This window comes from Pristiophorus japonicus, chromosome 6, assembly GCF_044704955.1.
Source record: "Pristiophorus japonicus isolate sPriJap1 chromosome 6, sPriJap1.hap1, whole genome shotgun sequence".
In the NCBI taxonomy this organism is placed as follows: Eukaryota; Metazoa; Chordata; class Chondrichthyes; family Pristiophoridae; genus Pristiophorus; species Pristiophorus japonicus.
Genome location: NC_091982.1, coordinates 192,700,709 through 192,772,797, shown reverse-complemented (window position 1 = coordinate 192,772,797; position 72,089 = coordinate 192,700,709). Strand labels below are relative to the sequence as shown.

The following is a 72,089-nucleotide window of genomic DNA, read 5'->3' as shown; positions in this document are numbered from 1 at the left end:
ATGTCCAGGGCGTTATTGGATGCGCTCTGTGCCTCCATGGGGCGGTAGCGGGCAGGAGAGGGGTGGAAGCGGGGTGATGTGAGTCAGCATGATACGGACATGCCACGCCACGCTGACACATCACAACGTCCCTCCCCTTCACTTATAGGGAAGAGACACTGCAATCTATGCATCCGCTTCCCTGGCGCCCACTGGGCCACCAGGTACGCCCTCAACTGGACCAATAGCCCGGCACCTATAATGGTGTGCCGGGCTGCAGCATGGCGGCCAGGTCGAGGCAAGGGCCGCCATTTTCGGCCGACAGTTGAGTTGGCCGACAGAAAAATAAGGCAACCTACAGTGCAGACGGCCTCCACTTTAACAGGTGCAAAGCTGGCGGTGACATCAGCCGGCCCCGTCCTCACTGCCCACGGGGGGTGCAAAGGTGTTGGCAGGGAGCAGGTAGGTGTCAGCGCACGCAGCGATTACGTCATCGTCGTGCATGCGCCAGCCCAGGACACAAATCGCAGGGTGCTGCGCTAACGGCACACCACCCACCAAACCTCAGGGGCAATTTCTCCGGAGGCGCTATCGATTCCTTCCCCCAGGCGATAACCTCGCTGCGCCCTAGGGGTGCTAATGGGGCAATAAAATAAGGCAATTTTGTCCCTTTAGTGTTTGCAAACCATGAAGTATTATGCACTGCAATGATTAATCTTCATTGAATTAGGTCAAGAATATCAGAGTACTCCCCAGACATTCATAATTGTTACAGATAAAATTCTCACCACCTGCACCCAACAGAGATCCACTGCCCGAGGAGAGTGGTCAGTGCTTATCCTGCGCTCCCCAGTATGATAACCTCTGATGTGCTCTGATCCATTTGTCTTTCCCATGTGATCCAATTTATTTCCTGCATTCTGCCTCTTCCTTAGGACCAATCAGACGTTGCAGGAGCAGAGTATGAAACCATGGAGCCAATAAGAGATATCACAGATATAAAACAGAATCTTGAGACCATTAGAAGAAGGCAGAGACGGGCAATGAGACTATTTTGCATAGACGTCCTGCACTGCCCCGGTGTCCCGTCAGCGCTTGGCTTCCTTTGTGGTTGCCAGTGGACCTTATACCAAAGTGAGACTGGGGATGAAGATTCTTTGTCGAAGACTTTGTCGATGAAGGGGAGGATCCAAACAGACCACTCGAGCAGAAACAGAGTGCGTTAGGCTGCAAGCTCAGCCTGCCTGGAGTGACCAATGCTACCCAGAACTGGATACGTTTAGGGCCCCATGTAATGGCATGGGTTGCGCGGCCCTAACGCCATGCCTGGGTAGACAGTGTCATGTGTCCAACTGGACCATGCTAATGGCACAGCAAATTCAGCGCTCCACAGAACCTGCACTCAGGTGTATTGGGGACACTGTATTTATTTCCTTCCCTCACCATTGAGAGCTTTCTGACAATGAATAGAATGAAAGTAGCTGTTATACCTTACGTCACATGAAGTTTGGGGAGCAATTGTAGCAAAGAGAAGCTCACAAATAAATGACAACTTTGCAAACCACATAAAATGTACATAGTATGCATCATATAGTGTGAAATGTAACAAAAAATAAAAAGAGACTGAGGTCCAGTAGCATTAAAGCACCATTATATTTCACACAAGTGTTCTCCCTATTACAAGTTTCACATTTATGTCCTACTTAATAAACATGGTATTCTTTAGGAAATGTGTGCAAAGAAGTCCTTGCATTTATATAGCACTCAATCACCTTGTTTTGAAATGTCTCAGTCCGCTTCGCATACACTGGGGAGAATTTTAACTCGCAGGTGGGAAGCCGGCCTAGCGAGTGGCCAGCCTGTGCAGGAGTGGCTGTGAGAGGCTCAGCCAATTTTAACCAGCGGGCCTCACTAGAATTCATGCTGGTTGTTAGTTGTTGTTTTGATTTAACTGCATATCAAAAATTTATATTGTCATTCAGGCACACTAAGTACTTACTACTTAAAGTAGCACATTGGTTGTTTGAATGAGGTGAATAAATATGCGACTTTACATAAATAGAGCAAATTCTGATCAGGCTGGCACAGCATGAGTTGAACATCAATGCACCATATAAATTACCAAACCACGTTCCCAGGTTACAACAGCTAACTGAAATGATTGGTAATTATCTTCTGAAAGAGATGCAGGAGAGTGAACACTAGCACATCGTGTTCTAGATGGGCACAGCGTGTATAATAAAGCTGCAATAATTTGAGGATTATGTGCTACCTTTTCTTGGTGTAAGAGTATTGGAAGTACTGCTGATAAGCTTCTCATCCCACAACCTGAAAGATTAATGCACAAAAACTATTTTGGACTAAAAATAAATCATGGAATAACCAATGTGCTGTCAAATTAAAAATAAAAGACTGATTTTAAAAGATTATTGTTATTCCAAAAGTATTATGTTCTGAATGTATGAATGTAGGATATAAAGTATTAAATATTACAAAGTCTTAAGCTTGATTTATATCCGTGTCTGTGGTACACATTTGTTGCACTAAAATACATCATAAATGCTGAATCATTAAATATCTATATGTATAGCAAGTTTTAAAATTTGTGCAAGTTAGAAGGAAAAAGACATTGCAGGATATTCCCAACTTTTGGCCGCGATCTCGGCAACCGTGGCGAGTCCAGGGTGGCCAGGGTAGGTTGCAGGAGGCGACCCCGCCCTGGCTCCAGCCCGCACTATGTGAAGAATCTTCCGTTGATGGGGCTTATTAAGCCCGATATGCAAGGTTACCGGCCAATTAAATGGAAGCGGGTCTGATGATGTCATTTGATGACACGTCATCAGCCGGCTTCCTTAAAGAAACCATGCCCACAATGGTTTTGGCAGTTCTTCTGTCAGTGTCCTGCAGCATTGAGGTGCTGCAAACACTGAGACACACTGCACAGAGGTGCACGGCTGCACTCAGGCTCTCCCGTGACTCCCTCCACTTGCTTATGGAGGGAGTCACAGCATGCAGGGCCATTCTTTTTCCTTCCAATGGGTGGAAGAGACCTCCTCAGGACACCAACGCAGCCTGCACATTGCTCATTGCACAGGAGGGCACAAGTAGGGATGTCGTCAGGAGGAGCTGGCTGCAATGGTGCAAATCTTTCAATGATCTCAGTAAATCAAGAAACTTTACTGCAAAGCTACACTCAACTTCAACCTGCTGTGCCACTCATCACATTCCCATCACTCTGCCTTCCATACCCTACTCTTGCACATTCTTACTCACACCAACTTACCTTGCACCTCCACCCATCCCTCTCTCTCTATCTACATTATCACATCCCCATTTCATTAGCCACCCCTCATTCTCATCCTTGTCCAATCATGACAACTAACAACACACAAGGGTAGGCACTTGGGTGTTTTCGCCAATGTTCATGTAGAGTTTCTGCTAATGCGTTGTCAAACATTGAAATATTTATTTTGAATGCTTTGCATTGTTGGATAGATTTATGTAGACTTTTGGAAATGGCTTAGTAAGTTGTAGTGAATGGTGAGACATAATGGTACCCCTACAATGATGATGAGTGTGACAGGAAGGGCTTGGGCATTGTAGTGATGCTTTATGGTGTTGGTGTGGGGTGGTGCCAACCTGGCACATCATGTGGCAGCCAGGGTGTACAGCATCAAGTGAATTAAATCTGACCATGGTGAGGTCATCCCTAGCATCCCGGGCAGCAATGTGGTCAGGTGCTGATGCCGTATCCTGTGCAGCATCAGGTGATTGTGGAGAAGTTTGGTGTTGTTGTTGGTGTTGCTGGTGTGTTTAATCATGTTAGTGTTGGGGCTGATCATGATGGGATTCTGAGGACCAAGGTGAGATTATCTCAAGGGGATTGATGCTGATGGCAGCTGAAGTTGAGATGACAGAAGCGATCTGTCAATGGTGAGAGAGGTTGTTCCAAGGAGGTAACAGTGGATAGAGAGTTCACTACAAACATGTCTTCCAAATCCTGAAGGTTTTAGCTTCTGAGATTGGAAAGTGAACAGCTGTAAAATGGTAGCTTTTACACTACTTCTGCAGCTGTCAACTAGTCAAAGCAACGGAGAGTCATTGAGAACCTAACACACTTACCTATGTTTAAAACTGAGATGAGGAGGAATTTATTCTCTCAGAGGGTTGTAAATCTGTGGAATTCTCTGCCCCAGAGAGCTGTGGAGGCTGGGTCATTTAATATATTTAAGGCGGAGATAGACAGATTTTTGAGTGATAAGGGAATAAAGGGTTATGGGGAGCGGGCAGGGAAGTGGAGCTGAGTCCATGATCAGATCAGCCATGATCTTATTAAATGGCAGAGCAGGCTTGAGGGGTGAAATTGCCTACTCCTGCTTCTATTTCTTATGTTCTATATGAAGCTGAGCAACGGAATGCTTCTGAAAAAGTTGTAAAAATGGTAAGTACCTGGTAAAATTCTTTTTAAATATCTTTAAAGTACATCTTAATGATGTTAATTGGCTGGCCTGCCGCTTGGTGTCGGGTCTGTGAGCCGCAGCCAGATCCGGCACTTTGGAAACTGACAAGGAGGCGGGTTCCGAGCGGGATCCTGCCCCGCTGACAATCACGGCCATTTTGACAGCAGGCCCGCCTCCAAATCTGCACTCGCAGGGCTGGTAAGATTCCAGCCTTAGAATCAGTTTTAAAATATGCCTGTCATAAGACTGGTCTTTTCCATGAGCATTAATATATCTTCTGCAGTGTTGTTTACTTGTGGTTTGCAATAAAACACAAAAGTACAGCAAATTTGAATTTTGAAAAACTGCAATTTTTCATTTTCCTTCATGTACTACAGTTTAAGCATGAAAATATTGAGAGTTAACTGTTCTTTCTTATTTAGCCTGGGCGTGTCCCAGTAAGTGTGGTGCCCCATTTAATATAGTTAGACCTTTGTCAGAATATATTTGTTTGTTCGGCACTGAGATTATTGGCACATATTGGACATAAGGCTTTGCCTTGTTACAAGTTTCACATTTGTATCCCATTTAACATACATGATATTATTTGGGAATTGTATGCAAAGAAAGCCTTGCAATTTAATTACACTTAATCATATCTGAAAAGTGCGTCATATGCAATTAATTACTTTGAAGTGCAGTGATTATACAGAGGCAAACACCACAGCAAGATCCCATAAATAGTAATGAGACAAATAATCAATCTGTTTTTGGTGGTTATGGTTGACAGAAGAATATTGGCTATGACAGCAGAACTCCCACTCTTATTTGAACAGTGCCAAAGGATCTTTAACGTCCTCTTGTACAGAACAGGAAGATGGGTCTCATTATGGGACATCTAATTAAAGCAACATTACCGCTGATAAATACAAGAATCTCTTAGGGCTATCAGTCTAAGTTACTCAAGTCAGTGCCAATCACAGTCCCTATAGGCTCCTCGTCGATTAGGAGAACGGAAAATCCGACTGTGCAGCCACTACTTAAATGTAACTTGTAGCCCCTTAAAGGGGAGGAGCACTTTTCGCTGGTGGTTAGTGGAAAGTGATTTTGTTGAAGTAGCAGGCAGCATGACTTCATCTAGGTTCCAAGATTCTCTGATGCAGTCATGGAGGTGCTCATAGAACAAATCAACAGCAGCAAGGAGGTCCTCATCCTCATCGATGATGGGTGCCCAGAACAATTAGTCGGCAGCAATGGGAAGAGATGGCAGAGCAAATCAATGTCACCAACATTGTTCCCAGAACCTGGCTGCAGTACAGGAAAACATTTAATAACCTCACCAGGGCTACCAATATAATTAAGTAGAAAGAGAAAATGAAGGGAAGAATGCCCAAACACTGCTGTGCGTGGCCTTCAGCCTGACCATCTCCAATGCTGCATGTCCTCTCTCCCAATGATGTTGATGGAGCCATCCCACTTCATCAGCCTCCTCCATGTCATCAGTATCCTGTCCCTCATCATGCTGAAAGTCCCTGTTTAATGGTGGGTTCATGTGTTGTCTCATTTATAGAGCAAAGTTGTACAGCATTCAACAAACTACAATCATTCAAGACTCTCATTCTGGGCTATATTGCAGGAAGCTATCAGACCTGTCCAAGCAGTGGAATCACTGCTTGAGGACACCAATCAGGGGTGGATTAACCATGGGACGGATGGGGCTGCAGTCCCAGGCCCACCAAAGAACATAGGCACACCAAATAAATATAGAAAAAATATATAAGGCCTCCCAAATAGGCTGAATAGAATAGATAATAAGAGATGAAAAAAAGACAGAGGTAAATAGATTCACTTGTCTATACCTATATATAGAAGTACCTACATACACTAATGTACCTATACACAGAACAGAATATATACTAGCCTGTTTTATTTCACATGTTATTGAGAGAAATTTGCATATATGTATAGGAATCTAGTATTACAATGTTACCAGAACCAGAATAAATACCTGCTTGTTACAGAATATATGCTTTCATTGTTGAATATACTGGCCTATGTTTTCATACGCAGAATCAGAATCATATATGTAATGTAATGAACATGAACAAACATAACTATCGGCCCATTTGGATCAGTTTGCCCCAGGCCCATCAGGCCCTTAATCCGGCCCTGACTCCAATGGTCTGCCCAATGATACTCTAGTTAATCCATGGATCTGATTGTATCACAGTTCCGCCACCGAGCACTGAGTTCATAAGAGGAGTCAAGAGCCAAGTGTGCTGGGGACATGTCTTCTCCCCAAATAACCAGCCTCTCACTTGCTGCACAGGGGCAAAGAGTGGGGGGAATGGATGTTGCGATAACAAAATGTAATGTAGCTGCCAGGAAACAGGCACAGACCTGCATGATTATCTGTTGGTGATCACCCACCAGTTGCATATTAATGACGTGGAAGACCTTTCGATTCATGAAAGCAGTGGGGTCATGTGAAGGAGCCTGCAGGGCGACATAGGTACCACTAATGAAGGTCTGGACTTGGGGGAAGCCTGCAATCTATGCAAAACTGCTCCTGGCAGCGGCCTCCTGCCATCCAATACTAATGGCCAGGCAGCCGCCCCCTGCCCACTTCCTGACCAGAAGTCGACAGGCAACATGTTAATGAGGTCCTGCTATCGCTCCCAGGTCCTGCTACCCTCCTAGACGGGCCGACTGCTCGCTTTACAGCGCACCCACCCAGCTGTTTAAATCGAGACCATAATATAGCTGAAACTTTAGTGCAGTACTCGGAGTATGCCCCATTATTGGAGGTACTGTGTTTCAGATGAGATGTTAAATCAAGGCCTCTTCTGCCTCCTGAAGTGGACGTAAAAGACCTCATGACACTATTCAAAGAACAGCAGAGTTCTCCGAGTATCCTGGCCAACATTCATCTCCCAACCAACACCAAAAATATATTCACTAATCATTCATCTCATTTACTGTTTGTGAGATCCTGCTGTGTGGAAATGTAGTAATAGTGAATGCCCTTCAAAAGTAATTAAGTCAGCTGTGAAGTGAATTAGGACATCCCGAGAATGTGATAGACACTGGATAATGCAATTTCTTTCTTTTATATTTTGTTTGCCTGAAAAACTGGCATTATAGTACACTTTCATCTCCAAGACTGTGTAATAAGCCAGGCTCAACAATAGTCAATACTATAAAATGAAAAAGACCCCATTGGCAGTATTTGCTGCAATCCATTGATGGGGAATTGCACCACTAGAGAAGCTGAGGATACCCTCCTATTCAGCATTGCCATAATGGTATACACTTCTGTCCTTTAAATTCATTTAGTTTACACAGAATTCCATTAGAAAAAATAAAAACTCATAAAGGTAAAAATCTGGTAGGTTTTCATTAATTAGCGAACGATTGAAGGAATTGCCCAATTCAGTGAGATGTGTGTGTGGGTGGTCTCAGAATTAGAATGTACACAGGGGATTAGGTTTTAGAAATATACATCATGTAAGAGTTCAGAAGGAACATGTTCTCTGAACATTGACAGTTTGTTAGTCGTAACTGAATATATGAAGGGACATTATATTGCTAGGTATCAGTGCAGTAAATTAGGGTGCATTCACTCCAAAATTGCAACATTGGTGTACAGTAGCTTTGGTTCACACCAAGGTGACAGTTGTAGAGCTAAATTTTCTGAGTTCCCTGTTGCTGAGAGGGCCTTGCACACATCAGCAGACAGAAAGTTACAGGCAGCATTCCTGTGATTTACCAATAAACTTCCTGCTGCATGTGAGGCCCTGCCAGTAGCATGGAGTCTCAGAACATCTTTCCCAATAGTCAAATGCAGTCTTAATCCAGAGTTAAGACCTGACGTCAACACCTGTAGTCCCAAGGGGATGCAGCAACTGTTGATTTTTGGTCCCACAGCTTTAAAGTTGGTGTGCATGCCCAGCACAGCAAAGCCAAAGTCTTGAAGCTAAACCTTCCACTTCGTATGAGAATCTGTAGGAGAGTAACTATAATTTTATTTGGCTCTAATTGTCCTTAATCTACTCATGCATGCAGAAATAATCCATTTTTGAACTTGTGACCCATCCAAAATGTAGAACTGAAATATATTAAGCTTGGAGTGCATCCCATATTCGTGATTTAGTTCCCCATGTTGACTATGAGTTTTGTTTGTACAATTCAGTCCTGGGAGCATAGGTCTATATTGTGCACAATGGAGCTGGAGCTAAATTGTTTACAATAGAATTTGGCTGTTTTGAAGGACGTCCTGACTCCTGTCCAGACATTAATCTTTCGCATGAAAGCATTTTTGGACAAATAGCCTACTGCAAATCCAGCTGTAATTAGATTAAATGCCAATGTAACATTTGTATGGTCAGTATGTTTGTGATATTACCTTGAAAGTATAGTTTTACAGTATTTCGAGGATTAGGCATTGAGAGTATACCAACTGGCGGATATTAAGTGTTACAGTTGGAACAGGATTCTGATTGAATCAGGCATGTTCTGTCTGGAATCAGGTCAAATTATCAAACATTATATTATAAAAAATAAATTTACAGGGGCATTATACAGTACTCAGTAATATACTCAATAGGCACATCTTTTAAAATTATCAATGTTATAATTTAAATCAACATTTTGCCAATATATTGAAAGCTGTAATAAAATGATTTAGCGAGGGCAGTTTTAACTTCCTTTGTCCAGAGGAAATCAAGCGGGAGAGCATTTCAAATGGATTGGGTGAAATACCCACTCCATTCCCACCAGGCTAGAATTTTAAATGCTTGATTTATCAGGCATATGAGCTGCATGCCTGAGTCAGGCAGAAGCCTCATACATTCATGCAAATCAGGGTTCTATTACATCAATCCGACCCCGATGCAATCTTAAGCAGCAATCCAGTGGGAAACCCGCAGCAGCCACCCCAACAGCAAGGACCTAGTCAGATGACCAAAGAGGCCATTCCAGGAGTGCATCTCTAGGTACCAGAAGGAACGTCTAGGCCTCCCCTGCTGGAATTACTCCTCCCTTCGTGACCTGCTGACCACCACGGAATGCCTGTCCCCGCACTTACCTTGGGTACAACTTTCGATTTACTTCCCGCTGACATCATAGCTGTTTTGATCCAGCCATTAAAATCGGCTGGGCTTCCCGCTATGATTGTTGAACACTCACTCACACTCTTTCCCGCCTGTTACATTTGTATGTAAACCTCACCAATATGTAAGACTTGTCACTAGGGGGCACACCTGTGGAAGACCTAAGGGTGATTCACCATGCTGCTTCTGCACTCTGGAGTCTGAATAAAGAGACCAAGGTCACAACAGTTGAGCTTACAATACAGCCCTGTGGATTTATTCTGAACATAACAAATTGGCGATGAGTAACACATCACGAACTTTCACGCGGTAATGGCTGCCTTTGGTATCCTTGAGAGATTTGTTGAGGGTGATGATTGGGAAGCCTTCGTTGAGCACCTCGACCAGTACTTTGTGGCCAACGAACTGGACACGGCTGAGATGGCGATCAAGCGCAGGGCGATTGTCCTCACCGTAAGTGCGTCTTCGATATATGGCCTCCTCAAAAATCTGTTGGCACCGGTCAAACCAACGGACAAGACTTACACAGAGCTGTGTACACTGGTTTGGGAACACCTCAAGCCAAAGGAGAGCATCTTAATGGCCAGGTATTGCTTTTACACGCACCATCGCTCCGAGGGCCAGAACGTGGCGAGTTTTGTCGCCGACCTAAGACACCTTGAGGGACAGTGCGAATTTGTAGGATCCTTGGGTCAATGTTGCGGGACTTTTTCGTGCTTGGAATCGGCCACAAAGTAATTCTTCACAAACTGCTGTCTGTTGAATCCCTAGATCTGAGCAAGGCCATCACGATAGCCCAAGCCTTCATATCCACGAGCGATAACACGAAACAAATATCTTCACAGAATAGAAGCTCACCGGCAATACTGTGCATAAAATAATGTTTTCAGCAGGCAGAACTGTACAGGGCAGGATTCACACGACCGCAGAGGCCAGACCTAGGCCTAGAGTGACTCAGAGTCCGCCGTGGGGTGTGAATGGGTATCCATTAGCACCATGTTGGTGCTGCGGGGGCAGTCATAGAGCTCATCAATGTCAATTCAAGCCCTTTGTGTGCAAGGGCTGTGGAACAATGGGGCACCTCCAGTGAATGTGCAAACGACCTGTGACTCATCACGTGGCAGAGTCAGGAGAGGATGACCGATCCAGCGAGGATCAAGTTGAACGAGCAGGAGAAGTAACTCAACCTGAGGATGAAGAGGAAGTATATGGAATACAAACCTTCGCCACCAAAAGCCCTCTGATAATGTTAAAAGTTGAACTCAATGGCACTCCAGTCTCCATGGAATTAGACACAGGGGCAAGTCAATCAGTTATGAGCCAGAAGGCATTCGAGGGGCTGTGGGGCAACAAAGCACAACGACCCAAGCTGATCCCGATTCAGGCAAAGCTGCGCACCTACACCAAGGAGCTGATACCAGTTATTGGTAGTGCAGACATAAGAGTATCCCATGAGGGAGCAGTGCACGATTTACCACTGTGGATTGTTTCAGGTGATGGGCCAACGCTGCTTGGCAGGAGGTGGATGGGGAAGATTTGATGGAACTGGGAAGACCTCTGCGTACCTTCTCCGGCGAACGACGGCTCCCCTGCTCAAAGGTTGAGCAAAGCCCCACCTTCAGCTGAACTAGGCATCGAAGTGCAGATCCATTTGCAGATCCCCGAGGCACAGGCCACTCATCATGACCACGAGGAGGTGAAGATCAACTGAGCAGCGGTACAGGTGCGGTACCCACCACCCAAAGTTGACGACCTCTTCACGACGATGGAAGAGACTCCGTGTCGACCATGAAGAGTGGGACTCCAGCCGAAACAACCCCAATGCATCTTCCCGACGCCAGAGGCCAAATCCCTGGGGAGGAAGATAACGGCAGTCGGCATCACGGACACGGACGAGAGTGTGTCCAGACCACGGGATGAGAGTGCGTCCAGACCACGGGACGAAAGTGTGTCTAGACCACGGGACGAAAGTGCGTCCAGACCATGGGACGAGAGAGCATCCAGACCACGGGATATCGCCACAACGGAACAGAGGCATGTGTTGCCCTGCAAGGAAGACGACTGGGTTTGGGCAAAGGTAAAGGGGCGGCCGCTGAGCAGGCCAGGAACCCACTACGCTCCAATAAGTTGTTTGCACTATGTAACCCATGTGAGCGTTCTTTTGTGGCCAATGATGTATTATCATATGGGGTCGGGGGTACCTTACAACAAGCCAAAGTAGCGGGCGAACACCAACCGGTCGTATATGTATCTGACAAAGTAATTGTAACAAGTGATGTGTTATCACACGGGATCGGGCATGTTGTACAGCAAGCCAAAGTAGCAGGCGAACCCCAACCAGTTGTATATGTATCTAACAAAGTATTCGTAGCAAGTGATGTTTTACCACACGGGGTTGGGCGTGTTGTGCAGCAAGCCAAAGTAGCGGGCGAGCCCCAACCGGTTGTACATGTATCCAATAAGTTAACCAAGGCAGTAGCTTGGGTTCACGGGACAAAAGAGACGTACCAAAGAATGTCCCAATATTTGTTCGAGTCAGACAGTTTTGGGAGAGCAGAGGCACCATTATCAATGTGTTGTTTTGAGAATATCTAACACTGTCTGTGCACTGTAACATGATCCGCCACGGGCCAGGCACTGAGAATGGTGCTAATACCCTCAGTTGGCTACCGTTGCCCACCACCGGGGTGGAAACGGCACAGCCTGTAGACCTACTCATTGTTGTGGAAGTGCAGAGCAGGTCTCCAGTTGTCGTGGTTAATCCTTGCCACTGGGCCAAGACCTAGCTCTGTCAAGGCCATGTGGTGACTGGTGTGCAACAGTCACCATGCATTAAAAAAATACAAGCACAGGCATCTTCCACCCTCCAAGACATAGTTTGGGATCTGGAATATTAGGTCCTTCATTGAAACACATGTGAACTCATCTCTTTTTGGCCTGGAAGCAAGTCATCCTCGCTTCGAGGGGCTGCCTATGATGATGATGAGAAAGTGAGGGGTCAACCGTAACGGCCTCCCAGTTTAGGACTTGGACCAGCCAGGATCTCACTTTACCGCCTGCCAATGGTGAACCGCTAGACGGAATGTTGCAGCTTATCCGTCGCAAAGATGAAAGGTTCATCCCATCAGATTACCCCCTATGGGGCAACCCTGCAACGTTGCAAAGAAAGGCAGGGAGGCTACACACAGTCAGTGGTCCGGGGCCTGCATACCATGGCCCAGGATCCACGGGGACCACGAGGCCTCCCGCCACTACTGAAAGTCTCAAGGCCATATCGGCCATCCTGGGCTTGCCAGACCTTAGGGTCAGCGACAATAGTCTGGAGCGGGCAGCCCAAATTACAAAGCCAAGCAACACATGTGCATTGGTAGATACCCTACAGACCCGACTATCCCTTGTGCTACACAGTCACCAGGCAGAATCACTCAGAACCGAGCCTTTCGTACGCTATCAGCAGAAAATGTACCATGATCGCACGGCTCCTCCACGCGACATCAGAATAAATTATGTAGACCATGTTCAGGGCCCCAGATGGGCCACTAGCACTGTATTAGCCAAAGGGGGGGAATGGAGTGTGTGTGATGAAAATGGAGCGTTTGATTGTGAAACCATGTACTGGGCAAAGGCAGAAAACATTTGGACCAGACCAAACTGCGAACTATAGATAACCAGGAACTACTGTGAAATTACCTGGCCCCCAGCTAACACAATTGACCTAGCCGTTAACCACGAGGATGAACCACCATGTCAGGACTTCAACTCAGACGATTGACCCAGGGACGCAGGGTGCCAGATCTCCTCAACTTGCAAATAACTTGTACATAAGACTTTGGGGGGGAGTGATGTTCTGTATGTATATAAACCTCACCAATATGTAAGACTTGCCACTAGGGGGCATACTCGTGGGAGACCTAAGGGTCACCTTTGCACCCTGGGGCAAGCAGGTATAAAAGGTGATTCAACATGCTGCTTCTGCACTCTGGAGTCTGAATAAAGAGACCAAGGTCACAACAGTTTGAGCTTACAATACAGTCCTGTGAAATAACACCGCCAAGGAGTTAAAGTTCCCCAAGTATCACAAATGCAATTATTTAACTTCAAAGGAGTTTCTTCTGTAAATTTAGTGTGCTGTGTTTTCTGATAGTCAGAAGAACTTGCTTCGAATTTCAATTTGAACATTTGAATTTCAACAGGGTTTATATTCAGGTGACTTGTTTATAATGACAAACTTCCTGTTCACTGTAATCACTATTGTTACCAATTGGGAATATAAGAATAGCAATGGTGAAGCAAGAATTCTATTATGGACGCAGTTATTTGCACTAGCAAAAAGCTCTGATTGTCTTTGATAGGCTCACATGATCGCATGACCTGATTGCTGATTGGTCCCCTTGGAGGATAAGCCGCACCCAGAAGTTTCTCTGGAATGAGCAATTAGAACCGCCCAGCCCAAGTTCTGAGTAACTTTGCAAAGTGTAATTCGAGCCATTCTGACTACAGATCACAGACATGATAGAGCTCCCCCATCCCAGCACAAGTTCCTGACAACCCCAGCCCAAGTTCCTGACTCCCCCCGACCCAAGTTCATGCCACCCTCTCAGCCGAAATTCATGCCACCCCCCCAGCCCAAGTTTCTGACTTCCCCCAGCCCAAGTTCATGCAGCCCCCCAAGCCGAGGTTCCTGCCCTATTTCAGCCCAAGTTCCTGCCCCATCCCAGCCCAAGTTCCTGACACCCACAGCCCAAGTGCTTCCCATCCCAGCCCAAGTTGCTGACCTTAACACCCCCTCCCACCTGCCACGCCATAGATGGGGCAGTGTATGGGTCACGGCTTGTTAACAAGTTTATTGGGTATGAAGTGAACAGTGACAGTGTCATGACTTCCGGATTTCATCCACTCCGAACTTTCTGAGAAATCGGGTGTGGGTGTAAAGGGAATGGGGTTGGAAGAATGTGGTCCGTCTCTCTCCCCTCCGATCACCTCTCCCATGTCCCCCCTCTCTCTCCCGCATCCCCTCTCTCCCCAGCCCCCAGTTTCTGTCTCTTTCCACCCAGTCTTTCCCTCTCTCTCTGCTCATCACTCTCTCAATCCCCCCAGTCTCTCTCTCTCTCTCTACCCCTCAGTCTCTCTCACTCTCCCTCTACACCCACACACACTCTCTCTCTCCCCCCCCCACTCTCTCTCTCTCTCCCTCCCCAGTCTCTCTCTCCTTCCCCAGTCTCTCCCTCTCTCCCCCTAGTCTCCCTCTCGCTCCTTCCCCAGTCTCTCTCTCCCTCCCCAGTCTCTTCTCCCTCCCCAGTCTCTCTCTCTCTCCCACTACCTCCGATGTTTTCTCTCCCACAGAAGGCCGCGAAAATATTCCAAATAATCCAAAAGCTAGAAGTAGCTCCAGCTCCACGTGGCTCGTAGTTTGGCCAAACTTTAGGCTTCCTCATACGTTGCATTGCGCATACGTGACTGAATCGAGGTTCCATGCTCGAAAAGGGGGCAGAGTCCAATGCATGCATGCGCAGAAGGACAAACAAAAAACTAGTGCAAATAGTCACTCTGTTCTACTATTGCCGTGCTCATCTGATAATGCTGCTCCATAACCAGTCACTAGATGTGGAGGAGTAGCCTGAGAGACATCCTCTGATTACCCTTCCTGACCTCTGCCCAGTAACTTTCTCGTCAGCCTAGCTGAGATTAAAAACTCACTATGTGGGAATCACAGATGTAAAACCATACACTACCACTCCATGCCACAGCTCATTGGATCAGGCAGGTTCTGCTGGCAGCAGTGCAAGACAGTAGGTTCTGTACTTTCTGGTCATACATAGTGCTTATCATTAAACCAAATGAGCCTCGTGTATATTTCCACCAGATGCACAGTCTGTTTGTATGACTGTGCCCAACAGTGAAGAATGTAGAAATAATACCTTTGAGCAAGTGTCCTATCGTGCTCTCTCTGTTCCATCTTGGTTTAAATTCTCTCCCCAAAAATGTTCTGGTTAAGGAAGCACAGTTTCCATGAAAAGATGTTTGGTCAATTTTAACTTTGGTGAAGGAGAGGACTCATTTTATTTTTTCTACGATGTTGTGTATGGAGAAAGAGTCAGACTGAACACTGTGAGCTCAAAGTAAAGTGTGACCTTAGTCTTTTATTTCAGGTCTCCAGAGTGCCTCTCCAACCTGGGAAGCCTCCTTAAATACCTGTGCTCCCAAGGGATTATAGGATCCCTTGGGACTCCAGGGGATGAGCCCTCTGATGGCTATACAGAGTAAATACAAGTCCACATACATAACAACATTCCCCCCAAAGTCAATGGTGTAACTATTTACAATGTGAGTTGATCTGGGGCCCTTCTTGCCCTGGTTGATCGTCTTGGTGTGAAAGCTGGTGTTGAATAATTTGTTGGGCCCTCGCTGGGCTGCTGTGCAGCTGGCCTTGCTGGGCTGCCTGGTATGTTGGGCCCTGCAGGGCTGCTGTGGATGATGGGTTCTGCTTCGTGGTCAACCGTGGGGCGGTTGCCACTGGAGTGTATGTTGGAGGATCAAAAAAGGTAGGGTCCAAGGTGGGTTGCTCAGGATAGTCCGTGAATCTGAGTTTGATTTGGTCCAAGTGTTTTCGGTGAATGAGGCCATTTGAAAGTTTGACCCGAAACACCCTGCTCCCCTCTTTGGTCACGACAGTGCCGGGAAGCCACTTGGGACCTTGTCCATAATTTAATGCAAATACAGGATCATGGATTTCAATCTCGTGTGACACATTTGCGCTATCATGGTATGCACTTTGTTGAAGCCGCCTGCTCTCTACCTGTTCATGTAGATCAGGGTGAACTAACGAGAGCATGGTCTTAAGTGCTCTTTTCATGAGCAGTTCAGCAGGTGGGATTCCAGTGAGTGAGTGGGGTCTCGTGCGGAAGCTAAGCAGGTCTCGGGATAGGCGAGTCTGCAATGAGCCTTCAGTTACCCTCTTTAAGCCTTGCTTGATGGTTTGCACTGCTCTCTCTGCCTGACCAATTAGACGCTAGTTTAAACGGGGCAGATGTGACATGTTTGATCCCGTTATGAATTCTTTGAACTCAGCACTGGTAAAACATGGCCCGTTGTCGCTCACCAGGACATCGGGTAAGCCGCGAGTGGCAAACATGGCCTGCAGGCTTTCAGTAGTGGCAGTGGACGTGGTAGCCGACATTATTTCAAATTCAATCCACTTGGAGTACGCGTCAATAACCACAAATAACATTTTACCCAAGAACGGGCCTGTATAGTCGACATGTACCCTAGACCACGGTTTGAAGGGCCAAGACCATAAACTTGGTGGCGACTCCCTGGGTACATTGCTTAACTGGAAGCATGTATTACATCTGTGAACGCAGGACTCTAAGTCCGCATCGATACCGGGCCACCACACGTGGGATCTGGCTAGCGCTTTCATCATTACGATGCCTGGGTGGGTACTGTGGAGGTCATTGATGAAGGTGTCTCTGCCCTTCTTGGGGACCACGACTCAATTGCCCCACAGAAGGCAGTCTGCCTGTATAGACATTTCATCTTTGCGCCGCTGGAACGGCTTTATCGCTTCCTGAATTTCCACTGTGACACTGGACCAGCTCCCGTGAAGCACACAGCTTTTGACTAGAGATAATAAGGGGTCCTGGCTTGTCCAGGTTTTGATCTGCCGGGCAGTGACGGGTGATTGGTCACTCTCAAATGCTTCCATAACCATGGCTAGATCTGCGGGCTGCGCCATTTCCACCCGTGTGGTGGGCAATGGCAACCTAGTGAGAGCATCAGCGCAGTTTTCTGTGCCTGGCCTGTGGCGGATGGAGTAGTTGTATGCGGACAATGTGAGCGCCCATCTCTAGATGCGGGCCGATGCGTTGGTATTTATCCCTTTACTCTCGGAAAACAGGGATATAAGTGGCTTATGGTCAGTTTCCAATTTGAATTTTAGCCGATACAGGTATTGAGGCATTTTCTTTACCCAATAGACACTAATGCTAACGTTTCTTTTTCAATCATGCTGTAGGCTCTCTCAGCCTTAGACAGACTCCTGGATGCATAAGCAACCGGTTGCAGTTTTTACGAAATCATTAGCTTGTTGCAATACACACCCGACGCCATATGATGACACATCACATGCTAGTACCAAACGCATACATGGATCATACAACACAAGCAATTTGTTTGAGCATAACAATTTTCTCGCTTTTACAAAGGCATTTTCTTGGCTTTTGCCCCAAAACCATTCACCCACTTTTCGTAGTAAGACATGTAGTGGTTCTAGCAGGGTGCTGAGACCCGGTACGAAGTTACCAAAGTAGTTCAAGAGTCCCAGAAACGACCGCAGCTCTGTCACGTTCTGTGGCCTCGATGCGTTCTCGATTGCCTCCGTCTTCACGTTGGTGGGCCTGATGCTGTCCGCCGCAATCCTCCTTCCCAAGATCTCCACTTCAAGCACCAGGAAAACACACTTCGAGCTTTTTAACCTGAGCCCCACGTGGTTGAGTCGACTAAGAACCTCCTCCAGGTTCTGCAGGTGCTCGACTGTGTTCCGACCTGTGACCAAGATGTTGTCCTGGAATACCACGGTGTGTGGGACTGACTTCAGTAAACTTTCCATGTTTCTCTCGAATATCGGTGCCACTGATCGGATTCCAAACGGGAATCTGTTATAAACAAAAAGACCTTTGTGCGTGTTGATGCAGATGAGGGCCTTCGATGATTCCTCCAGTTCCTGCGTCATGTAGGCTGAAGTCAGATCCAGCTTCGTGAACGTCTTTCCTCCCGCCAGCGTTGCAAAGAGGTCATCGGCCTTTGGTAGTGGGTATTGGTCCTGCAGGGAGAAACCAATTGAAATTTACTTTGTAATCGCCACAGATTCTGACAGTGCCGTCTCCCTTGAGGACTAGGACGATAGGACTGGCCCACTCATTGAACTCAATCGGTGAAATGATGCCCTCACTTTGCAGCCGGTCGAGCTCAATCTCTACCCTTTCTCTCATCATGTAGGGTACTGCTCTCGCCTTGTGATGGATGGGTCGCATCACCGGAATTAGGTGGATCTGCACTTTTGCTCCTTGGAATTTCCCGATGCCTGGTTCGAACAGCGAAGGAAATTTGTTTAAGACCTGGGCACACGAAGTGGCATCAGCGGCCGATAGCGCTCGGACGTCATCCCAGTTCCAATGTACCTTTCCCAGCCAGCTCCTGTCGAGCAGCATGGGACCATCGCCCGGTACCACCCAGAGTGGTAGCTTGTGCACTGCTCCATCGTAGGAGACCTTTACGGTAGCACTGCCGATTACAGGAATCAGATCTTTAGTGTAAGTTCTTAGTTTCGTGCGAACTGGAGTTAAGACTGGCCTTGAGGCCTTGTTGCACCACAACCTTTCGAAAGTCTTTTTGCCCATGATGGACTGGCTTGCGCCCGTGTCCAGCTCCATTGACACCGGGAGTCCATTTAGTTCAACGTTCAGCATTATCGGGGGACAATTCGTGGTGAATGTGTGCACCCCATGTACCTCTGCCTCCTCTATCTGAGGCTCTGGTTCATCGTGATCCTCTGTGGATCTGTCCTCCTCTGCAACATGGTGGTTTGCAGGTTTAACGGGCTTTGCAGCTCACCTGCACACTCGTTGGAGGTATCCCATTGTTCCACAGCCCTTGCAAACGTACTCTTTGAATCGGCATGAATGGAAACAATGATCACCCCTGCAGCGCCAACAAGGTGTTAGTGGCCTTGCATTCATCACCCTCTGAGTCATCTGCGGACGTGCAGCTGCAGGTATGTGTGACCTGCCCTGTACGTTACGATTCGAAAACAACATCACTTTGTTCACAGTACTTGTGGTAGCACTTGTGTGCTGAGAGGTTTGCTTCATATTGTCACTGGTGGCAATGAACGCCTGGGCTATCGCTATGGCCTTACTCAAGGTTGGGGTCTCTACAGTCAAAAGTTTGCGAAGTATGGTTTCGTGGTCAATGCCAAGTACGAAAAAGTCTCTGAGCATGTGCTCCAAATGTCCTTCAAATTCGCAATGTCCTGCAAAGCATCTTAGCTCGGCGACATAACTCGCCACTTCCTGGCCTTCAAACCTTTTGTAGGTGTAGAATCGGTACCTCACCATCAGAACGCTTTCCTTCGGGTTCAAATGCTCTTGGACCAGTGTGCACAAATCGTCGTATGATTTCTCCATGGGTTTCGTAGGAGTGAGCAGATTCTTCATGAGGCCATATGTTGGTGCCCCACAGACGGTGAGAAGGATCGCCCTTCGTTTGGCAGCGCTCTCTTCCCCATCTAGCTCATTGGCCACGAAGTATTGGTCGAGTCGTTCCACAAAAGTTTCCCAATCATCTCCCTCCGAAAATTTCTCCAGGATGCCCACTGTTCTGTGCATCTTTGGGTTCGCTAGCTGTATCTCGTCGCCAGTTGTTGTGTATAGAGAAAGAGTCAGACTGAACACTGTGAGCTCAAATTAAAGTGTGACCATAGTCTTTTATTGCAGGTCTCCAGAATGCCTCTCCAACCTGTGAAGCCTCCTTAAATACCTGTGCTGCCAAGAGATTATGGGATCACTCGGGACTCCAGGGGATGAGCCCTTTGGTGGCTGTACAGAGTAAATACAAGTCCATATATATAACATATGATGCATAAGTGATGTGATGGGTTGTGCTGATGTTATAACATTGAACCTTTGGGAATAAATGAGAAAGCTTTTGCAAAATACTTTCTTTTTTAAAACTAGTGTTAAAATATTTCCCACAGGATGTTACAATGGCTAATATAGGCATACAGTTATACAATTTGCTTACATGACTTCTCTATAAATGTACATTAATTCAAAGTCTGTTGGCAAGGCTATGTGTAAAATATTAAATGAGAAAAGTTATACCAAACAATTTTGCATGAAAATGGTGCTTCTTTAATATTCTGGCTCTCCTACAGACTTGGTCAAGAGATTGTTTTGTAATCCTGTAAATTGGATGCTGAGGCAGCCATTTTACCTTGCTGTCAATGTTCAGTGGATGGGAAGGGTGCTTTTGCAATAACCCTCCACTCCATCAATGTTCAATTGATATGTGATCACTGCACAAAGATAATGCAAGTCTACACCAGTTTTACTTGGAGGCTGCCATGACACTTTCATCCATGATTCAGACACCCCTCCCTCCTTTCCCACCCATCCAGGAATGTCAGACAATGGCTGCTAGGAGACATGTGTGTAGGGGAGCTACACACATGTCTGATAACCCCCTCTGCAACACCACCTGAACGGCACAGGTACAATTAGAGCCACTGGACCACCAGGAATATCATTGGCATTTTATAGAAAGATTCATAGGCTTGCTGCTCTTGGGGCTCCGCATAATATAACCCAGAAAAAGTAGCCTGCATCATTGTTGTTTGCTGGATTCTGCACAACTTAGCAATTCAAAGAGGATTGGAGTTAAAGGAGGCACAGCAACAAGAAGCAGCATTGTCAGATTAGGAAGAATTCGATGAAAGTGACGGTGAAGCAGATGAAGCAGGGGTCGCAGAATGAATTGCACCACGAGAGACCAAGGAGCAATAACCTGCTCAATCTCCTTACCTGAAAAGTGACAAAAAGCCCCTCTGCATTAACAGTCCTTGTTCTCCTTCACCACTCCCTTGATTCTGCATTGAGGTATATTGAAACCATTCATCCAACATCGATATTAATGACATTCTGGCAATGCAAACTAACAAGCTGCAAATAAAATAAACTATAGATCTAAGTGCCAAATGTTATAAAGGTGATGATTTTAATCCCAAACACAATATTGTAGTGAATTCTTTTATGACCCAAGTGGTCAACCCATAGCGCTTTCTTAAACAGGATCAGAAAATGCTGGAAACCAGGTTCTGATGAAGGGCAATGCCTGAAATGTTGGCTGTCGCTTCTGTTCACAGATGTTGTCTGGCTTGCTGAGCGTTTCCAGCATTTTCTGTTTATGTTGCAGATATCCACCATCTAGTATTTTTTTTGCTTTCTTAAATGAAAGTTTACTAACTCTATTACACTTATGAGGTGCTCCCCCAGTGGTTTCAGCGAAGCTGATGGAAGGCTGTATTGCTCGTGAGATGCTCGTGGAGAGCAATTTCTGGGAGCTCGAGCTCAAGGGGGCCTGGCTGCAGACTATGGCACTTTGCCTGCTGCTGGGGCAGTCTGGCCCAGCTGGCTTTCTGGCACTGTGGTTGGTATTGGCTGAGGGGATGGCGAGGGAGAAGACCTTCTGACATCCTGAGAGGGAAACTTGTGTCACTTCTATAGTGCCAGTTTCACTCTCTTCGGACTAATGACTTCCACTGATCAGCGGGAGGGCAGACTGCCGAAGATGAATGACTTCTTGAAAGCCTCGATCCACCAATCTGTCCAAGGTGGACATCTTTCTCTCCAAGGTGAAGTCCAGAGTCTATATAGCAGCCATTTGAGTTTCTACCTAAGGTGCAAAAGCTGGAACAGTAGTTCCTGTTGTGAAGGCCTGGTTGTAGCATCCCTGGAGGTGGCCACACTCTCCAAGATATACTGCAGAGTGCTGATGCCCTGGGAGAGGCTGGAAGTGGACTCCTCCACACTTTGAACCATGGTGGTGAAACTCCTTGGCACGTCCTCCAGTACCTGATAAAACTGCTTGTGTGACACAAGAAATTTCCTTCTCATTCCTGGGTCCCAAAAGTCAGCATCTCTGACCTCAACAGAACTAGGAGCAAACCTCACTCTCCATCGAGCTATTTCTGTAGCTATCCCTGCCATCAACACCTCCTGTTCCTTGCCAGTACAGAGTGCTTCACCATGTGCAGACCTCTCGATCTCTCTAATACACTCTCTAACCTAGTCAGGTGATAGCCTCTGTGCTGGTGCTTAGGAGTGATGCAACATTTGACAGTGCCTTCTCAGAAGGATTCTCCTCCTCTGAGGTCCCCTCATTTATGGTTGTTGCTTCTGAGATGAACCTAGAATAAAGAGAAAAGGGACAAGATGGATGGTCTTGGGAGGTTAGGCAGTAGCAGATGACAAGCATGACAATGCAGCTTGATGTAATCAAGCTGCCTGATAATGTTTTTTTTCTGAGGTTCATGAAGGGGTGCAAGGAATTGTCAGAGATTCTGTTCAGATAAGCCCCCAGCCTCAAAATCTCCTATTCTGTCAGCTCTGGAGGGGGCACTGAGTTCCAGTGCTTGTTCAGACAGGTTCATGATGTTGCCTGGTCAGCCCTCTCCCCCGCCCCTCCCTTACTCCTTTCCCTTATGTTGTGCGCCATTTTGTCCAGCAGAAGGAGAGTCCGAGAGTCCTCCTACAAAGGAGAATTCAAGTGTGTAGTGCTTCTGCCTGTTGTGCACATGCTGTATATTGCCATTTGGAAAATACAGTTGGGAGATCAAAATGAAAATGATTACCAAAACTTTGGATTTTGAGTAGGAGAAAGACATATAGGTATGGACTGATCGATTCCTGGAAGGCAAATTGCGAAAAAAATGTCAAGACTAAATAATCAGTAGAGAGTAAATGACAAAACGCTGTCAAATTGGATTTTCCCTAGTCAGATACACTTTGTTCAATTAAATAACATGAAGTGGTCAACTTCAGCCTGGAAAGCTGTCATCAAGATTAATGTCAAGAATGATTTTCTAGTGCTTTCGAACCACATGGGAAAAGCATAAACTTGCACCAATTTTTGTAGCAAATGAAGTGCACTTTTCTCATTTGTGCTGCAGGGATTTAGTTGCAATTTATGATCAATACTTAAAGAAGTTAAATCTTCTGTACAGTATTTTGCATATAATAATGCGGGGTATAACATGAAGTAGGGTACAGACAAAATTCTCAAAGCAAGAGATAAAACACAGCTGTAAGTTATTACTGTTACGGAAAAAGAAGCTTTTTGCAAGGTGGAAGTCTGACTTTAAAGAAGAGTGAATATTAAATCAACAGACAGGAAGTCTTTTTGGTGGGAAAGAACGTGTATATTTTATATATCCAATTTGTAAGTTAGGAATACTCTGTTCCTCTGCCAACAATATTACTTTAGGCTCTGTCCTGGCATTTCCTCTTTCACATATTTCTTACATTAAATTGCCAATAAAATCTGGCAATTAATGTTTCTGCATTGGCACTGAACAGCCGGCAATTTGAGAGAAAGCAGGATGCAATTCCTGCTTTTCTACATGTAGCACACTTTGGCCTATGTTTTACCATTGTGAAATGTGGTAATGTGCAAGGTCATCACTTCCTTAACTTTAGCAAAGTACTATAATGTGAAAAACTTTAACATAATAAATTAAATGTAGCTTTTACAGTCACCTATTCAGGCAGGAAAAATCCTACTCAAGTGCTTATTACACAGGTAATGTGCCATGGTATTGGCATGTTCATTGCTATTTAATGCCTTACAGTTTTCAAAATTAATATGTAATTAAAGGTTAACGACCTGAAATGATCCAGGGAAGCAGAGAGATAGCGGGGAGGGAGGGTATGGGCAGTTTTGTGGCCGGAAAACCAGGAAGAACGAGTTTTACCATAGGTCCTGCTGAATTTAACAGCAGAACCTGCTGGCTGTCAGAGGGTAGGCCTGCATCTCTAGGCCGCATCCTGGGAGCGTAAAGGAGGGCTGGGTAGATAGGGGGAGAAGTGGAGAATATCGTGGAGGGCCTTTGGAGGACATGTTGGTGGGGGAGGGGTGGGAGGAGATCGCGGGCCTTGGAGGACATTGCAGAGAGCATGAAGAGGACATGGGAGGACATTCCTGCTACTCCAGGCCCACAAGCAGTGCTGTAAAGGCACTCATCCAACACTCCAAGCCTCCCTGCAGCTTTCGGGTTTCCCAAGGCCTGGAAACCCGGACGGAAACCATTAAAGCTGGAACAGAGTACAAATCTGAGGCACACAGTGCCATTAAAATATTTAAATGAGCGACCTGCCTCCTGCAAACAGGTTGGTTACCCTCCCTCCCATCCCGCTGCTGTCAAAACCGGACGTGGACAAGTTGGAGTCTGTCATGTATGTAGACCATGTATACTAACTGTATAGTCATATAAGGTGTGCCACCAGAGGGCACTGCAGTGGGAGACCTGAGGGTCACCTGTATAGGCGTGCAGGGCCCAGTATAAAAGGCTACCCACCATGCTTGTGCCTCACTCTGGAGTTACAATAAATGGGACTAAGGTCACAACAGCTCAAGTACAATACTAGACCTCGTGGAGTCATTCATGAGAGTATTAAAGACATAACAACTGGCAACGAGATGACGAACTTTCACGCAAAAATGACTAACGTTGACGCATTAGAAAAATTCTCAGAGGGTGAAGGTTGGGAAGCGTTTACGGAGCGGCTCGACCAATATTTTGTAGCAAACGACCTGGTAGGCGATGCTCTGGCCATGCTGGCAGATAAGCGCAGAGCTATTCTGTTGACCAGTTGTGGGCCCGCAGTCTACGGCCTCATCAGAGACTTGCTTGCACCAGAGAAAACAACGACCAAGTCATACGAGGATCTGAAAGTGCTATGTCGGGACCAACTCAAACCGAAGGAGAGCATCCTCACGGCCAGTCATCGATTTTATACACACCGCCGCCCCGAGGGCCAGGACATCGCGAAGTACGCTGCCAACCTCAGGAGGCTGGCAGGACCATGTGAATTCGGCGCATCCCTCGCCAACGCATTGCGGGACGTCTTCGTAATTGGCAGCGGTCATGAGGCCCTTCTTCACAGGCTACTGTCTACCGAAACCACCGTCACTCTGCAGAAGGCCATCAGCATCAGCCAGGCGTTCATGACCTCAAGCTGCAGCCCCAAGCAGATGATGACTCACTCCCAGGACTCAAACCCGGCAAGTACTGTAAATAGAATGCCGCCTTTCACAGGCAGAACTGTTGAACGTGAATCTGCCCAGGGCATAGCGTACAGGCCCCCGATTCCTTTAATAGGCCAGGCTCTTGCTCTTTATATATTTATCAAACATCTTTGGGTTTTTTATAAACATTGACCTATTAGCACCATATTTCTTTTAAACTATGGGTTATGCTTATAAACATCAAAATATAGTTTTTCATAAAATTAAAACATTCAAACTATCACAAAATTATAAAGCATATAAAGAAAATAAGCTAAGGCGTTCTAATTGGCACCACTTTTTCACCTGGCATGCAACTAATTTGATTCATTTTATGGTATGTCACAACTACCTTCTCTGGACACTGATGCAGCGATAGCATTTGTATTTTATGGAAACAGAGACACCTACTGGAGTTAACCCGGAAACAATAGTTTCGAATAAATGGTTTCTATGTAATGTAGCCAGACAAAATGCACAACAAACATTTATTATATTGATGTCAATTGATACGTGTTAAAAATAGTAATTACTGAATTCACAAGACATCGATATTGTATTCCACAATTATTATTATTTATCAAGTAGTGATCTCAAGTGGAATCCATGTGAAAATTGTTATTCAAATTTGTTGAAGTCTCAGGAAGTGAGCCAAGATTTCAGTATTTGTAGTGTAGTTGTCATGGTAATGGACGAGCAATCCAGAGACCAGGACTAATAATTCAGAGAACGTGAGTTCAAATCCCACCATGGCAGTTTGACAATTCTAATGCAGTTTTAAAAAATCTGCAAATTAAAAGTTGGTCGCAGTAAAGATGTGTATGAAAGCTGCCGGATTGTCGTAAATTCCCAACTGGGTTCACTAATGTCCTTTAGGGAAGGAAACCTGTCACCTGTACTCAGTCTGGCCTATACGTGACTCCAGTCCCACACCAATATGGTTGACTCTTAACTGCTCTCTGAGGTGGCCTAGCAAATCGGTACAAAGAATAAGAAGAATGCCCACCACCACCTTCTCAGGGCTTTCTTCACCAGCCTTGCTAGCAATGCCTACATCCTAAAAATGAATTAATAAAAACATTTATACTGATCCAGCTAGGCTATCATTCATACACAATTACACCATTCTGTATGTGGTGTGAAGGAGAGCAGTGACACATTAAAGCAGGTCTGTAAATTAAAGTCATCTAATATAATACTTCATTCACACTAAAGAAAGATCTATATGCAATTTAATTTAATATATGACAACTGGAAACTCAACACTTAATTGATACACAATAGTTTATCATTTGTAAATGTGAAGAATATTGGTGTAAGTGTGTTTTTTTTGGGGGGGGGTGGAATCATGGTCACTCAACATAGACATAATATAACAAGGGTTGAAAACAGCTAGACGATAACTACACAGAAACAGTTCGTTAACAGCTGCACTGAGAAAACTTCCTGCTTTTGTTTCAGCTTGGAATGATGCCCTTATGCCCACCCTTCCTTCCTTCAGTATGAAGATTTTTAAAGCAGCAAAGTTGAAACCAGAGACAAGTTATACCATGCTGAGAGATGAAACAAATGCCTTTCTCAAGGAGCCACAAAAAAAACTGGGGTAAGATTCAACCTTTTTTTATTCTTAGAATAGACTTCTCCTAAGGTACGTTTGTGGGTTTCTGATCAGTTTGTGGCTAGCTGAAATAAACTTCTAAGTTCTGAAAGATTTAGAGCCAGGTTCCAACCGTCTGAACTGACAGGAAGTCACATAAACCTGTGTTTTGGGTTGAATATCCTGTTGGAGGATGTGGGGAAACTCAAGTGAAAAACCTCAAGAGATGAAAATGTGCTCTGCTCAGGAAAGTCATGCAATAAGTAAAAATCATATCTCGTTTATTTTCAGTGATGGTTTACCATTTAATGTAAAGAATATGTAATCGCCTGCTGCATGTTCATAGCTTCACTGTTTAGTAGCATTACTTTGACAGTATTATACTAGAATTTGTAAGGTGAGGTTTACTAACACCTGACGAACAAAACATTCATTTAACAACTTTTACACCATATTCTCGAATACAGTATAAAACACAATTGTAAGTATTTTCTAAACATATCTCTTGTTTCGTAATACACGATGGACTTGAATACAAGACGTACCTAAGTAATCAGCACAGAATTAAAAGAAAATATTTTTCTTCCTCCATTCAATGCCACAAACCATGAGTAAGGTAGCTCTCTTATAATGAACGTTTTGCACATAACCTTCACAATCCTGCAAAATATAAAGATATCTCAAATGCTCAAATGTTTAATTTAGTTATTTTACCTCTGCTAACATGACCAGTTCAGAAGATCACAAGATTGATTTAGGTGAGGGAGGTCATTCTTCTGTTTAAAAAAAAAACCTACAGGGCACCCATCACTGCATCCAGCTATTTCTTCAATGATTTCAGGGATTTTTGCCTACCTGGAAATCTATTCTTTATGTTGTGTGCCCTTATCCAATTGGTTACAACTAGCCACATGTGGGATTTGGACAGTGTCAGTCGACTCCTTTAGTAATATTCTCCCCTCAGGATCAGAAGGTTGTGGGCTCAACTTCAGCACATAAACGAGGCTGACACATGAGTCTTGGATCAATAGAGTCGCAGGTGCAGTCCTTCAGAGAGGACATTAAACAAAGGACCAGCCTGCCTGTCCCAATGGCTTAGATGTACATTGCAGTATTTGAATAAGAACGAGCAGTTGAGGAGGCATGAACTCAGGATCATCATTAGATAATCAAAGGAGAAAGTTAGAAGAAATGTTTTCACACAGAGGGTTATTAGAGCATCAAATGCTTTACAACAAGAAGTCATCAATGTCAGACGTTATAACATAATTTAAAAATGTATTGAATAAGGATTTGAAAATTAAGAATATGAGGAAAGGACAGAGGAATTGTATTAGAGATGGTGGGGTAGAAATTGATATATTTCCAGTGCAGTAATGCTGGTGGAGCGGGAGCAGCTCCAAGGAATTTCCTGGCCTAACAATTTAACTACTAAAGAATGCTTTAAAACAAAACCCTTGCAGCATGGAGGTGCATGTCATGAAGGAAGAACTCAGTCACACCTTAAACAGGCACTCAAGGAGGCAACAGGTAAGTCGGGCGATTTTTTATTTATGCGCTTGCCATGAGGCGCCATGTACACGCCCCCTGAAGCTGTCGCTGGCATCGTCCGGTGCATCTTCAGGGGGTGATACCGAATCTTTGCTCCGGGCCAAAAATGGGTCGCTGCGCAAGGTGATGCCGTTGTCGTCGCCGGCGCAGTACAGCGGCGCACTACTGGTTAACACCTCCACTAAACTCCCGCGGGATTTAGCGGAAGTCGTTAGTGGAGCCGGACCCCAATTTCTCCCATTCTGTATGAAAACTTCCAGCTCATATAAGTCAGTAATAGTTTCTGCTGCAGCCAAGTGTCAAGTACAAGCTGATCCAACAAGGTCTTTGCCATTTAACAATTCATTAGAGAATCAGAAGATTTGGGAAAGACCTACAAAGACTTGGATTATTTATTGTTTTTGGAGCAGTTTAAATATTTTGTAATTCGAGTTTTATATTCTAGTTACATGTTGTACATTTCTGTTTCTGTGTAAATGTGCAAAAGAATCCCTAGATTCTTTTAAAATGCGTGAATGCAATCCATCCGGTCCAGGGGTTTTAACCGTTTTGAGTTTGATTAGTTTATTTAACTAATCTCATCATTCAATGTCATGTCCATTTATTCTATCTCCCTGGTAAATATTGAAGTGAAATAATTATTTAATATTTCTGCCATCTCGCTATCATTACCTGTGTATTCTCCTGTCTATAAGAACATAAGAACATAAGAAATAGGAGCAGGAGTAGGTCATGTGGCCCCTCGAGCCTGCTCTGCCATTTAATAAGATCATGGCTGATCTGATCATGGACTAAACTCCATTTCCCTGCCTGTGCCCCATAACCCTTTATTCCCTTATCACTCAAAAATCTGTCTATCTCCGCCTTAAATATATTCAACGACCCAGCGTCCACAGCTCTCTGGGGCAGAGAAGTTCATATATTTACAACCCTCTGAGAGAAGAAATTCCTCCTCATCTCAGTTTTAAATGGGCGGACAATTATTCTGAGACTATGTCCCCTAGTTTTAGCTTCCCCTATGAGTGGAAATATCCTCTCTGCATCACCTTGTCGAGATCCCTCATTATCTTATTTGTTTCGATTAGATCACCTTCATTCTTCTGAACTCCAATGAGTATAGGCCCAACCTACTCAACCTATCTTCATAAGTCAACTCCCTCATCTCCGGAATCAACCGAATGAAACTTCTTTGAACAACCTCCAATGCAAGTATATCCTTCCTTAAATACGGAGATCAAAACTGTACGTAGTACTCTAGGTGTGGCCTCACTAATACCCTGTACAGTTGCAGCAGGACTTCTCTGCTTTTATACTCTATCCCCCTTGCAATAAAGGCCAACATTCCATTTGCCTTCCTGATTACTTTCTGTACCTGCATACTAACTTTTTCTGTTTCATGCACAAGGACTCCCAGGTCCCTCTGTACTGTAGCACTTTGCAATTTTTCTCCATTTAAATTCTAATTTCCTTTTCTATTTTTTCTGCCAAAGTGGATAACCTCACATTTTCTCACATTATACTCCATCTGCCAAATTTTTGCCCACTCACTTAGCCTGTCTATATCCCTTTGCAGATTTTTTATGTCCTCTTCAAAATTTGCTTACCCACCCATCTTTGTATCATCAGCAAACTTTGTTACATTACACTCTATCCTTTCATCCAAGTCGTTAATATAGATTGTAAATAGTTGAGGCCCCACCACCAATCCTTGCGGCATCCCACTAGTCACTGTTTGCCAACCGGAAAATTACCCATTTATCATGACTCTCTGTTTTCTGTTAGCCAGCCAATCCTCTATCCATGCTAATATATTACCCCCAACCCCGTGAACTTTTATCTTGTGCAGTAACCTTTTATGTGGCACCTTATATAACCTTCTGGAAATCCAAATACACCACATCCACTGGTTCCTCCTTATCCACCTTGCTTGTTACATCCTCAAAGAACTCCAGCAAATTTGTCAAACATGATTTCCCTTTCATAAAACCATGCTGACGCTGCTTGATTGAATGATGCTTTTCCAAATACTTCCTTAATAATGGACTCCAGCATTTTCCCAATGACAGATGTTAAGCTAACTGGTCTATAATTTCCTGCTTTTTGTCTGCCTCCTTTTTTAAATGGGGGCATTACATTTGCGGTTTTCCAAACCGCTGGGACCGCCTCAGAATCCAAGGAATTTTGGTAGATTACAACCAATGCATCTACTGTCACTGCAGCCACTTCTTTTAAGACTCTAGAATGTATGCCATCAGGTCCAGGGGACTTGTCCGCCTTTAGTCCCAATATTTTACTGAGTACTACTTCATTAGTGATAGTGATTGTATTATGTTCTTCCCTCCCTATAGCCCCTTGATTATCCACTATTGGGATGTTTTTAGTGTCTTCTACCTTGAAGATCGATACAAAATATTTATTCAACGTCTCTGCCATTTCCCTGTTCTCCACTATTAATTCCCCAGTCTCATCCTCTAGGGGACCAACATTTACTTTAGCCACTCTTTTCCTTTTTATGTACCTGTAGAAACTCTTATTATCTGTTTTTATATTTTGTGCTAGTTTACTTTCATAATCTATCTTTCCTCTCTTTATAATTTTTTTTAGTCGTTCTTTGCTGGCTTTTAAAAGTTTCCCAATCCTCTGGCCTCCCACTAGTCTTGGCCGCATTGTATGCCCTTGTTTTCAATTTGATACCATCCCTTATTTCCTTAGTTAGCCACAGATGGTTACCCTTCTCCTTTTGTCCTTCCTTCTCATTGGGATATATTTTTGTTGCAAGTTATGAAATATCTCCTTAAATGTCTGCCACTGCTCATCAACTGTCCCATACTTTAATCTATTTTCCCAGTCCACTTTAGCCAACTCTACCTTCATACCTTTGTAGTCTCCTTTATTTAAGCTTAGGACACTGGCTTGAGATCCAACTTTCTCACCCTCCAACTGAATTTGAAATTCAACCATGTTATGGTCACTCATTCCTTTACTAGGAGATCATTTATTAATCCTGTTCCATTACACAATACCAGATCGAATTTAGCCTGATCCCTGGTTGGTTCTGCAATGTACTGTTCAAGGAAACTATCCCGGATACACTCTATGAACTCTTCCTCAAGGCTATCCTGGCCAATTTGCTTTGTCCAATCAACATGAAGTTTAAAATCGCCCATGCTTATTGCTGTTCCTTTTTTACAAGCCTCCATTATTTCTTAATTTATACTCCTTCCAACAGTGTAACTACTATAAGGGGGCCTATAGACTACACCCACCAGTGACTTTTCCCCCTTATTATTCCTTAGCTCCATCCAAACTGATTCAACATCTTGATCTTCTGAGCCAATATCGTTTCTCACTAACGCACTGATCTCATCCTTTATTAACAGTGCTACCCCACGTCCTTTTCCTTTTTGTCTGTCCTTCTGAATTGTCAAATACCCCTGAATATTTAGTTCCCAGTCCTGGTCTCCTTGCACCCACGTCTCTGTAATGGCTATCAGATCATACCCATTTGTATCTATTTGTGCCATCAACTCATCTATTTTGTTAAGAATGTTACGTGCATTCAGATAAAGAGCTTTTGAATTTGTTTTTTTTTACCATTTTTACCTGCTTTGATCCCACTTTCTGATTCACTTTTATGTTTATACATTCTGTCCCTTGCTCGCATGCTCTGGTTTTCATTTCCCCTTGTGCTACCCTGCTCTATTGCCTTCTCCTTATTCTTTGACTTTTAAAATTTTTGCTCACCTGGATCCTCCCCCTCCCCACTAATTAGTTTAAAGTCCTCTAATTAAATCCCTGAATGGTCCTATTCCCATCCCAACCTTCCTCTTTTCATTGATATGACTGTAAAATATTTTACTATTTTGTTTTATGATCCTTGATAATTTAATTTCACAGTTCCTCTTTGCCTTCCTAATTGTTTTTTGGACTTCTCTCCTAATCTCTTCATATTCTCCCTTATCATGCACTCCCCTGCTGTGTGTGTATTTAATGTATGCCTCTTTCCTTAACCTCAATTGTTCCCTTATGGCTTTGTTCACCCATGGGGTCTCATTAGTGTTTAATTTGTTCTTTCCTTTTCGCGGAATATATTTTTCCTGCACTCTGTTGAACACCATTTTCAATGTTTCCCATTGCTGTTCTACATCATTGTTTGCCAATATATTGTTGCCCATTTTATTTTCCCAAATTCTATTCCCAGCCCCTCAAAATCAGCTTTCCTCCAATCTATTTACCTGGTTTTCATCATATTTCTGTCCTTCTCAATTATCAACTTAAAGTGTATTATATTATGGTCATTATTGCCCAGATATTCCCCTACTTTTACTTCTCTTATTCTCTTATCTGCTCTGGTTCATTCCCCATTACTAGATCCAATAGCGAATCCTCCCTTGTTGGGCTTTTTACATATTGTGTTAGAAAGAAGTCCTGTACATATTGCAGGAATTCCATTCCCTTATCCCCTTTACTACCTCTTCTGTCTAATTAATGTCGGGATAGTTGAAATCCCCCATGATTATTATTCTATGTTTTTTACTCATTTCCCTAATTTGTCTGCATATTTCTTCCTCCACCTCCCTTCCACTATTATAGGGTCTGTAGACTATGCCTATTAGTGTGATTGATCCTTTATTATCTTTTATCTCTATCCATATGGATTCTATTTTTGTCTTGCTGATGGCTGTGTCACTTTTTTCTACTGCTATTATGTTATCCTTAATAACTCCACCTTCCATTTTTCTCTCTCTATCTTTTCTAAATATGTTATACCCTGCAATGTTTAATTCCCAGTTCTGATTTTTCTGTATCCATGTCTCAGTAATCCCTACTATGTCTGGTTCCTCACAATGCATGATTGCCTCCAGCTCCCCTGTTTTATTATGGACACTCTGTGCATTGCTTTACAGACAGTTTAACTAGTTTTTAATAGGATTTTCTCTCATTTTATGTTTAATCATCTTTATAGACTCCTGTTCTATATTTATTCCCTTGCCATCAATGTCCTCCCTTACTTTATTCTTTCCTATGCTCTCTTTTCCTGTATTGTCTATATTTAGGCTGGTTACATTTTTTTTTAATTTACTGGTGTTGTGTGCATGACTTTTATTGAGCTCCATGAATTGTCGTTCTCTTCTTGCCTTGGTGTCAGAAAATCTGTGCATGCCCCGTTAAATTTAAATGCTGGTTAAAATATTGTTGCAATACACTCATTTAATATTCAAATCGCTAATCCGCCTCCACAGAGGGGTTTCGCAAATACAGCTGACCGCGCCCACGTTAAGCCTAATGGTAGTACATTGGAGCCGGCATCCGGATGTACTGACATTTTTGACAAATTTAATTTCCCACCTGCACCTAAATCCACCCAATCCTCAATGTTAAAATTGCTCCCATTGGGCCTGACCTTTATTGGGACAGAGAGGGTAGAAAGCAATAGTACCATATGCAGGGGAGCTGCATGGTTCGCTGGGTCATGCTCCCCTATTTAACTTACACTTTTAATTTTGGTCGGGGGAGCAAATCTTCTGCCTGATGGACTGCATCCCAGAGTACTTAAGGAGGTGGCCTTGGAAATAGTGGATGCGTTGACAGTCATTTTCCAACATTCCATTGACTCTGGATCAGTTCCTATGGAGTGGAGGGTAGCCAATGTAACCCCACTTTTTAAAAAAGGAGGGAGAGAGAAAACAGGGAATTATAGACCGGTCAGCCTGACATCGGTAGTGGGTAAAATGATGGAATCAATTATTAAGGATGTCATAGCAGTGCATTTGGAAAGAGGTGACATGATAGGTCCAAGTCAGCATGGATTTGTGAAAGGGAAATCATGCTTGACAAATCTTCTGGAATTTTTTGAGGATGTTTCCAGTAGAGTGGATAAGGGAGAACCAGTTGATGTGGTATATTTGGACTTTCAGAAGGCGTTCGACAAGGTCCCACACAAGAGATTGATGTGCAAAGTTAGAGCACATGGGATTGGGGGTAGTGTACTGACATGGATTGAGAACTGGTTGTCAGACAGGAAGCAAAGAGTAGGAGTAAATGGGTACTTTTCAGAATGGCAGGCAGTGACTAGTGGGGTACCGCAAGGTTCTGTGCTGGGGCCCCAGCTGTTTACACTGTACATTAATGATTTAGATGAGGGGATTAAATGTAGTATCTCCAAATTTGCGGATGACACTAAGTTGGGTGGCAGTGTGAGCTGCGAGGAGGATGCTGTGAGGCTGCAGAGCGACTTGGATAGGTTAGGTGAGTGGGCAAATGCATGGCAGATGAAGTATAATGTGGATAAATGTGAGGTTATCCACTTTGGTGGTAAAAACAGAGAGACAGACTATTATCTGAATGGTGACAGATTAGGAAAAGGGGAGGTGCAAAGAGACCTGGGTGTCATGGTACATCAGTCATTGAAGGTTGGCATGCAGGTGCAGCAGGCGGTTAAGAAAGCAAATGGCATGTTGGCCTTCATAGCAAGGGGATTTGAGTACAGGGGCAGGGAGGTGTTGCTACAGTTGTACAGGGCCTTGGTGAGGCCACACCTGGAGTATTGTGTACAGTTTTGGTCTCCTAACCTGAGGAAGGACATTCTTGCTATTGAGGGAGTGCAGCGAAGGTTCACCAGACTGATTCCCGGGATGGCGGGACTGACCTATCAAGAAAGACTGGATCAACTGGGCTTCTATTCACTGGAGTTCAGAAGAATGAGAGGGGACCTCATAGAAACATTTAAAATTCTGACGGGGTTAGACAGGTTAGATGCAGGAAGAATGTTCCCAATGTTGGGGAAGTCCAGAACCAGAGGTCACAGTCTAAGGATAAGGGGTAAGCCATTTAGGACCGAGATGCGGAGGAACTTCTTCACCCAGAGAGTGGTGAACCTGTGGAATTCTCTACCACAGAAAGTTGTTGAGGCCAATTCACTAAATATATTCAAAAAGGAGTTAGATGAGGTCCTTACTACTAGGGGGATCAAGGGGTATGGCGAGAAAGCAGGAATGGGGTACTGAAGTTGAATGTTCAGCCATGAACTCATTGAATGGCGGTGCAGGCTAGAAGGGCCGAATGGCCTACTCCTGCACCTATTTTCTATGTTTCTATGTTTCTATGTTTCTGCCTGCCTACTTACATTAATGAGATGTGACTGGGGAAGTTCCTGGGCTATTCGAGAATTCCACTCTCACGCCCCAGCAAGACCTCATAAAAACTCTCCCCAGCTGAGGGCTGGTATGAGTTCCATTGAGGCCTATGGAAAGCCTCCAAAAGCCACAGACAAAGGTAATTGATCCTGGATGGCATCAATTATGAATAGCCATTTTCACAATGTCAGTTGCATCGATTCGTCACTGATAGAAATGGCTTAGATGCACTGGATATCGAGGGATTTGGAAAGCTTGAGCTCACTTGTAAGTCTACAGATGATCTTTTTGAGGTCACTTCTCATTCACCAGAAGAATAAGAAGCTGATCTTAAAGGTCAAAGGTTGGTTAATTGCACCTTAAAAGAAACATAAGCGCAGTCGCCAGGAACTTCCTCTGTTGTTCTCCCAATTAGCCAAGTAACCTCAGCATAAGATTGACAGAAAATCGATTTCCGGTGGATAGACACATAAATGGGGTTTCCACCAATTTAATGTGGCCGATCAGTAGAACCCTGAAGGAAATTCTAAGCCAGAATGTAACATTGCCCTACAGCCCTTTTGCAGTAAGTGTCAGTAATCTTGATCTGTATTTTTATTGCGTAATAATTAAAATATTTAGATTTCGATCTTGCTTTAAGAGGTGCATTTCTGTTTTATGTAGGACTCAGGATTGCATCAGAAATTGTGCCCATCATGTGGACAGGCTTCCCAATTTGCCATGCAATCAGGTGGGCAGCCCGTCAATCATATTAACATGAAGCCTGGGAGTTAAAATGGCCTAGGCCTACGGTGAAACATAGAAACATAGAAAATAGGTGCAGGAGTAGGCCATTTGGCCCTTCGAGCCTGCATCACCATTCAATAAGATCATGGCTGATCATTCCTTCAGTAACCCTTTCCTGCTTTCTCTCCATACCCCTTGATCTTTTTAGTCGTAAGGGCCATATCTAACTCCTTCTTGAATATATCCAATGAACTGGCATCAATAACTCTCTGCGGCAGGGAATTCCACAGGTTAACAACTCTCTGAGTGAAGAAGTTTCTCCTCATCTCAGTCCTAAATGGCCTGCCCCTTATCCTAAGACTGTGTCCCCTGGTTCTGGACTTCCCCAACATCGGAAACATTCTTCCCACATCTAACCTGTCCAGTCTCGTCAGAATTTTATATGTTTCTATGAGATCCCCTCTCATCCTTCTAAACTCCAATGTATAAAGGCCCAGTTGATCCAGTCTCTCTTCATATGTCAGTCCAGCCATCCCTGGAATCAGTCTGGTGAACCTTCGCTGCACTCCCTCAATAGCAAGAATGTCCTTCCTCAGATTAGGAGACCAAAACTGAACACAATATTCCAGGTGGGGCCTCACCTAGGCCCTGTACAACTGCAGTAAGACTTTCCTGCTCCTATACTCAAATCCCCTTGCTATGAAGGCCAACATACCATTTGCCTTCTTCACCGCCTGCTGTACCTGCATGCCAACTTTCAAGGACTGATGAACCATGACACCCAGGTCTCGATGCACTTCCTCTTTTCCTAATCTGCCGCCATTCAGATAATATTCTGCCTTCCTGTTTTTGCCCCCAAAGTGGATAACCTCACATTTATCCACATTATACTGCATCTGCCATGTATTTGCCCATTCGCCTACCCTGTCCAAGTCACTCTGCAGCCTCTTAGCGTCCTCCTCACAGCTCACACCGCCACCCAAAATATCATGGGGGCTTGCTGCACACCTGATTCATGCCCCAAGTTAAAATCAAATTTGGAAAACCTGTGGGATATCTGCCTAGCACAACAAGTGATACAGATAATGCACCTGGACCTAGGAAAGTGCCAAGATGTATGGGTGCCCTTTCTATATGCGTACCCACCATCCGATGCAAACCAAACCTCCAGAATTGAAGTGATGCCAGCCCCATTTAACCATCTTTACATGAACCCAGGTACCACTAATGATTAAAGAGAGCACACTAAACTGATGCAGATTCTCTCAGTGGGTAGGCCCCATTATTGCTGGGGCACATATCTTCTCCCCATGTTTGGATCTGTATTAATCCATAGAAGCACCATGAGCACAGTGACCCTTAGGGCAAGCTGGGATGTTTGGAACTTGCTGCAGATGTAAAAGATAATTCAAAATGCGTTTATTTCCATCATTGAGAGTGCATCTAAATCCAGATACCCAGATGCAGACCTAGGTAAAAACCTGTTTCAAAATCATTACCATGATTGATTTCCAGAAATGTTTTTCATTATATTTTAATGACTCTGTTGTCAGTAAACAAGTCTGAAAATTAGAAAGAGTGCTTTATCTTCCCAGGGGCAAGTGCCTCGTGACTTAAGCATTGTAAGTCTGCATGTATTCTACACGCATATATCATATACCTCACAGAAAATATATTCCTGCAAGTCTTCTAAAAACCTGTTGATAATGGAAGTACATTTTCTCTTTTTGATTAACTTTCAATAACTGCACAGGATAGTTTTCGCAATCACTCATTTATAAAATCCAGTGATGTGGTGGCTTATTTTAGAAAATATTTCTTAAGAAATAATGTAAACAATAAACAGTGATGTTTAAAAAATGGAATCGTACTTTTCATGGCAACCTTGTAGAATGAAAAACTGGACAGTGCTTCCTAGTCCTCCATACTCAAATCACTTGGGGCTAGATTTTACACTTTTACATAGAAAACATAGAAAATAGGTGCAGGAGTAGGCCATTCGGCCCTTCTAGCCTGCACCGCCATTCAATGAGTTCATGGCTGAACATTCAACTTCAGTACCCCATTCCTGCTTTCTCGCCATACCCCTTGATCCCCCTAGCAGTAAGGACCTCATCTAACTCCTTTTTGAATATATTTAGTGAATTGGCCTCAACAACTTTCTGTGGTAGAGAATTCCACAGGTTCACCACTCTCTGGGTGAAGAAGTTCCTCCGCATCTCGGTCCTAAATGGCTTACCCCTTATCCTTAGACTGTGACCCCTGGTTCTGGACTTCCCCAACATTGGGAACATTCTTCCTGCATCTAACCTGTCTAACCCCGTCAGAATTTTATATGTTTCTATGAGGTCCCCTCTCATTCTTCTGAACTCCAGTGAATACAAGCCCAGTTGATCCAGTCTTTCTTGATAGGTCAGTCCCGCCATCCCGGGAATCAGTCTGGTGAACCTTCGCTGCACTCCCTCAATAGCAAGAATGTCCTTCCTCAGGTTAGGAGACCAAAACTGTACACAATACTCCAGGTGTGGCCTCACCAATGCCCTGTACAACTGTAGCAACACCTCCCTGCCCCTGTACTCAAATCCCCTTGCTATGAAGGCCAACATGCCATTTGCTTTCTTAACCGCCTGCTGCACCTGCATGCCAACCTTCAATGACTGATGTACCATGACACCCAGGTCTCTTTGCACCTCCCCTTTTCCTAATCTGTCACCATTCAGATAATAGTCTGTCTCTCTGTTTTTACCACCAAAGTGGATAACCTCACATTTATCCACATTATACTTCATCTGCCATGCATTTGCCCACTCACCTAACCTATCCAAGTCGCTCTGCAGCCTCACAGCATCCTCCTCGCAGCTCACACTGCCACCCAACTTAGTGTCATCCGCAAATTTGGAGATACTACATTTAATCCCCTCATCTAAATCATTAATGTACAGTGTAAACAGCTGGGGCCCCAGCACAGAACCTTGCGGTACCCCACTAGTCACTGCCTGCCATTCTGAAAAGTACCCATTTACTCCTACTCTTTGCTTCCTGTCTGACAACCAGTTCTCAATCCATGTCAGTACACTACCCCCAATCCCATGTGCTCTAACTTTGCACATCAATCTCTTGTGTGGGACCTTGTCGAACGCCTTCTGAAAGTCCAAATATACCACATCAACTGGTTCTCCCTTATCCACTCTACTGGAAACATCCTCAAAAAATTCCAGAAGATTTGTCAAGCATGATTTCCCTTTCACAAATCCATGCTGACTTGGACCTATCATGTCACCTCTTTCCAAATGCACTGCTATGACATCCTTAATAATTGATTCCATCATTTTACCCACTACCGATGTCAGGCTGACCGGTCTATAATTCCCTGTTTTCTCTCTCCCTCCTTTTTTAAAAAGTGGGGTTACATTGGCTACCCTCCACTCCATAGGAACTGATCCAGAGTCAATGGAATGTTGGAAAATGACTGTCAACGCATCCACTATTTCCAAGGCCACCTACTTAAGTACTCTGGGATGCAGTCCATCAGGCCCTGGGGATTTATCGGCCTTCAATCCCATCAATTTCCCCAACACAATTTCCCGGCTAATAAGGATTTCCCTCAGTTCCTCCTCCTTACTAGACCCCCCGACCCCTTTTATAACCGGAAGGTTGTTCGTGTCCTCCTTCGTGAATACCGAACCAAAGTACTTGTTCAATTGGTCCGCCATTTCTTTGTTCCCCGTTATGACTTCCCCTGATTCTGACTGCAGGGGACCTACATTTGTCTTTACTAACCCGTCCAAAAATGGGCGGTATTTCCGGCGTGGGTGGTAAAAATGGGTTTTCAGATCATCGGCTTGTCGCCCATTTTCAAAGCCCCTAGTTTCCATTTGAAAAATTGGGCGTTACCATGAGCGATCTGAAATGGGCGTTAGCATTAAATCTCTCTGACCTTCTGCTGTAAAGTGTCGCCATCCTTAGCAACAGCATAACAACGCTCGTTTCTATTCAGGAGGTCAGGGCTCATCATTACATGCGCAGAAGAGGAGACAGAGAGAGAGGTGTGTGGGTGTGGTATGTGTTTGTTTGGCTGTTGTGGAAGGCACAAGGGAGATTCACCAGCAGCAAAAAGCCTACTAAGCACCAAGAACATAGTTGGCACCGAGTTTTTGTCCAATAAATAATACATAACATGGAGGGGATGGAGGAGGCCCTGGAGCTGGTAACCAGGAACACTGGTGGCAGAGGGCTCCCAGTGGTCCCGGAGCGCGGCACTGCACCCCAAGGTGCCGCCCCCATTGCCAACAATACATGGGAGCCAGGAGCAACGTCTTGCTTCTAGCTCAGAGCACGTTCCCACCTCGGGACCGTCCTCTCCCGTATCCGTCCAAGCAGCGGTTCTGCCGTCATCCCCCCCCCCCCCCGAAATGAAGCAGCGCCTGAAGAACTCCTCGGCCAGGCGGCTTGGAGTCAGGAAGGGAAGGGGAAGGGGAAGGGGTAGAAGTGGGGATGAGAAGCGGGGGGGGGGGGGGAAGGGTTGTTTTTTACAGATATACTTATGTATGATTTCAGACAAATGGTCGGTTTAAATGTTTTTTATTTTAACATAACCTTGTTGCGCATTGGCTCAGATAGCTGCACCGTTACACACTGGTGATCCCTTAACATGAAAGGGTATAATTAATTTCAATCAACTTGTAATGTATGTATGCCTGGGTTTACCTGCCACCAGGGGGAGCGACCGTCAGAGGTCATTGGGCCACAGACACACACGTGCAGCCCTTGTATATAAAGAAAGCCTCCATGTTTAATCCTCACTTTGAGAGGTAATAAAGTAGAGTCTGGTCGCACCTGATTGAGTTCACGGTACTAAGCCTATTGAGTTATTGCATATGCAACATTTGGCGACGAGGCACAATACGAACTTTCACACACACAAAAAAAATGAGCACCGTTGGAATCCTGGAGCGATTCATGGAGGGAGAAGACTGGGAGGATTTTACAGATCGCCTCGACCAGTACTTCGTGGCCAACAAGATGGATGAAGACGCTGACACAGTTAGGCGCAGGGCGGTTTTCCTCACAGTTTGTGATCCAAAAATCTATGGCCTCATAAAGAATCTGCTCTCACCTGCACGTCCAACGGAAAAGACCGATGAGGAATTGTGGGCTCTGATTCGGGACCATCTCAAATCTAAAGAAGATATCATTATCTCGAGATATCGCTTTTATAAGCATGTTCATTCTGAGGGCCAGGACATGGCGGAATTTGTTGCCGACCTGAGATGTCTCGCTGGGCCGTGTAAGTTTGGAACTGCGTTGGAAGACATGCTGCGCGACATCTTTGTAATAGGCATAAACCATGAGATGATCCTGCGGAAGCTGCTGGCTGCGGAAACGCTGAATCTGAGCAGGGCCATCACGATCGCCCAGGGTTGCCTGACCACGGTCAATAGTACAAAGCAGATATCCTCGCAGAGTCGGAACTCCACGGCAAGTACTGTGCACCAGGTTGTGTCGTCAGTTGGCAGAGCTGCACCTGGCAGGGCCTACCTGACTGTGTTTGCGAAACCTGTAGCTACTCGAAGTCCGCCATTGGGCACGAATCCAATTTCACCCTGTTGGCATTGTGGGGGCAATCATCGGCCTCATCAGTGTCGTTTCAGACAGTATATTTGTAGAGGCTGTGTGAAAATGGGGCACCTTCAGCGGATGTGTCCGCAGCTCAGCAAGCGTGCTGTGACACACCACGTGGATGATGATGACCGATTCGGAGCAGATCCGGCAATGCAACCCGAGATACCCGAGGCGGAAGTGAATATTGTACATTCGTTCCTGACAAAGAGCCAACCGATAATGATTGAAGTAAAATTGAATGGCATGCCAGTATCTATGGAATTAGACACAGGTGCGAGTCAGTCAATTATGAGCCAGAGGACTTTGGAAAAGCTGTGGGACACCAAGGCTGTGAAACCCAAGCTGAGTCCAGTAAATGCAAAATTGCGTACCTACACCAAAGAGCTCATACCAGTGATTGGCAGTGCAGCAATCAAGGTGTTGTACGATGGGTAGGTTCATGATCTATCACAGTGGATTGTTCCAGGCAATGGTCCAACGCTGTTCGGCAGGAGTTGGCTCGAAAAAATAAAGTGGAACTGGAATGATATTAAAGCTATGTCATCGGTGGATGACACTTCATGTGCTCAAGTGCTGAGCAAATTTCCCTCGCTGTTAGAACCGGGCATCGGCAACTTCATGGGAGCCAAGGTGCAGATCCACCTGGACTCGGATGCAAGACTCGTCCATCACAAAGCCTGGGCGGTCCCATACATGATGAGAGAAAAGGTCGAAATCGACCTGGACAGACTCCAATGTGAAGGGGTCATTTCACCGGTCGAAATTAATGAATGGGCTTGTCCCATTGCTCCTGTACTGAAGAGTGATGGCACTGTCAGGATTTGTGGAGACTACAAGGTTACGATCAACTGCGTTTCAAAACAGGATCAGTACCCGTTACCAAAGGCTGATGACCTGTTTGCAACGCTAGCCGGGGGAAAGTCATTCACCAAATTGGATCTGATGATGGCCTCTCTGACACAGGAGTTTGTCGAATCATCGAAGAAACTTACGTGCATCAATACGCTTAAAGGGCTGTTCATTTACAACAGGTGTCCTTTTGGAATTCGCTCGGCTGCAGCCATATTTCAGAGAAACATGGAGAGTTTACTGAAGTCCGTCCCTAGAACCGTGGTGTTCCAAGACGACATTCTGGTCACAGGTCGCAACTCTACCAAACACCTGCACAACCTGGAAGAGGTTCTACGTCGTCTGGACAAAGTGGGGCTCAGGCTGAAACGTTCAAAGTACGTCTTTATGGCACTGGGTCGAATTCCTGGGAAGGAAGATTGCTGCAGATGGCATCAGGCCTACAGACTTGAAAACAGAGGTCATCAAAAATGCACCCAGATCCCAGAATGTGATGGAGCTGCGTTCATTCCTTGGTCTTCTCAACTACTTTGGTAATTTCTTACCTAAATTGACCACATTATTAGAGCCACTGCACATGCTGCTCAGAAAAGGCGACAACTGTGTTTGGGATATATCTCAAGGCTTCGAGAAGGCTAGAAATCTGCTTTGTTCCAACAAATTGCTGGTACATTATGACCCCTGCAAGCGTTTAGTATTGGCCTGTGACGCTTCATCATATGGGGTTGGTTGCGTGCTCCAACAATCCAATGAGTTGGGCAAACTACAACCCGTTGCGTACGCGTCGAGAAGCATGTCTAAAGCGGAAAGAGCCTACGGCATGGTAGAGAAAGAAGTTTTAGCCTGCGTATATGGGATTAAAAAGATGCACCAGTATGTGTTTGGGCTTCGTTTCGAGCTTCAAACCAATCACAAGCCGCTCATATCTTTGTTTTCAGAGCATAGAGGTATCAATACCAACACGTCGTCCCATATCCGGCGGTGGGTGCTGACATTATCTGCCTATGTCATTCGCCATAGACTTGACACCGAGAATTTTGCCGAAGCATTGAGCCGTTTACCGTTGTCCACACCGGAGGTGGAAACACCACAGCCCGCAGACCTATTGTTGATCATGGATGCCTTTGAGCGTGAAGGGTCGTCTGTCACTGCTGAACAAGTTAGGACCTTGGCCAGCCAGGATCCGATCTTATCGGGTGTAAAACGTTGTGTCCTTAGTGGTGATTGGTCGGCCATTCCCAGGGAAGTTTGTGATGAGACCAAACCTTACATCCGTCGCAAAGATGAACTATCCATTCAATCTGATTGTTTGCTATGGGATAATCGTGCTGTTATGCCCAAGAAAGGCAGGGAGAGATTTATACGGGATTTACACAATACCCATCCTGGTATTGTGATGATGAAGGCCATTGTCAGGTCTCATGTTTCGTGGCCTGGCATTGACTCTGATTTGGAGTCATGTGTGCATCAGTGCAACACTTGCATGCAGTTAAGCAATGCACCAGTGGAATCTCCGCTAGGTCTGTGGTCGTGGCCATCCAAACCATGGTCGAGAATCCACATCGACTAGGCGGGTCCTTTCATGGGCAAAATGTTTTTGGTGGTGGTGGATGCGTATTCCAAATGGATAGAATGTGTTATCATGTCATCCAGCACATCCACAGCCACCAGTGAGAGCCTTCGTGCCATGTTCGCCACTCATAGTCTGCCCGACATCGTTGTGAGCGATAACGGATCGTGCTTCACGAGTTTGGAGTTTCAAGAGTTTATGAGACTCAATGGTATCATGCACATAAGGTCAGCACCATTCAAACCCTCGTCCAATGGTCAAGCGGAGCCGTCCAAACCATCAAGCAGAGCCTAAAATGCGTAACTCATGGTTCTTTGCAGACTCGCTTGTCACGCATACTGCTTAGTTACAGGACGAGACCCAACATGCTTACTGGGGTCCCCACTGCTGAACTGTTGATGAAGAGAGGTCGCAAGACCAGGCTCTCGCTTGTCCACCCTGATCTTAACGATCACGTCGAAAATAGACGTCAACATCAGCAGTGGTATCATGATCACAATGCCTTTTCACGCGACATTTGAAAATAGGTGCAGGAGTAGGCCATTCGGCCCTTCGAGCCTGCACCACCATTCAATAAGATCATGGCTGATCATTCACCTCAGTACCCCTTTCCTGCTTTCTCTCCATACCCCTTGATCCCTTTCGCCGTTAGGGACTAACTCCCTCTTGAATATATCCAATGAACTGGCATCAACAACTCTCTGCGGTAGAGAATTCCACAGGTAAACAACTCTGAGTGAAGAAGTTTCTCCTCATCTCAGTCCTAAATGGCTTACCCCTTATCCTCAGACTGTGTCTCCTGGTTCTGAACTTCCCCAACATCGGAAACATTCTTCCTGCATCTAACCTGTCCAGTCCCGTCAGAATTTTATATGTTTCTATGAGATCTCCTCTCATCCTTCTCCACTCCAGTGAATACAGGCCCAGTCGATCCAGTCTCTCCTCATATGTCAGTCCTGCCATCCCGGGAATCAGTCTGGTGAACCTTCGCTGCACTTCCTCACCAGCAAGAATGTCCTTCCTCAGATTAGGAGACCAAAACTGAACATAATATTCCAGGTGAGGCCTCAACTACAATAAGACCCCCCTGCTCCTATACTCAAATCCCCTAGCTATGAAGGCCAACATTCCATTTGTCTTCTTCACTGCCTGCTGTACCTACATGCTAACTTTCAATGACTGATGAACCATGACACCCAGGTCTCGTTGCACCTCCCCTTTTCCTAATCTGCCGCCATTCAGATAATATTCTGCCTTTGTGTTTTTGACCCCAAAATGGATAACCTCACATTTATCCACATTATACTGCATCTGCCATGCACTTGCCCACTCACCTAACCTGTGCAAGTCACCCGGCAGCCTCTTAGCATCCTCCTTACAGCTCACACCGCCACCTAGTTTAGTGTCATCTGCAAACTTGGAGATATTACATGCAATTCCTTCATCTAAATCGTTAATGTATATTGTAAAGAGCTGGGGTCCCAGCGCTGAGCCCTGCAGCACTCCACTAGTCACTGCCTGCCATTCTGAAAAGGACCCATTTATCCCGACTTTCTGCTTCCTGTCTGCCAACCAGTTCTCCAGCCACGTCAGTACATTACCCCCAATACCATGTGCTTTGATTTTGCACACCAATCTCTTGTGCGGGACCTTGTCAAAAGCCTTTTGAAAGTCCAAATACACCACATCCACTGGTTCTCCCTTGTCTACTATGCTAGTTACATCCTCAAAAAATTCCAGAAGATTTGTCAAGCATGATTTCCCTTTCATAAATCCATGCTGACTTGGACCGATCCTGTCACTGCTTTCCAAATGCGCTGCTATTTCATCCTTAATGATTGATTTCAACATTTTCCCCACTACTGATGTCAGGCTAACCGGTCTATAATTACCCGTTTTCTCTCTCCCTCCTTTTTTAAAAAGTGGTGTTACATTAGCTACCCTCCAGTCCATCGGAACTGATCCAGAGTCGATAGACTGTTGGAAAATGATCACCAATGCATCCACTATTTCGAGGGCCACTTCCTTAAGTGCTCTGGGATGCAGACTATCTGGCCCCGGGGATTTATCGGCCTTCAATCCCATTAATTTCCCTAACAGAATTTCCCGCTTTATACGGATATCCTTCAGTTCCTCCTTCTCACTAGACCCACTGTCCCCTAGTACATTCGGAAGGTTATTTGTGTCTTCCTTTGTGAAGACAGAACGGAAGTATTGGTTCAATTGGTCTGCCATTTCTTTGTTCCCCATTATAAATTCACCTGAATCCGACTGCAAGGGACCTACGTTTGTCTTCACCAATCTTTTACTCTTCACATATTTATAGAAGCTTTTGCAGTCAGTTTTTATGTTCCCTGCAAGCTTCCTCTCATACTCTATTTCCCCCCTCTTAATTAAACTCTTTGTCCTCCTCTGCTGAATTCTAAATTTCTCCCAGTCCTCAGGTTGCTTTTTCTAGCCAATTTAGATGCCTCTTCCTTGGTTTTAACACTATCCTTAATTTCCCTTGTTAGCCACGGGTAAGCCACCTTCCCCGTTTTATTTTTACTCCAGACAGGGATGTACAATTGCTGAAGTTCATCCATGTGGTCTTTAAATGTTTGCCATTGCCTATCCACCGTCAACCCTTTAAGTTAGAAAGCGAGGCGTCAACCGTAATGGCCCCCAGTTTAGGACCTGGACCAGCCAGGATCCCACGTTACCGCCTGCCAAAGATGAACTGCTAGACGGGATGGTGCAACCTATCCGTTGCAAAGACGAAAGGCCCATCCCTACGTTGCAAAGTAAGGCATGGCGGCTACACACAGTCGGTGGTCCGGGGCCCCCATAACACGGCCCAGGATCCACGGGGACCACTAGGCCTCCCGCCACTACCGAAAGTCTCAAGGCCATTGCGGCCATCCTGGGCTTGCTAGACCTCAAGGTCAGCGACAATAGTCCGGAGCAGACAGCCCAAATCACTTAGCCAAGCACCATGCATGTCACAGTAGACTCCCTACAGACCCGGCTATCCCGGGTGCTACGCAGTCACCAGGCAGAATCACTCAGAACCGAGCCTTCCGTATGCCATCAGCAGAGAATGTACCATGATCACACGGCCCCTCCATGCAACATCAGAATAAGTGATGTAGAACATGTTCAGAGCCTCTAGCACCACATTAGCCAAAAGGGGGATTGGAGAGTCTGTGATGAAAACGGAGCATTTGACTGTGAAACCATGTACTGGGCTAACGCGTAAAGCATTTGGTCCAGATCAAACTGCGAACTACAGATAACCAGGAATCATTGTGAATGGACCTGGCTCCCAGCGACCCACTAACACAATCAACCTCACCGTCAACCATGAGGATGAACCCACCACGTCAGGACTTCAACTCAAACGATCGACCAGGGGACGCAGGGCACCAGATCGCCTCAACTTGCAAATAACTTGCACATAAGACGTTGGGGGGGGAGTGATGTGATGTATGTATGTAAACCTCAATAAAATGTAAGATTTGCTACTAGGGGACACACCTGTGAGAGACCCAAGGGTCACCGATACACCCTGGGGCAAGCAGGTATAAAAGATGATTCACAATGCTGCTTCTGAACTCTGGAGTCTGAATAAAGAGACCAAGGTCACAACAGTTTGAGCTTGCAATACAGTACTGTGGATTTATTCTGAACATAACATTAAGGATATTAACAACATCTAAAATTACTATTTACAGGTTACTCAGCAGACATAACACATCATTACATTCTCCCCAGCCCCCTCCTATGTGCATGAAGTACAAAAAGTTAGTATGCAGGTACAGCAAGTAATCAGGAAGGCAAATGGAATGTTGGCATTTATTGCAAGGGGGATAGAGTATAAAAGCAGAGAAGTCCTGCTACAACTGTACAGGGTATTGGTGAGGCCACACATGGAGTACTGCGTACAGTTTTGGTCTCCGTATTTAAGGAAGGATAAAGTTGCATTGGAGGCTGTTCAGAGAAGGTCCACTAGGTTGATTCTGGAGATGAGGGGGTTGACTTATGAGGATAGGTTGAGTAGGTTGGGCCTATACACATTGGAGTTCAGAAGAATGAGAGGTGATCTTATTGAAACTTATAAGATAATGAGGGGGCTCTACAGGGTGGATGCAGAGAGGATATTTCCACTCATAGGGGAGACTAAAATTAGGGGACATAGTCTTAGAATAAGGGCCGCCCATTTAAAACTGAGATGAGGAGAAATTTCTTCTCTCAGAGGATTGTAAATCTATGGAATTCTCTGCCCCAGAGAGCTGTGGAGGCTGGGTCATTGAATATGTTTAAGGCAGAGATAGACAGATTTTTAAGCAATAAGGGAGTAAAGGATTATGGGGAACGGGCAGGAAAGTGGAGCTGAGTCCATGATCAGGTTAGCCATGATCTTATAGAATGGCGGAGCAGGCTCAAGGGGCCAAATGGCCTACTCCTGCTCCTATTTCTTATGTTCTTATGTTCTTAGGTACAGCAAGTAATTAGGAAGGCAAATGAAATTGGTGTGCAAAATCAAAGCACATGGTATTGGAGGTAATGTACTGACGTGGATAGAGAACTGGTTGGCAGACTGGAAACAGAGAGTCGGGATTAACGGGTCCTTTTCAGAATGGCAGGCAGTGACTAGTGGAGTGCCGCAGGGCTCAGTGCTGGGGCCCAGCTCTTTACAATATATTTTAATGATTTAGATGATGGAATTGAGTGTAATATCTCCAAGTTTGCAGATGATACTAAACTGGGTGGCGGTATGAGCTGTGAGGAGGAAGCTAAGAGGCTGCAGAGTGACTTGGACAGGTTAGACGAGTGGGCAAATACATGGCAGATCCAGTATAATGTGGATAAATGTGAGGTTATCTACTTTGGGGACAAAAACACAAAGGCAGAATATTATCTGAATGGCGGCAGATTAGGAAAAGGGGAGGTGCAGCGAGACCTGGGTGTCATGGTTCATCAGTCATTGAAAGTTGGCATGCAGGTACAGCAGGCGGTGAAGAAGGCAAATGGTATGTTGGCCTTCATAGCAAGGGGATTTGAGTATAGGAGCAGGGAAGTCTTGCTGCAGTTGTACAGGGCCTTGGTAGGCTCCACCTGGAATATTGTGTTGAGTTTTGGTCTCCTAATCTGAGGAAGGACGTTCTTGCTATTGAGGGAGTGCAGCGAAGGTTCACCAGACTGATTCCAGGGATGGCTGGACTGACATATGAGGAGGGACTGGATCAACTGGGCCTTTATACACTGGAGTTTAGAAGGATGAGAGGGGATCTCATAGAAACATATAAGATTCTGACTGGACTGGACAGGCTAGATGCGGGAAGAATGTTCCCGATGTTGGGGAAGTCCAGAACCAGGGGACACAGTCTTAGGATAAGGGGCAGGCCATTTAGTACTGAGATGAGGAGAAACTTCTTCACTCAGAGAGTTGTTAACCTGTGGAATTCCCTGCCACAGAGAGTTGTTGATGCCAGTTCATTGGATATATTCAAGAGGGAGTTAGATTTGGCCCTTAGGGCTAAAGGGATCAAGGGGTATGGAGAGAAAGCAGGAAAGGGATACTGAAGGAATGATCAGCTATGATCTTATTGAATGCTGGTGCAGGCTCGAAGGGCCGAATTGCCTATGCCTGCCCTTATTTTCTATGTTTCTATGAAATGTTGGCCTTTATTGTAAGGGGGATGGAGTACAAAAGTAGGGAAGTCCTGCTCCAACTGTACAGGGCATTGTTAAGACCACACCTACAGTATTGCATACAGTTTTGGTCACCTTATTTAAGGAAGGATATATTTGCACTGGAGGCAGTTCAGAGAAGGTTCACGAGGTTGATTCCTGTGATGGAAGGGTTGTCATCTGAAGTAAGATTGAGCAGGTTGGGCCGATTGGGTTTTAGAAGACCTTATTGAAACTTATAAGATTCTGAGGGGGCTTGACAGGGTAGATGCAGAGAGGATGTTTCCCCTCATGGGGGAATCTAGAACTAGAGGGCATAGTTTCAGAATAAGGGGTCGCACATTTAAAACGGAAATGAGGAGGAATTTCTTCTCTCAGAGGGTCGTGAATCTTTGGAATTCTCTACCTCAGAGAGCTGTGGAGGCTGGGTCATTGCATGTATTTAAAGTGGAGATAAACAGATTTTTGAAAGATAAGGGAATCAAGGTTTATGGGGAGCGGGCGGGGAAATGGAGTTGAGGCCAGGATCAGATCAGCCATCATCTTATTCGAGGGGCCAAATGACCTACTCCAGGTCCTATTTCTTATGTTCTTATGCCTGCTCAGGCAGCACAACACATGCCAGTAGCGGAAGTGGTGCAGGCTCCAGGAGGTTCTTTGCAGGTCTCGGATGCTGGTCAGAAAGAGGCACCTGAATTCCAAAAGGCACCCAGTTATACACAACAGTTAGGCACCCCACATACTCCTGCCACTGAGCAGACCTAGAAAAAGCCACGGCTAGGGTTAAACACACTCACTAAGAGAAAACTTTGGCAGCATACACTAAGCACTCACTCAACAACCTAGAATTTACACAAAATGAGTTACACCACTGTTGCCCCTACAAAAATGCTTTGTATTGGCCAAAGGCCTGCAGAGGGAGTTACAAATGGGTTTCCTGGATCTGCTCATTTGACTCCCATTTTACTGAATTACATGTAAAAGACAGCTCAGCCTGCACGCTTCAGCAGTAAACTGGGTTATAAAGTAACAGTGCTCTATTTCACTTTCTAATAACTTGCCCCTAGAAATACACAACCTTTTGCCTCCCATTTGAAGAGAAAGCTTAACATTTTCATTAGCCAATTTTCACCTTGCTACCACCCTGTTTGCACCTCTAAATAAGTCAGCAGTGCAATGGAGATCGGAGGAAAAAATTGGAGGTCCATCTATTCTGATTTTCAGACAGACTTCAACTTAGCTGGCCAGCACTCCTGCCAGGACGAGGTGGGAGCCTAATTAAAATAATTAACTAGGGGTTTATTGACATCATTAAGACCCCTAATTGCATTTTCATGTCAATCAGTGCTGCCTCAATTTGTATTCGAACTATGGGTAGTGTAGGTTGTGAGGGGGTCATTACATCACTAGTTAAAGTCATCTATAGTTGCAGTCAGGGAAAGCTGGAAGCAAGTCTGGTATGTTTTACCCTCACTCTCTTGAGAGGTTTGAGTCTTAAAAGCTTCTATAAATTCATCTCCTCACAGTTGTATTTGCACATTTCCCTGCCAGTTATATCTGCTGCTCTGTTTAACCACTAATGCTTTCAGTCCTCCCCCATTGCTGCAGACCCAGGACGAGCCTCTCTGAATTTCTTATCCTCCCAAACGGCGCGCTGCCTGTAAGCAGCATGATTAGCGATGGGAACTTGCCTGTTCTATTTAATGGGGCCTGACCACCAAAATTCGATTGGTCCTGCCACCAAAGTTATTGGACAGTTGGAGCAGACACTCCTCCCAGCACCCACCCAATCTGCACTCCACGCCAGAATCGACCCACTGTCTCAGCTTAGTTTATGTTATGAGGCAGTCCAATTTTTGATAACTCTGAAAACCTTCGACTTCAGTCTGATATGTTGGCAGCTGCAGTAAAAATGGACATCTTTCTATAGTTGTTAAACTATAAATAAAATGTGTTTTTTTATAGGATAGGTATGTACGATCTTAATCATTGCAATTCAGAAAAATTCTACAATTCAGAGATCTATTTTCATGGATATTACATTATTGATTGCAGTGCCCCGGTATAAAGATTTTTCCAAAATATGTGGCTTAATGTTGCAGTCCACTGGATTGGTACTCTTGTTACAAACAGCAATCCCAGTGACATTGTTTACTATCAAACAGGAGGTGCTAAGGAGCAAGTTGCCACACGTGATGTCATTTGTTAATTAGGTTGCCATGCTCACGTCCCTTGTTGGAAAATGTGAGGAAGGAGATTCCTGAACTTTTACAGAGCTACATTCATATTGTCACAGCTCCAGTTTTAATCCACAAACTCTCAGGAAAACTAGTGAATTCCTGTCTCCAACCCTTTAGCTGTTTTGACTCTGATCCCCGTTGCAAATCAGAGCTTTAAATCAACATGGGGGAGCTTAAGCCACAAAGTTTACTTTCCACATCAGCAATCATTTGTTGCATAGAAGCACCTGTGCACCTTAACACGTTGCTATGGCTTCCACCTTCAGGACCAATCAGAGAACCTGTGCAGGATGGGGCTTTAAATCAGAATGAAACTGCAGTTTTATGGCAGCAAACTGGTGGTTCCTAATGAACATTTTGCATCAAATAATCAAGAAACGAATCAACATTGCTTGAAAAACATAACCTATTAAAGGAGAAATTGACAATTGCATGACTTGAGCCCCTAAGCTACAGGGGGATGGCAAAACACTTGAGATTTTAAATTAGTCTGTTCTAATGGATTTCAGGGATTTTCTCTTTAATAGGTCCCTTCGACGCAGTGTGATTTCCTCCTCTTCTGTGAGGCGCACCATTGGTGGTTCAGTGCCTACAATGTTTTTGTGGTCCAGGCCACAACACAGAGAGCAACACAGAAGGTAAGATCTAATAACTGTCTTTCCTCCTTTCTGTAATGCAAATGGTAAATCTGTGTGTGACAAAACAGGCATTTGGGGGAGCGGGGACTCAATAAATTCCAAACTTTCCAAATATGTATGTCAGTAGTGAAGTTTTACCAGTTTAGTGACATCAATTTTCACTTCCAGCAGATTCCACATGATATCCTTCTATCTGAAAGCCTCTGTCACCCACCTTCGATCAGGTCAGGAGGTTTAAAGTTATGATATGTCAGTCAGTACCATTTAAAGCTGAAGGCAGCACCATTTAGAACCTTTATGTCAGGAGTTCTCATTAAAGTATGAAGTCCCGAAAAGTAGAAATAAATTAAACAGTTTAATTTGATCAAATGTAACATAAAAAAGATCATTTTTTATTTGCGGATTGATTGATTTACGTCTGTTCTGACTGGAGTATGAGAAACTCTAAATTTATATCTGGATCTGTTTGCTTCAATTAATTTGGAAAGACTAGACTGTAGGCTAGAAATTCCGGCAAGAAAAAATTTGTTTTGCTGATGGGAACTGGCTGAACGGGGGCCAGAAAACCGAGAGATCTGGAACTTGTCACTTAACTGGTCATTTTGTGGAAGTTTCCTGATGGTGCAATTATTAAACAGTTGAGTTCAAATGAGTGTGTGAGTGAATGAGAGAAGAAAATAAATATAGAGCAGGAAGACACATGCCCTGAGCTTAAGGGAGCCCTCTAGTTTTACCCGCTCCCAGTACTCCCATGCTCGAATTCACCTATGATACCAATGCAACCTCTCCGAAGGGACTCAATGGCTTGAAATCCAGTCCTCTCCTCCAGATTTGGTTTGTTGGCATGTTCAAGAGCACGTGCAATGATCCCCAAATACTCAACCTACAAACCATTATGTATGTGAGTAAATGTACATGCATAGTGCAGCTAGGATGTGTTGGAAGATTTGTTGTTTGAATTGACATCAAGATGTCAGTGTGACAAGAGGTTGAGTTGTCAATATGACAAGGCTTGTCAGCTTGAATGTATCCCCTGTTGCAGTATTGCTATGCACTGTAAGCATTCAAAGAGCTGTAAGATTGTATGAGTGATTTTTTTTAACAACTATTTGAAAAGCAGATGGAGCTTTGGTTTAACATCTGTGCCACTGAATTCAGCTCCATAGCGCCCAGTTTTTCGGGTCCAAAATAGAATCCATGGCGCGGGCCGCTTCTGGTGCGGGCCGTGCTGGATGACATTTTGAGTAGGTTGTTAGTGTGGGCACTGGGAGCATGTGGTGAAAATAACACATTCTCTGTGTAATCAGCGTGCTACACTGATTTGATGCCAACACTGCCATTTTTGACCTTAATGCTACAGCTAAAACACCTCTATTAAACTCACACAGTGCTATTTAAAAGGATCATCAAGTGCTTTCAGGTTAGTTGCTGGTTGATTCCTACTGGCTCTTGGTGAGTTTGTATTTGGTGGTCTGTTATCTTATTTGAAATGCTGAAGTGTCCAAGGAATGGTGTGGCAGATTACCTAAAGGCTTCTGCTCAGACCAGTTGCTCCCGAACATGGGTGTAGTAGTTTATATCCCCCTTGGCCTGCAGCAAAGGGGAAGGAGGAGGGGGAAAAGGGCTCTCAGCGGGAGGCAATATACACCCAGGGTCTTCAAGGAGCAATTCTCCAACCTCAACCTCAGCGATACACAGTGTATGCAACGTCTCTGCTTCACTAAGGAGGCGCTTACTGAAAACTGCCACCTGTTGCATGCTGAACTGCAGCCTCCGAGCCGGATGAGGACAGCATTGCCAGTGGCTGTCAAGGTGAGCATAGCCATGAATTTTTATGCGTTGCGTTCCTTCCAGGCTGGAGCAGATGATATTTGCACCACCTTGCAGTTTGCCGTGCCCTGTTACAATGTGTTTGGGTGATGTACATGTCATGGTTGAAAAGCTGGCAAGCTATGAGATGTGGGTGTGAGGCTTGCAGCAGTACTAAGAGTGTCAGGGTGAGGTAAAGCTGTGAATGTGAGGTACAAGCCATGATTGATAGAAATTGTTGGTCGGTGAGTTGAAGGAGAGGTGATGAATTGAGCAGTGTCTGAAGCTAGTGGTTCAATTATAAGGATATGGCATTTGAAGATGAATTCACTGACCTTGACCACTCATGTGAGGTCTTTAAACTTCTTGAGGCACTGCATGCAGGTCCTCGGGGCTACAGTGCTGGCAATGACCACGGCGGCTATCTGCTCCCATTGCCTTCTCTGACTTTGTCTGAATGGCCTCCTGGCCCTCTGTGGAAACAGGACCCCTCTCCTCCTGTCCACCTCCTGCACCAAGGCATCCAGTGCTGCATCAGGGAACCTTGGTGTTATATATGCAGGCTATAGATATACTCTCTCTGTGTAGTCACTGCATAGTTACATAAGATGGAGACTTGTTTACCTGATGTCCTATCAATAAGGTTTACACTGTATATACTAGGCTGGCACCACTAGAGGGTGCAAATGGTGGAGACCAGGGTTTCCTGCCCTGGTGGCAGGGGCTGTATAAAAGGGTAGCCACCATGCGGCTGCCTCACTCCGGAGTTACGAATAAAGGACCAAGGTCACCACAGTTTGAGTACAACACCTTGCCTCGTGGAGTCATTCATAAGTACATTACAGACATAACAACTGACGACGAATATACGGACTTTCACATGATTATGACTACCTTTGGCACACTAAAATACTTCACAGAGGGTGATGATTGGGATGTCTACACGGAAAGGCTCGAGCAATATTTTGTGGCAAACAACCTGGCAGGGGAGACGGACACATTGGCGGAGAAGCGCAAGGTTATACTGCTGACCAGTTGTGGGCCCGAGGTCTACCGCCTCGTCAGGGACTTGCTGGCACCCATAAAGGCCAAGGATAAGACATACGATGAACTGACTGAACTAATTCGCGACCAACTAAAACCAAAATAGAGCATCTTCATGGCCAGGCACAGATTTTACACTCACCGCAGACCTGAGGGCCAGGAGATTGCAAAATATGCTGCCGATTTCAGGAGACTTGCAGCACTGTGTGATTTTGGCACGCACCTCAGCAAAGCATTGCGAGACATCTTCATAATAGGAATTGGCCACGAGGGTTTCCTTCACAAGCTATTATCTGCCGACACCACAGTCAACCTACAGAAGGCCATCAGCATCAGTCAGAGGTTCATGACCTTGACCTGCAGCACCAAGCAAATGATTCATCCTGTGGACTCAAACTCAGCAAGTATTGTACACAGGATGGTGCCTTTCACAAGCAAGACTGTAGTTTGTGGCTCTGCCCAGGGCAGAGAGCTCAGCCCTCAGGGTTCCAGAACAGAATCCGCCGCGGGGTGCTAATTGAGTAGCACCATTCTGGTGATGCGGAGGAAACCATAGGGCTCACCATAGGGCTGAGTATGTATGCAAAGCCTGTAACACGAAGGGCCACCTCCAGCGTATGTGTAAAAGAAATACGACTCACCGTCTAGCAGAGGAGTCGGTAGATGACTTTGAATCCAACAGGGAGTATGATGATTTGGCCAGAGATTCAGCCCCAAAAAGAAGTGTATGGAGTGTATAGCTGCACCACTGATTGTCCTCCAGTGAAGATGGAAGTCGAGATAAATGGCATTCCAGTCCTCCGGGAAGTGGACACTGGAGCGAGCCAGTCAGTGATGAGCCAGGATGCCTTTGAGAGGCTATGAAACGAAAAACGACCCGAGCTGGTTCCAGTACAAGAAAAGGAGCTGGTAGTGCGGATGTAAGTGTAATCCATAATGGCGTGGTGCACAAGTTATCCCTGTGGATTGTTGCAGGTGATGGTCCAATGCTACTCGGAAGAAGCTGGATGGGGAAGATCCAGTGGAAATGGGAAGACTTCACTCCAGCAATCGATGTCCCCCATGCTCACAGGCAGAGTAAAACCTCACCTTCGCTTAGGCCAGGCACCAGAGAACAGACCAGCGCAGCACCTGAGGCACAGACCGTCCATCATGACTGCGTGGCAATAATCTGACTGGAACGACCTAAAAGTACCTTCTCGGCTCCAGTGGCAGGACTCCTGAATTCACAGGCACTCTTCCAGCTTTTGTGGCAGAATCGCGGGAGAGAAGGATCAAGGCAGTCGACCTCGAAGACAGAGGCAAGATGGCGTCCCTGCTGCAGCGAGGTGCAATGCTGAGGGACCAATACATGGTGTCTAACAAAGGATTTGATTGGGGTAAAGCCATCAGGGTTCTCTTAAAGGAGACCTGCAATCAAACTGAACTTAGAGACATTGTATGCATGGCAATCAATATAATGAACCAATTAAGATTGTGAACAAAATGTTGTTGCGAGATGTCAGTACTATTCCTAATGTAAAGAACACAATGTTGCAAGATGTTGGGAATAGAGTGTCCCCAAAAGTAGCAAGCGAGCGACCTCAGTAGGGTGAAGGCACTGATCCTGATGCCCTGCCCCAGGTCTATCCCATGCTCCAGGCACCCGATGGCACTATTCGCCACGGACCTGGAAACGAAAACAGCGCCAATATGGCGCCGTTGCCCACCACCCGGGTGGAGATGGTGCAGCCCCCAGACCCAGTCGCTACCTCGGCCATGTCCGGGAGCGAAAGGTCAGAACCAACGAGTTCCGCAAACTGGACCTGGAACAGCCAGGTTCCCAACACCGTTAGAGAGCAGGCAGAAGATTCTGCAGCCCTCAAAGGAGGACAGGGAGGCCACACACATCTGTGGCTCTGCCCACCACTAAGCAATGGTAAAGGCCCTGAGTCCTGGAAAGGTGAGTGAATCAAGCCCACCCCACTAGCAGGCAACTAGGACCCCATCCGGTTGCTCTGGAACTAGTGTCCTCGCACACCTGTACTGTTACCTCCGTACTGACCATGACTGAAGCATGAATGCAATCTACCCAATCCTGGCGCATGACCCTAAAACACAATGAATGTAAGTCACTGAACCAAGGTGTCACGATACAAACTGTACTTTGTACTTGCACAGTGTCTGATCCTGTAAATGTAACGGGCCAGCTGCATGATCTCGCTGTGTGGCCGGGTGGGGTGGGGGGGTGGGGTGGGGAATGGATGTATATAGCCATGGACACACACATGGATCATACCCAGAACCCACTGGAACCTCCACTGCATCATCGAACCATCCAAACTGGTAACCACTACCTAATGTTGTGGCAAAAGGACTTGGGGGCTAACAGGGAGAGAGCCAAGCCAAAGCACAGCCAAGGTGCAAGGGCTATTGGTACTTAAGTCTGGGAAGAGCTAAGCCAGAGCACATAGTGCGAAGGACTTTGGGGAGAGTAATGTTATATATGCAGACTATAGATATACTTTCTGTCTAGTCACTGTATAGTTGCATAAGATGAAGACTTGTTTACCTGATGTACTGTCAATAAGGTTTACACTGTGTATATACTAGGCTGGCACCACTAAGGGTGCAACTGGTGGAGACTGGGGTTTCCTGCCCTGGTGGCAGGAGCTACAGGACCAAGGTCACCACAGTTTGAGTACAACACATTGACTCCACGAGGCATTCATAAGTACATTACAGACACAACACTTGGAACACTCTTTCTGTTATGGTGCCCATTATTCACTTTTTCCTGCTCGGACTCTGTTTCCCAGCCAGGTGAATCACCTGCTGCAGCCAGAATTACCTTTAAGAGGTGCAGGCTGGCTGGGGGGTGGCTATTGAATTTTTAACCCCTGCTCTGAAAGATGGCACCTCTGACACTAATGTACTAATGAATGACTCCACAAGGCAATGTGTTGTACTCAACTGTAGTGACCTTGGTCCTTTATTCGTAACTCCAGAGTGAGGCAGCCACATGGTGGCTACCCTTTTATACAGCACTACCATCCTACACAGAAGTGTCAACCTAGGTAATGTGCTCAAGACCATATGGTTCGAACCACAAACTTCTGATTCAGAGGCAGAAGTATCACTAATGAGCCAAACTCTCAGATTGATGCTTTAGTTCTATAACTAGCTGTAGGAGGAAAACACATTCCCTGACAGTTATGCACAAGCTCCCACGAACAGCCTGTTGTGTGAGATGGAACTCTCAGCAATTAAATATTTGTGCAATTGGCAAATTGTAGGTGAGAACAACAATGGAGGAAAGTTATTGGGGTCTCCCACACTAGACAGTTTCTACCACAGTCATAACCAGACAGGAATTTACAGCATTATCTTCTTGTACCAAGCACACCGGTACTAACACTCATTTTCTGATCGGTAGTAACATGAAAAGATATCACTTCTGGTATTGCAAATTCTCTTCTTCCCCTTTTCTGCAAGAATTGCCATTAATGAGGTGCAGCGGAGTTTATCACAGGAGCATGCTGACTGCCATTGAGGCTGTTGCCGTTTGTGACGTATTTCTCATCTTTTCTTTTAGACGCGGTGTGGGTGAATTTCCTTGGGTCTCTCGTGCACTGCTGCTGCAAACTCAGCAGAAGTTTGGTGGAAACAGGGTTTCTGTGACAGAGCGGGAGAAGAGCTGAGGAAATTTATCCCCAGTTTTGGAAAAGGCAGAAAACAGTTGGCCTTAGTTCAGCCTTTATCCTGAGAGAATAATTATGCCAGCTGCATACTTCTGTCCATTTGAGGGACATGAATCTACAAAATAAACCGAATGGGGTTTATCCTTCACATTGCAGGCACTGTGTACTTTTGAAATATTTTTTAACTGGTTGGTTTTAAATGGGTAAAAATATGCTTGGCTTTCTCTGCTGAATCAGCCACCACAACTGAACAGATATTTTCCCTGGCAAAAACCTTCAATTAATAGAAAATAATGTTTACAATCAGAATCTGCTGGAATCATTGCCAATTTCTAACATAACTGCGAAAGGTTACTCACTTGGCCTCTGCAAGTGACTTTTTTCCCACTTTCCATATACAATAAATAAATAAAAATGACATTCACTGTAAACAAATGGCTGAAATCGCATCGCATATGAGATAAATTAATAACATCTTAAAGTATTGCCAGGCACATAAGCCAGAATGCCCATCAAGACTATTAATATGTCAGCAACGTTTCCAAAGTAACTAAAAAAAACATGCAGACTATAGAAGCAAAGCAATGACTTGCTATGCTTCATTTAGCAAAATATTGCTTTTAATAATAAAAAATCAGAACTGCAGTGTGACACACCATGTGCCAAAGAAGTAAATTTCAAAAGGAGCAGAAGAGGTTGTGACCACAATGTTTCACACTTTTAACACTCAGCATTGTATGCAGGAGTTGCTGGTTTAGTTATTTGACTATTTGTAGTATATTGGAAATGTAATGTTATATTTCAGAGGTTTTTATGTTTTATGTTTTTATGTACCCTAGTCTGTCCTGCAGTTAATGGTGCACATAGCATAAAGTTTTAGTGCTGGTGAATGATCCAACTGATTCCTGATTAGACTAGCTCTAACCCCCCCCTCCCAAAAAAAAATTAACTAAAATAGCTCTGGTTAACCTTTTCTGCCTGGATAAACCTGGTGTAAAATATATCCATTGGTAGATGAAATTTAATGTAGATGTTTAAAGTGCTGCATATAGGAAGGAAAAATAGATGATGCACATACTCCATAAATGGTGATGAAATAGCTAAAGATAAAACTGACAGAAACCTTGGGGGTTTTAGTAGAGTCGGTGCTAAGCATGTTCAACTAGTGCAGAGCAGCAACCAACAAATCTAACAGGATGTTGAACTACATAGCCAAAATAGCAGAGTATAAATCAGAGAAGGTAATGATGAAAGTGTATAGCTGGTCAGACCTCATCTTGAATATTGCGTCCAGTTCTGGTCACCAAGAAACAAGGGAGACATTCAAGTGCTGGAGGCAGTGCAGAGAAGTTCCATGAGGTTGATTCCCAGTGTCCGGGATCTAACATATGGGAAAAGGCTCGATTAAACAGTTTGGTCTTTTCAGCTTGGAAAGGAGATGTCGTCCAGCCCGGCAGGAGACCGGTGTAAGTGCCACGAATTAGAACAAGTCCTGGTTTCACCAGCAGATTCCATGGGGCAGTGTTTGGGGTGGAGTCTCTACCCATCACATACAAGGACAACGGCATGTGAGGAGGCACAGCTAGAGGGAAAGCTCCCAGTTTCCTCATCCCCAGCCTGGAAAAAGAGCAATCAACTGATGCACTGAGTGGGAGCAGACATTCCAGCCTGTCGTCCTCCAAAATTGGGACCTGCCTGGGAGTCCACCTTGCCTGGATCCAAAAAAAGTTTTGCCGTTATTTTGTGGTTCTTTTATAAAGAGGGCTGTTTGGCACATTTCAGACAACAATCCGGGGGGCAGCGCTCCTCCCTCCCACCGGACCTGGCACCTACCCCTGCGTTTTGCAGTCTTCTTCCTCAGACAGGAGTCTAAGATGTGCCGTACTGTGTCGAGAGCCCACCTGAATTTAAATTTGGTAACCTCCCCTTGACCCTGCATACTTTAGTGAGGTCACCAGCTGGTGAGTCCTGGCACTTGCATCGGGATTGATGACCTGTGGATTTTTGGGGTCACTATATATTTGATCTATGTTTCACTAATTTGTAAATTTTTAATCTGCTTTTTCAATTGTGAGCCAATACTCTTGATATGTCATCTTACACCTGTGAGTATACAGAAACCTTCACTGACCCCAAAATTTTACTCAAGGAATAAATAAGCAGTACTCACATATTTGTTTGCATTTCAGAAGTTTTTATAAAAAAATAAGAGCGTATGATGTTCTGGACAAACGGAAAACAGCCACTGCCCTGAAAGCAGGAGAGGACAGGGCCATATCTCTGGGTCTGGGAATGCTGATGTGTTCGATATTGATTGCCTTCCTTTTGGGAATAAAAATGGTCCAATCCCACAAGGAGAGGTACTAAAGAAATGTCTTTGTTTTTTGATATATCTGTACATTGATTTATAATGTTAGAACTACTAAACATAGTTCTCCAATCTCTGAACCAAATTAGCTAAATCATTGTATATTTATTCATTAGAATTAGATAACTAAATCATAAAGTTGGATAGAGTCAAAAATAGTTTTTATTTCCTTTAAAATTATAAAATGTTTTCCATTACAAATGCTAAAGTGAAGATTAAACAGACAGTACACTTTGTCACTATGCATAGTCTAGGCATAAAATACTTTAAAAAATCCTCTGTACAACATGACACATTCTGAAGTATCATAAAGTGAGGATATAATTTTGCAAATAAAATAGTAAATCCCATGTTAAGCTCAATTCTAGGCTAAAAAGAACAAGAGCAATCTGGCCCACATATATCTCTAGATCTTCTTTTAATGTAGGCCCTTGGCTTACCCACAAGGTGACAAAATTGAAGGGCTTGCTAGTTGTTCCCACACTCTGACCAGACTGATTTCTGATCTAGGAAACTGGTGGCACGAACCTTCTTGGGAAACTTAGATATGAACGTTAGTTAAGACTGGATTTCAGACTTGGGTCTTTGTTGAATTATTGTTCTTTACAAAATATGTAATGGCATTTCATTTTATTTTTAAACATTGAAAATTCCAACTATGAATATTTTGTTTCTTATGAACCAATAAATCCTAAGAATCTATCAAGTCAATGTTTATTTTCACACTTTTACAATTTGCCTTGATAGTCTTAGGAATTATTGGTGTTAGATATCAGTTATAAAATTCATATTATGAAAGTGATGGAATGGATTTAGATTTATTTACATAAAGTATTATTGGAACAATAATGCAGCTCTTAAATTTGTATTTTGCTCACAATCCATTAACTAAAGGCACAGTACTCTGATATCCAGTTTTCTTTGTGTTACTCAGTGTTTGGACAGAGGAGTCAAAATGCACTGTCCTTGAAGCAAGAATTACAAACTGCAAGAACTGCACATACAGCTGTGTGCCAGATTGTTGGAAACCATCACAGTATCCTTGCATACAGGTATATGTTAATCTATCCTCTTCAGGGATGAGGGTTGTGCTACACCACACAGAAGAGGCTGCACGCTTCAATTCTGAGGTAGGAAACAATACTACAGGATCTCACTATCTTGTTGGTTATACTGATAATAACAAAGTGGGTGGGGGAAAGAGATCTGGACCTGGAAAATATGCAAAGATCAAATCATGGCACTATTTCATGTTATGTGTGTAGGTAGCATATTTGCTGGTTGTAAAGATGCATTTTTCTCCTTTTGTGAATATGCTCACAAATTATTAAAAATATGCAATTTTCTAACTTCATGCTTATATACATATACATATATATATATATATATATATATTTCCAGTGGGCAAGGCACACCACCAGGAAGCAAGGTTAGAAAATCAACCTAATACTGTATTTGGGGGAAAAAAAGTAAAAATGTAGCTTAATGTTTGGATCCATGCATGTTTTCAAGTTAATTTAAGTTCTTGCTTCATAACATAGAATCAACTAGGGATACAACAATTATTTTTAACACATTATTGGTAATCTTAGGATACATTTTGCCAACAGAAAATGAGGCATTTTTTTGTCTGCTCACCCCATTTCCTTAAGCCTTATTTATATGTGTAATTTGGAGTTCCACGCCTGTTGTAGGACCCCAAAACAATTTTTGTGGAGCGGTGGGCTGGCTGAGTGCCATGCACACCCACCCATTGGTGCCTGGTGCAGAGCACACTTACCAGTGGTCCGCAGCCAAACCAAAAGCAGACAAAATGGACTGGATTTTAATGGGGAAGGTGGATTGGGGGCATGGGAGGCCCTGAGACGGGCGGAAAACCTGAACGGGTTTCCACATGCCCTGCCGATTTTAAAGGCAGGGCCTGATTTGCATCTGAAGCCTTTGTTTCCTACCCGCAGCTAGCCAGCTGGCCGACTCCGGGCAGGTAGGCCTGCGGCATTAGGCTGCACAGAAGAAGAAGAAGGAGGGAGGGGTGGGGGCTGGCCTCTGGAGGATTGGTGGGGGGAAGGAAGATCAGGGCCTCAGGATAACCGAGGCGAAGGGGAAGAGAAGATTTGGCCTCCGGAGAATTGGGGCCAGCCTCAGCATTATCCGGCGGGGGTGGGGTTGCTGCAGGGTTAGGCAGGGACCCTGGATCCAGGAGGTACGTGTAAACACACTTACATCCTGGATGCAGCAGTCCTTGCCTTCTTTTAACTGTCGGGTTTAACGAGGTGTGTAAACCCGACCACCTACAGTGAAAAACAAAATGGATGTTACAAAAGAGGCTTTGAGCCTCATTATAATACTTAAATTGATATCCCGCCTCCTGGCAGTGAGATGGCTGCCCGCCCGCATCCCACCTCCGTTAAAACCTGAAGTAGGTGGGTTCAGATCGGGATTCTGATTTTTAACAATTTAACAATCCCCACACTCCTAACCCACCCATATGTTTTCAGGTTAAAATTCCCTCCAATGTTTATCTTTCATTCTTGTTGGATCAGCAGGAGCAGGTGAGAATCAGGCAGGGTGTATAATGGGCAGCCGATCTACAGCTGCCAGTTTTCCACCCACATGCAAAGTGAAAATTTCCCCTGGGGAACTATATGCTTTTGGGTCCAATATAGTCCTGCTGATTATGATGTATTTCCTCACAATCTTCCTCTCGTGCATCTTGACTCCACCACCTGCTGGTGACCTTTTTGCCAGCCTGAATTTGGTGTTATTATAGGTTCACTGCTGTGCTCCGCTAGTTAAGACACTTGGGCAATTTCTGGAATAGCTTGGATTATTTTTTGGCAGTAACACCATTATGATGCCATAGTCATTCAAGAACATTATCCAGCAACAGATAGATCGAGAACTTAAATCTTAAAAATGAAAGAAAACAAAATTGTTTTGGTAGAAATTGTACTAGGAATACAAAAAGCATGCTTGACAAAAAGGCTATTGTTAGTGTCCAAAGGAATTTAAACATGGAAACATAGAAAATAGGTGCAGGAGTAGGCCATTTGGCACTTCGAGCCTGCATCGCCATTCAATAAGATCATGGCTGATCATTCCCTCAGTACCCCTTTCCTGCTTTCTCTCCATACCCCTTGATCCCCTTAGCCATAAGGGCCATATCTAACTCCCTCTTTGGATATATCCAATGAACTGGCATCAACAACTCTCTGCGGCAGGGAATTCCATAGGTTAACAACTGTCTCTGTGAAGAAGTTTCTCCTCATCTCAGTCCTAAATGGTCTACCCCTTATCCTAAGACTATGTCCCCTGGTTCTGGACTTCCCCAACATCGGGAACATTCTTCCTGCATCTAACCTGTCCAGTCCCGTCAGAATCTGATACTTTTCTATGAGATCCCCTCTCATCCTTCTAAACTTCAGTGAATAAAGGCCCAGTTGATCCAGTCTCTCCTCATATGACAGTCCAGCCATCCCTGGAATCAGTCTGGTGAACCTTCACTGCACTCCCTCAATAGCAAGAACGTCCTTCCTCAGATTAGGAGACCAAACTGTACACAATATTCCAGGTGAGGCCTCACTAAGGCCCTGTGCAACGGCAGCAAGACTTCCCTGCTCCTATACTCAAATCCCCTTGCTATGAAGGCCAACATACCATTTGCCTTCTTCACCGCCTGCTGTACCTGCATGCCCACTTTCAGTGACTGATGAACCATGACACCCAGGTCTCGTTGCACCTCCCCTTTTCCTAATCTGCCACCATCCAGATAATAATCCTGCCTTCGTGTTTTTGCCCCCAAAATGGATAACCTCACATTTATCCACATTATACTGCATCGGCCATGCATTTGCCTACTCACCTAACCTGTGCAATTGTCAAATCTTATATATTCTTACACTGCCCATTTCTCCCCTGAACATTGAAAATTGGGGAAAAGCACCTTGACACTGAATAGATGCTGAAGGTCCACCTGATGCAAGTTTCAGGTGGACCTGTAAATGGGCAAACAGCACGCTCACTTTCTGCCAGGTGCCATTCAAATATCTAATCTGGGTCATATGACATTACAGGAGAAGAATTGCAATTTTGAAGTACAAATGGGCAGAGCATGTACCGGGCAGTGAGAGGCCTAACATCTGGTGGCCACGCCACAAAAAAGCTTTAAATTTTTTTTCTTTCTTTTTGTGGGACCAGGAGTCTGGCTCTACAAAATACTGCTGCCCCTGCTGGCCTATCCTCACCCCCCCTCTGGGATTGGATTTCCACCCCCCCCCTGCCCCAGACCTGAACTGCCAGCTAGCTCAACATGGGGCAGCAAATTAGCTGGCTCCTAATACAACTGACACTCGTTTGGCGCCCATAGCTCGCCAACTATATTCAACTGAGACCCAAAGCTGAAGATGGTTCGGGCCTCCCAACACCAGCTTTGGCCAGGCAGCGTGGCTGTTCTGCCGACTGCACGCCTATTTTGAAATGTAAGACAACACTGCAGTAAATAATTCTTCAGTAGGGAATGATGTTCTAAACTGTTTTCATTCAGCTGCTCTGAACCATCATGTTGATTGTTCTAAACTCACTGAATAAAATTAATCATCTTTTTTCTTTTTTAGTGTTTCTGTGCTGCAAAGTGTAAAAAGAATCATTCAGAAACTGAAATGCTAATAGCCTCTATTATAGAAAACATCTCACAATTCCAGTCTATCTCTTTTCCTTGTTATTATGACCCAGAAGGAAGGCAAAAGAATGTTCTCTTGACAAGGTTTGATGTGTCTAATGCTTTGTTCCATTCATTGCTCTGGCCTTCTTGTATGTTTCTTGGCGGAACTGTAATTGTTGTCATGGTGAAGCTGACACAGTACCTGTCTTTGCTTAGTGAACAGTCAGATAAGAAAATGTAAAGAATGGAAAAAATAACACATTTTCACCAAAGTTCTTGAAGAGTTGACATATTTTATATTATGTCAAATTGCTACCAGAAAAAGATTACATATCTGTTACATATTTTATATAAAGTTTACTAGAATGTCTGTCTATTAACTATATCTGCAAACAATGTAAAATGCACTCAGCACCTACATAATTAAACAATGTGTGTTACTACTGATTAGCACATGGCTAATCAGAATTTGTGATTATTGTTATCTAAGGCAAGACGTATTAATGCATGATAAACAGCCACATTCTCAGAATGAGTTCAGCAGATAAAAGCAGTGCCATGCAAACACTTAGATTATTATTGGCATTAACTTTTAGCCCATCTGTTTACACATGATTCTAATGGTGTTTTCTGCATCTTTTATGTGGAAATAGGGGATCTTTTTACATATTTATAAATAATTTGCCATCAACCCACTTTTTCTAAGACTATAATGTAAAGTATATTTTTTATTTAAATAACTGGTTCAGATTAATCAGCTGGAGTGACAGGGTGATATATCTAACTCTGCTATCTAGGAAATGGGCTGAGACTGCAGGTGGGAAGGAGCAACAAGATGCAGACCACTCTTGTGCATAATGGCAATCTTGTTTGAATCGCAGGAGTGTTAAATATATATAAATATATATATATTTTTAAAGAATTATAAGATAGAAATTCTACCTTTTTTTTTAAAAAAAAGGTGGTGGTGTGCCAATCAAATGAACTGCTTTGTCCTGGCGGTGTTGAGTCTTGAGTACTGTTGCTGCTGCACTCATCCAGGCAAGTGGAGAATATTCCATCACACTCCTGACGTGCCTTACAGCTGGTGGAGAAGCTTTGGGGAGTCATGAGGTGAGCCACTTATCACAGAATACCCAGCCTCTGAATACTCTAGTAGCCACATCATTTAGGTGGCTGGTCCAGTTGAGTTTCTGGTCCAGTGTGACCCCCAGCATATTGCAGGTGTGGGGTATGCTGCGATGTTAATGCCATTGAATGTCACGGGGAAGTGATTAGGCTCTCAATCATTGGAAATGTTCATTGTGTGGTGCTTGTGTTACTTGCCACTTATCAGTCAGGTCTTGCTGTATGCAAGACAGGACTGCTTCATTATCTGAGGAATTGCGAACACTGCAATCATCACCGATAAGCCCCATTTATGATGAAGGTCATTGATGATGCAGCTGAAGAGAGTTCAACCTAGGACGCTGCCCTGAGGAACTCCTGCAGCGATGTTTTAGGCCTGAGATGATTAGCCTCCAACAGCCACAAACATGCCCAAAAGCGGCGTGGACTAATTTCTACCCCCATAAATTTAAGATCATGACCAAAAGAATGAAAGGAGAAGTGAGGAGAATTCTTTTTTTAATTACACAGAGGGTTGCTGGGATATGGAATATCTTACTAGAAGTAGGATTGGAAGCAGAATCACAAATAACTTTTTAAAAAGGAAAATGGATAAATATCTGGAAAAAGAAAAAATTAAAAGGGTACAGAAATAGGACAGGAGAATTAACTAAGTGGATAATTCTTGCAGAGTCTTGGCACAGGCATGATGTTCTGTAAAACTCTATGGGCTGGAATTTGCTGGAGGAGGGCATCTCACGATAAGGCCAGTTAGTTAGACGTTTTCCTGCACGCTTCAGCTCGAACATTTTTTTGCTCTGTTATTGACTGGAAGTACGAGCTGATAATGAGAGGGCAACAGGGCATCTGGGACCTTGGTAAACAACGGGACAAACAGGGTCTCTCTTTAACCAATCAAATTTAAGGATTAAAAAATAAACGGAGGATGGACTGAGAAGGAGGATGAATTAGAGTGGGTGAATTCAATGTCATATTAGGTACAGTGAGAAATAAAAAGGGGAAGAATGATTGTCTCTTTTTTCTCTCGCTCTCTTAATCCAAAGGAAAAGTAAGAATAACATTTTTAAAATTTTATAGTTTAAATTTTATAATTTGACATTTTTAAAATCTCCAACAACAATTCACTACCTAAAAAGATTGAGACTTCACACTTAATTGTTTACTTTCTGGGCCAGAGAGATTAATTGGAAGTCTATTATTTATTAAACGTAACTTTCTGTGGTGTGTTTAATGGTTAATGAATGTGAAATGCAGCAACTTCAGGAAAATCACGGGGACGTTAAACGTGAGATGGCGTTTTTGAGAAGCATCTTGTGAGGATTCGCAATTCGCATGGTATAACTTCTTTGCCAGAAGTTGCTGGGCAATTTGTGTGTTTAAAAACAGCATTCATTGTTCACACACTGTTATTTCCCTCATCCCATTGATTCAATGCTCTTGCATTAAAAACATTTTAAATAAAATTTTAGGTCAAAAATTGTAGTTTCGTAAAACTTGTAATTGGTAATTTGTAGAGCACTGCAACACTATCACTGTCCATGGAAGAGAACACAGCTGCTTTATCTTTGTTTTACTCTGTTAGTTTGCATAACAATTACTAAAGCTTGCTTTTATGTTTTTAGTTTTAGCAAATTTTCTTTAGATATACATGCCCTTTCATTTTAAGCAGCATAATAAGAAAGGTTAACTTGTGTGTCAAAGGTCAGGTGACTGACACCAAGGCAGCTGCCCATTTATTTTCGTTATGCAAAATCTGACATCAGATGAATGCCACACAAAGCCTTGCCGTCTAAATTATATTCAAGATTTTTTATCAGCTTAACATCTTTAGAATTGGCGTTGACCTTTAAGTAAGTGTCAGTGTAATTTTGCTGCTGTTAATAAAGGCTAGTTTTCAGCCTCCATTAATCTATTCGACCTTCAAGTCTTACCTCAGCACTCCTGGCTTGCAGCATATCTGACTTTAAAGAAAATCTATAAGTGAATACCCCGAGGGAAGGGAAATACTTTCAATGTAAAACACTTCCTCTAAAAAGAGCTGTATAAGATATCTCCTTCATGAGGTGGTTTCTTCATGACATTCAATCCAATATCAGCTTTTTGGAGATCTACTATGTTGGATTTCCTGGCCAGAAAATACTTGCCTGGAAGAAGTATCCATCTGGACCATCCAGCTACAGAAAGAGATGGGCTTTTTTCTTGCTCTCAAATGCTGATTTTGGCCCGCAGACTCAATTTTAGTTTGGGAAGTAAAAGAGACCAGGTATGCATTCCATTGTTCTATTCAAATATATTTTCTTGGAAATTGTCTGAAGAACAGTTTGACTTTCCTGTATTCTCAACTAAGGACAAAATTTATCCTTTAAGGATCACTGGTTCAGCAGGTAGTCGGTGTCCTGACTAGTCAAGGAAATACATGGAAATGAAAATCGGGAGCGATGTATAATGGGTAGCTAATCCTATATTGGCCATTTTACACTGCTGCCCAAAGTCAAAATTACCCACAGGGAGTCATGACCAATTGCCAGCTTCAATTGAAGAGGATTAAAGAACGGGTGATAATTGGATCAGAGCACACAAACGTAATTCAGTCCAAATTTTAAAATCATGCATTCTATTTTTAAACAAGAGTTTAATTTTATATAATTATTTATAGTTTAATAGCAAAACTTAGTCATTTGGAAAACAGAAAGGTAGAGTTGGTTTTATTTTATCATATTACCAATAAATCTCCCATGTTCACTGAGTCAGAGGAGCCACTGTTTCAGAACAATTCGAGCTTTTATGCCTTGTCCCTGACTACTTTGAAAGCTGAGAATGGACGGAAGATGATATGCAAGATGCACCGATTGGAGGTAGCTGGCTGGTATTTAGCGGTACTGGGTAGGGGGAATTGTCACTCTGGGGGAAGGTGAACTTAAGGTGTGGTTAATTTGGGGTTTAATTGCAAAACTTGGATCATTAGTAGATTCCTGAGGGTAGCTTTGAACCCCATACAGAAAGCTGGCAGGACTGGAGAGTAATCCTGTGGGAGTTTGAGTTGGAAGCCTGACAGATTTTAATTGCTGGGGCTCATTTGAATGCTGATGCTCAGCTCGGTCGTTTCTGGTGCAAAGTGTTAGCTGGCATTAGGCGAAGGTAGGTCAGAAGGGGAGGCGTGTGTTGCGAGGATCCCGTGGCTGGGAACCCGGGGCAGAAGGCCGCCAGACTTGTGGGACCCAGAAGATCACTCCTGGTGCTCCAGGCTCTACTAAGGAGAGCCGCTCCATTTTAACTGCACCGCCACTCTTTTCCGACCAATCAGGCAGAGATAAAATTGGCCTGCTGGTATCTGTTTGTATGGAGTGAGTGAGGGGGGGGCAGGGGAGGGGGGAGGGGGCAGGCATGTGCCTGACAGCATAGATCGTGGAATATCAAGCAGCATTGATTTGGGACTATCAAATGGATCTCTGTAAACATTTCATTTGGTGTTTTGTGATTGGTTCCTATTATATAATTTTGGAAGAACTTGGGAAACATCCAAGTACTGCCAAATTGTCTCTGTGACTCCTCCTCCAAGGTTGCATTGTCAGTGCTATGCAATGGAGATAATGATTAAATGCAATTATCTATATTAAAAGGTGTTGCCTGTTTCCACCTCATTGATAAAAATGTAGGGATTCTCCAAAATATCATATTATGTGATTATTAATTAAAGGTAGTGGTGTTCTATGCTTTGGCAATTGACCATGCTAATAGTTAAATGGTCCACCGCATATCACAAACACTCGTAAATGGTAAAGTCGAGCATAAAGTTCAGAATGCATTGATTCATTGAGAATGGCTGGAGACAATTGCCCCTCTCCTTAAGGCCTATTACCACTGCAAATCGGTGGGCATGCTGCGGAGTGGAGTGACCGACGACTTTTCGGCGAATGGCCACTGATAGCCCAATTGTCCTTCTGAGATTTTCCGGCGGTGCACGATTTTTCCCCCCCCCCCCAACCATTCCGCTGCTGCCGATCTGTGGTCATCACCGTACACACCGCCAATCTACTCCCCCGACTGCAACATTCCCCACTGAAAGTCTTCAGCCCGCCCGACGGTGTTAAAACCTGTTTTTTCCTGGTGGTCCAGTGAGGCTATGACCTTCTGCAACAGCAGTGCGGCTTCCCTTAAAGGGGAAGGGTGCAATGCCGCTGCCGCCATGTTTTTTTTTTGTCGGCCGACTGCCATGTCGACCCGACAATTATGCCCCTGGGTTTGGCCGGGCCGCCAGCAGGCAGTCTGGCACCCCTTTTGGTTGCCAGGCTGCTGGCCCAGCCGAAACCCTCTCTGGTGACCCAGTGGGCTGAAGTTTTGAGATCGCGGAGGCTTTCCCCTTTAAGTGAAGGAGAGAGCCGTGGTGACATGGTGCCATGATGATGTCATCACAGGTCACTCAGTCCCC

At 44.5% G+C, this 72,089-nt stretch overlaps 1 protein-coding gene across 1 annotated transcript; it reads left to right on the top strand.

Moving 5' to 3' along the window:
• The first annotated feature begins 26,900 nt into the window (after nucleotides 1–26,900).
• s100p (S100 calcium binding protein P) lies at nucleotides 26,901–66,921 on the top strand. Its single transcript, XM_070882306.1, has 5 exons — nucleotides 26,901–26,972; nucleotides 52,861–52,971; nucleotides 61,694–61,864; nucleotides 62,807–63,002; nucleotides 66,486–66,921. The coding sequence occupies exons 1-5, from the start codon at nucleotides 26,920–26,922 to the stop codon at nucleotides 66,771–66,773; spliced, it is 819 nt and encodes a 272-aa protein (XP_070738407.1). The 5' UTR covers nucleotides 26,901–26,919; the 3' UTR covers nucleotides 66,774–66,921.
• The last annotated feature ends 5,168 nt before the right edge of the window (nucleotides 66,922–72,089 follow it).

Excerpts from the sequence above, each read along its gene's own strand:
- s100p (XM_070882306.1), top strand. The coding sequence starts at position 26,920 with ATGCTGAGAGATGAAACAAATGCCTTTCTCAAGGAGCCACAAAAAAAA. Across the intron at positions 26,973-52,860 it reads GAGCCACAAAAAAAACTGGG|GTCCCTTCGACGCAGTGTGA; the intron begins GTAAGATTCAAC and ends TCTCTTTAATAG. Across the intron at positions 52,972-61,693 it reads CACAGAGAGCAACACAGAAG|AAGTTTTTATAAAAAAATAA; the intron begins GTAAGATCTAAT and ends TTTGCATTTCAG.